Source organism: Coregonus clupeaformis, chromosome 12 (assembly GCF_020615455.1).
Source record: "Coregonus clupeaformis isolate EN_2021a chromosome 12, ASM2061545v1, whole genome shotgun sequence".
Lineage (NCBI taxonomy): Eukaryota > Metazoa > Chordata > Actinopteri > Salmoniformes > Salmonidae > Coregonus > Coregonus clupeaformis.
The window spans coordinates 21,091,273-21,163,361 of record NC_059203.1 but is presented as its reverse complement, the minus strand read 5'-3'; the positions used below and the strand labels follow the sequence as shown (position 1 = coordinate 21,163,361).

At 44.2% G+C, this 72,089-nt stretch overlaps 4 protein-coding genes across 4 annotated transcripts in view; 2 read left to right on the top strand and 2 right to left on the bottom strand.

Moving 5' to 3' along the window:
• The window catches only part of LOC121577924 (semaphorin-3D-like), a 116,938-nt gene extending 113,578 nt beyond the window's left edge, over positions 1 to 3,360 (bottom strand). Inside the window, exon 1 of the mRNA XM_041891909.2 lies at positions 3,144 to 3,360. The gene's annotated coding sequence lies outside the window, so the exon portion shown is untranslated. The remainder of the gene's footprint in view (positions 1 to 3,143) is intronic.
• A 17,896-nt stretch (positions 3,361 to 21,256) lies between these two features.
• On the bottom strand, positions 21,257 to 40,517 carry LOC121577926 (protein SSUH2 homolog). Its single transcript, XM_041891910.2, has 12 exons — positions 40,391 to 40,517; positions 31,895 to 31,996; positions 31,476 to 31,551; positions 28,749 to 28,878; positions 28,398 to 28,458; positions 24,798 to 24,919; positions 24,312 to 24,374; positions 24,128 to 24,210; positions 23,899 to 23,991; positions 23,173 to 23,278; positions 22,575 to 22,682; positions 21,257 to 22,065 (listed from the first exon to the last, which is right to left on the bottom strand). The coding sequence occupies exons 1-12, from the start codon at positions 40,413 to 40,415 to the stop codon at positions 21,925 to 21,927; spliced, it is 1,110 nt and encodes a 369-aa protein (XP_041747844.1). The 5' UTR covers positions 40,416 to 40,517; the 3' UTR covers positions 21,257 to 21,924.
• Positions 40,518 to 51,348: 10,831 nt separating this feature from the next.
• On the top strand, positions 51,349 to 56,193 carry LOC121577927 (60S ribosomal protein L32). The gene is made up of 4 exons (XM_041891911.1): positions 51,349 to 51,444; positions 54,890 to 54,990; positions 55,298 to 55,479; positions 56,008 to 56,193. The coding sequence occupies exons 2-4, from the start codon at positions 54,895 to 54,897 to the stop codon at positions 56,135 to 56,137; spliced, it is 408 nt and encodes a 135-aa protein (XP_041747845.1). The 5' UTR covers positions 51,349 to 51,444; positions 54,890 to 54,894; the 3' UTR covers positions 56,138 to 56,193.
• Positions 56,194 to 69,525: 13,332 nt separating this feature from the next.
• Positions 69,526 to 72,089, top strand: part of LOC121577928 (protein SEC13 homolog) — an 8,520-nt gene continuing 5,956 nt past the window's right edge. The window contains exons 1-6 of the mRNA XM_041891912.2: positions 69,526 to 69,700; positions 70,105 to 70,149; positions 70,371 to 70,486; positions 70,704 to 70,855; positions 71,202 to 71,335; positions 71,666 to 71,799. Coding sequence (XP_041747846.1) covers positions 69,698 to 69,700; positions 70,105 to 70,149; positions 70,371 to 70,486; positions 70,704 to 70,855; positions 71,202 to 71,335; positions 71,666 to 71,799 — 584 coding nt within the window. The 5' untranslated portion in view covers positions 69,526 to 69,697. The remainder of the gene's footprint in view (positions 69,701 to 70,104; positions 70,150 to 70,370; positions 70,487 to 70,703; positions 70,856 to 71,201; positions 71,336 to 71,665; positions 71,800 to 72,089) is intronic.

Here is a 72,089-nt window from a genome sequence, read left to right as displayed (position 1 = left end):
TCGTAAAACTGACTATCCTACCGATCCTTGACTTCGGCGATGTCATTTACAAAATAGACTCCAACACTCTACTCAGCAAATTGGATGTAGTCTATCACAGTGCCATCCATTTTGTCACCAAAGCCCCATATACTACCCACCACTGTGACCTGTACGCTCTTGTTGGCTGGTCCTCACTACATATTCGTTGCCAAACCCACTGGCTCCAGGCCATCTATAAATCACTGCTAGGCAAATCCCCGCCTCATTGGTCACCATAGCAACACCCACCCGTAGTATGCGCTCCAGCAGGTATATCTCACTGGTCATCCCCAAAGCCAACGCCTCCTTTGGCCGCCATTCCTTCCAGTTCTCTGCTGCCAATGACTGGAACGAACTGCAAAAATCTCTGAAGCTGGAGACTCTTATCTCCCTCACTAACTTTAAGCATCAGTTGTCAGAGCACCTTACCGATCACTGCACCTGTACACAGCCCATCTGAAATTAGCCCACCAAACTACCTCATCCCCATATTGTTATTTATTTTGCTCATTTGTACCCCAGTATCTCTATTTGCACATCATCTCTTGCACATTTATCATTCCAGTGTTAATACTAATTGTAATTATTTTGCAGTATAGCCTATTTATTGTCTTACCTCCATAACTTGCTACATTTGCACACACTGTATATATATTTTCTGTTGTATTTTTGAATTTATGTTTTGTTTTACCCCATATGTAACTCTGTGTTGTTGTTTTTATCGCACTGCTTTGCTTTATCTTGGCCAGGTCGCAGTTGTAAATGAGAACTTGTTCTCAACTGGCTTAACTGGTTAACTAAAGGTGAAATAAAAAATAAAAAACTAATATGCATAACGCTAGCCTACAGAATGAAAAACAGACCATGGGGTTTGAACCACGGCAGTACCACCGTGAGATTGGGATGCTCCCAAGAACAGCACATGTTCATGGTAAATACAAAGCTTATTGTGTGTGTGTGTGCGTGTGTGTGTGTGCTTGTTCATGGTAAATACAAAGCATATTGGGACATGTGTTGTGTAAGTTATAGAGGATGTTCCAACAGGCAGAAGGCTTTGTAGCTAGCTCATGGGAATTACAACACTGATGAATATATGGCACTGTACGGTACTTTAAACATCTGTCTCTTTATGTCAAACAGACAGTCTTGGAAATTATATACAGTGATAATTCCATCAGGAAGTCATCAACACCCTTGAATAGAGGTTGTAAACATGAGAACAGATATATTCTGTTGTACTATTTTGACATATGCAGAGGACACATTTCTGTTTCTCACAAAATGGACAAAATCATATTATATTTTTATTATTTTGATACTCAATATCAATGTGGTCCTCTCTAGCTCAGCTGGTAGAGCACGGCGCTTGTAACGCCAAGGTAGTGGGTTCGATCCCCGGGACCACCCATTCACAAAAATGTATGCACGCATGACTGTAAGTCGCTTTGGATAAAAGCGTCTGCTAAATGGCATATTATTATTATATTATTATTATTATTATTAACTCAGAAATGCGTTTCAATTTCAAACAATGACTTGGAATGTATAGATAACAGGACTACAAGTACAGGAGGATAAAATCAATCAATGTTCATAGTATACCACGTTAGCTATTGTTTGTTAGCCTGTGGCTGAGGCAGCTCAGTTACTGTTGGAGCAGGGCACCAGCCAGATAAGCACTGTGAAGTGTGAAGACTGCACTGGAGCACCCACTGAAAGAGTGAAGTAGCCTACATAGAGACTCTATAGTGAAGTACCTTGATAGATGCTCTCTACAGTGGACAGTGGCAGCTCTCTACATCAGAGGTTTAACATGTGTCAACAACAGCATACTCAAACTCTCCAAGCATCTACAGGTCACAGGAGGAAAGGCACAATGTAGACAGTCACAGGTCACAGGAGGAAAGGCACAATGTAGACAGTCACAGGTCACAGGAGGAAAGGCACAATGTAGACAGTCACAGGCAGAAAGGCACAATGTAGACAGTCACAGGCAGAAAGGCACAATGTAGACAGTCACAGGTCACAGGAGGAAAGGCACAATCTACACAGTCACAGGTCACAGGAGGAAAGGCACAATGTAGACAGTCACAGGTCACAGGAGGAAAGGCACAATGTAGACAGTCACAGGTCACAGGAGGAAAGGCACAATGTAGACAGTCACAGGCAGAAAGGCACAATGTAGACAGTCACAGGCAGAAAGGCACAATGTAGACAGTCACAGGTCACAGGCAGAAAGGCACAATGTAGACAGTCACAGGTCACAGGAGGAAAGGCACAATCTACACAGTCACAGGTCACAGGAGGAAAGGCACAATGTAGACAGTCACAGGTAACAGGAGGAAAGGCACAATGTAGACAGTCACAGGTCACAGGAGGAAAGGCACAATGTAGACAGTCACAGGTCACAGGAGGAAAGGCACAATGTAGACAGTCACAGGTCACAGGAGGAAAGGCACAATGTAGACAGTCACAGGTCACAGGCAGAAAGGCACAATGTAGACAGTCACAGGTCACAGGCAGAAAGGCATAATGTAGACAGTCACAGGTCACAGGAGGAAAGGCACAATGTAGACAGTCACAGGAGGAAAGGCACAATGTAGACAGTCACAGGTCACAGGAGGAAACAACAGTCTGACAGACCGTTTGTTCAGAGGAGTCAACTACCATAACAGGATGCTATATAGACAATCACTGGACCTTACTCACATCAAACAGGACCAGATATATTTTTAAGGGTGGTTCATTGTATTCTATATGCTACTGCTCCTAAACATACACTGTGTTTTAAACTTGGATCTTCAATATCTTCCATTACAAATTGATATTCCATGAAAATCTACACACTCAATTTCTCAATGTAGACAATGAGCTTCTCCCTGAATCTCAGTCACACACAGACTAGAATATATTCGGCTAATGTTTACAAGTTTATAAACAGAGAAAAATAATTTTGGTAGGCTATTGATTGATCTAGAATATATTTATAGCATAATCCCATAAATCATGTGCTTTACAAATTTTACCTCGCCACAATATCATCAGAGCCTGCCTCACGAAATTGTAAGAGCCGTTTCAAAAATCAAAGTTAATGTAATAAAGTAAACTTTTCCGCAACTCACCAGACTCTTTTTTTCTTGAAAGTGATTTCTGAAGATTAGTAATTCCAGTCCAAATCTAACGTAGACGGGCTCCTGAGACAGTGACAGAGAGAAACGATCTGCCGCAGGGTTTGAGAAAGCGTAGCGACGTGAGATGTCTCCACATTGTCCCCTTCCACACGTTATAAACAAACTCCGCATGTTGGGCTGGGACTGCGAAGGCCACTCCTCCGAAAGGTACTCGCTCTCTCCATCCTCCTTCGCTGCGCTTCCCAGCTCCCTCGCACGCTGTCGCCAATCCAAGATCTGCTCATTACACTGATGACGCACATCGGGTGGGAACATTATTGTGTTTGTGCAGGTGTATCTAGCCACTATGATAAAGTATTGGTTGGGTAATATAATAACGGGCCAAGACAAGTAATTAATTTTCTCCACATTAAATAACCCTGACCTTTTTTTCAGCATGTTCCCACCCTTCCAGTTCCAAATGATCAAAAATACAAATATTCAAAATCAAAAAGACCGTTTTTTAAATTATAAAAATACAGGTTATAGAAAATGTTTTTGGTAAATTCAGCATGTGAGTTGTGACTGAGGTGGATGTAATCAAATAAACTCAGATTCATATTAATCCATTTAATTGATTACAATTAGAAACACACACTAGCTCCACACTGGCAAAAAGTATCCTTCTCCTCTGAGTTTAGAACCATAGAAACAGATTGACTAGATTATATCCATAGAATCAGAATTATTCTATTTCTCATTCTATTTAAAAATAGAATGATTGCAAACAGGAGAGAACTCAGTTACACAGACAAACATGACAAAATTACAAATACAAACATTCCATTATCCAGTTTCATAGACTTTGGATATCATTGCTATAGTATAGCATATACTAACCTCCCGAGTGGCGCAGTGGTCTAAGGCACTGCATCGCAGTGCTAGCTGTGCCACTAGAGATCCTGGTTCGAATCCAGGCTCTGCCTGGGGCGGCGCACAATTGGCCCAGCGTCGTCCAGGGTAGGGGAGGGAATGGCCGGCAGGGAGGTAGCTCAGTTGGTAGAGCATGGCGTTTGCAACGCCAGGGTTGTGGGTTCGATTCCCACGGGGGGCCAGTATGAAAATAAAATAAAATAAAAGAATAATGTATGCACTAACATTTAGCGTCTGCTAAATGACGTAAACGTACTTTCAATTCAAATGTGTGATGGATATACTTTCAATTCAACTTGTTTGCTTTACAATATAACAATATAACACAGGCGGAGGGATATTTAGGAGTGAAAACCTTTTTTTCCATTGTAGGTATAGAAGTCATGAGTGATGGGGACCCATTCAATGGTTTAATGCTGTGAACGAATGGAAACATTTGAATTGATATTACTACACATTACCAAATCCCTGTTGAAGTCAAACCTCCTCAATGCAGAAAGACTCTGTTATGAGAGGGCTGACCTCTAGTGGCCGTTAAAGGCAATTGCATTTTTAAAGGAAGGGAGGAGGGAAGGATGCAGATTAAGAGTTTTGACCAATGGAGGCTGGTGGGAGGAGCTATAGGAGGATGGGCTCATTGTAATGGCTGGAATGGAATAAATGGAACGGTATCAAACATGGAAACCACACGTTGGAATCCTTTCCATCTGTAGCTCAGTTGGTAGAGCATGGTGCTTGCAATGTCAGGGTTGTGGGTTTGATTCCCATGGGGGGCCAGTATGAAAAATGTATGCACTCACTAACTGTAAGTCGCTCTGGATAAGAGTGTCTGCTAAATGACTAAAATGTAAAAATTTTAAATTCTAGTCCAGTCCAGTCATTACAATGAGCCCATCCTCCTATAGCTCCTCCCACCAGCCTCCACTGGTATTGACACAATACCATAGGCTTCAGGTGGGGCATCGCAGGAGGGAGGAGTCAGTTCAGTAATGTAAGAACATGAGTCTGGGCTGAGATACCCTTTACACTTTCATCATGGGCTAAAATGGATTAATAACCAGACTAGCTCAGTACAGCTCGGCTTGGCACGGCTCAGTAGTGTGGAAAGCACTAGAGACCTAGACAGACCTGCTGCAGGATGCAACTGACAGAGGAGGAAGGATGCGGTTCAGGAGTATTGGGACAGGGCGCTAGCAGGGCTGAGAGAAGGCTCACCTGTTGTAGGATGAGTATGTAAAATGCGACAGGGAACTTGTTTTGGTTAGAACCTGCTGTGGTATTCCTGAGACGCCTTCCCGGAGGCATCCCAGATCTCCTGGTCAGGGAAACCCATGATGGGGTACACCTGAGGGAATGGGCCGGTAAAATTAGTACTTTACTAATATACTACTGATATGTAATCCCAGATTGACAGATTTGTAACATGGTTTAGCTTTAACCAATTTCTCTGACACCTGAGGGAGAGGTAATCTGTAATTAGAGTTCTACAAACATCCTAATATAATATATGGCATTTTATAAACTGGGTGGTTCAAGCCCTGAATGCTGATTGGCTGACAGGCATGGTATATCAGATATATATATACATGCCATCCTCATCATTATGATCAGAGGTGAGAGATTTGTAGTCTGGTCTGGTCTCAGATATGATGTACTTGAACCAACTCTTCTGACTACCATGACAACTTCAGGAGTTAGCTAAAGAACACACAGATCTGAAACCAGGCTAAAATAAAAAATTACCAGACTATTTTCATCCACAAAGAACGCATCCCCGGATACCTTCAGAAACTTCTTCAGGGGTAACTCAGGACAGTCAGTCCGGTACAAACACATGGTTCTTCCTATAGGGATCAGAGGAGCCAGTATTACTAGCTACAACAGCACAGTGCAGTTTACTGGACAATAGCCTTCACTTCCAAGTCCTGTTTATTCAGCTGGTCTTGTGACTTCTTTTGTACACAGTTGGATTAACAACATGGTCTGACAACCTAGATCACAAAAGGAGTGCCTCAAACCACAACATACTAGTATCATGTGACATCTGATTCACTACATTCAGATGACTTTCTATAGACTGGTCAGAACAGTCGAGTAGAGCAGAGCAGAGTGACATAGTAGAGCAGATATGCACAATAGAGCAGAGCAGAGTAGACAGAGTAAAGCAGAGTGTAATAATTTGCAGAGCAGAGTAGAGCTCAGTCCAGCTCAGTTATGATGGTGAGCTGAATATAGTGCATGAGGTTCGTGATGCCCTGGCAGGTGGGGCAGGTCTTGTTGCCATGGCAGATGGGGAAGGTCTTGTTGCCATGGCAGGTGGGGAAGGTCTTGTTGCCATGGCAGGTGGGGAAGGTCATGTTGCCATGGCAGGTGGGGAAGGTCATGTTGCCATGGCAGATGGGGCAGGTCTTGTTGCCATGTCCATGGCAGGTGGGGCAGGTCTTGTTGCCATGGCAGGTGGGGTAGGTCTTGTTGCCATGGCATGCTTGCCATGGCAGGTGGGGAGGTCTTGTTGCCATGTCCATGGCAGGTGGGGCAGGCTTGTTGCCATGGCAGGTGGGGAAGGTCTTGTTGCCATGGCAGGTGGGGCAGGTCTTGTTGCCATGGCAGGTGGGGCAGGTCTTGTTGCCATGGCAGGTGGGGAAGGTCTTGTTGCCATGACAGGTGGGGCAGGTCTTGTTGCCATGTCCATGACAGGTGGGGCAGGTCTTGTTGCCATGTCCGTGACAGGTGGGGCAGGTCTTGTTGCCATGTCCGTGGCAGGTGGGGAAGGTCTTGTTGCCATGGCAGGTGGGGCAGGTCTTGTTGCCATGTCCGTGGCAGGTGGGGCAGGTCTTGTTGCCATGTCCGTGGCAGGTGGGGCAGGTCTTGTTGCCATGGCAGGTGGGGCAGGTCTTGTTGCCATGGCAGGTGGGGCAGGTCTTGTTGCCATGGCAGGTGGGGCAGGTCTTGTTGCCATGTCCGTGGCAGGTGGGGCAGGTCTTGTTGCCATGGCAGGTGGGGCAGGTCTTGTTGCCATGGCAGGTGGGGAAGGTCTTGTTGCCATGGCAGGTGGGGCAGGTTTTGTTGCCATGTCCGTGGGCAGGTGGGGAAGGTCCTACCAGGTCCATAATGTATATAAGGTCCGAGTCGGGTAGCAGAGCTCTACCAAGCACCCAAAACCACATGCAGGTGGCTACTACATCAACCCCTGCAACTGGTATTCATAAAGCATCTCGTTGTAAGAGTGCTGATCTAGGATCAGGTCCCCCTGGTCCATTCACTATAATCTAAAAGGCAAAACTGACCCTAGAAGAGCACTCATACTATCACATTTCAGGAGAAGACCCAGATGCAGACAGTGTCGAAGTAACAAAAGTTTATTACAAAAACAGGGCAAACGACAGGTCAAGGGCAGGCAGAGGTCAGTAATCCAGATCAGAGTCCAAAAAATACAGAACGGCAGGCCGTCTCTGGGTCAGGGCAGGCAGAGGTCAATAATCCAGGGTGGTGTGACAAGGTACAGAACGGCAGGCAGGCAGAATGGTCAAAACTAGAACGTGATAAAGCCAGGCGCAAGGGGAAGACCGCTGGTAGGCTTGACGAGACAAAACGAACTGGTAACAGACAAGTAGAGTCCATGCCCAGACAAACAGACAACACAGGTATAAATACACTGGGGATAATGGGGAAGATGGGAGACACCTGGAGGGGGGTGGAGACAATCACAAAGACAGGTGAAACAGATCAGGGTGTGACACATACTCTGGGACGCTTTCTGAATACAAGCCCTGGTCAGGTTATATGCTGAGGATACAAAACATTAACACCTGCTCTTTCCATGACATAGACTGACCAGGTGAAAGATATGATCCCTTATTGATGTCACTTGTTAAATCCACTTCAATCAGTGTAGATGAAGGGGAGGAGACTGGTTAAAGAAGGATGCTTAAGCCTTGAGCAATTGAGATGGATTGTGTATGTGTGCCATTCAGAGAGGGTGAATGGGCAAGTCAAAATATTTGAAGTGCCTTTGAACAGGGTATGGTAGTAGGTGCCAGGCGCACTGGTTTGTGACAAGAACTGCAACACTGCTGGGTTTTTCCCGCTCAACAGTTTCCCGTGTGTATCAAGAATGGTCCACCACCCAAAGGACATCCAGCCAACTTGACACAACTGTGGGAAGCATTGGAGTCAACATGGGCCAGCGTCCTTCTGGAACGCTTTCAACACCTTGTAGAGTCCATGCCCCGACAAATTGAGGATGTTCTGAGGGCAAAAGCGGGGGTGCAACTCAATATTAGGAGGGTGTTCCTAATGTTTGGTATACTCAATGTAGTTGAATAGTTTCATAGTTTCATAGTTCAATAGTTTAATAGTTGTTTCTGGGTCCTACGTAACCTGTAGGACCCAGACTCAATCAACATGGTGCCACTCAGGAACCTGTAGGGCCCAGACACCGTCAACATGGTGCCACTCAGGAACCTGTAGGGCCCAGACACCATCAACATGGTGCCACTCAGGGAACCTGTAGGGCCCAGACACCATCAACATGGTGCCACTCAGGAACCTGTAGGGCCCAGACACCATCAACATGGTGCCACTCAGGGAACCTGTAGGGCCCAGACACCATCAACATGGTGCCACTCAGGAACCTGTAGGACCCAGACTCCATCAACATGGTGCCACTCAGGAACCTGTAGGGCCCAGACACCATCAACATGGTGCCACTCAGGGAACCTGTAGGGCCCAGACACCATCAACATGGTGCCACTCAGGAACCTGTAGGGCCCAGACACCATCAACATGGTGCCACTCAGGAACCTGTAGGGCCCAGACACCATCAACATGGTGCCACTCAGGAACCTGTAGGGCCCAGACACCATCAACATGGTGCCACTCAGGAACCTGTAGGGCCCAGACACCATCAACATGGTGCCACTCAGGAACCTGTAGGGCCCAGACACCATCAACATGGTGCCACTCAGGGAACCTGTAGGGCCCAGACACCATCAACATGGTGCCACTCAGGAACCTGTAATCAAGTGGTAGCTTTGTCTTTGTGCACCAGAATTCCCTTTTCATTCTATTGATCACGTGCACCGCCTGTTACCGATGTAGTGCACTACACAGCACCGCCTGTTACCGATGTAGTGCACTACACAGCACCACCTATTACCGATGTAGTGCACTAGTTTTGAACAGAGCTGTATAGGCCCTGGTTAAAAGTAATGTGCTGTGTAAGGAATAGGGTGCAATTTGGGACACAGGTGTATTCCTATGGGTGCTTTCCCATTCCTTACTGGTTGGGCCAGTGACCAAAAGGTTGCTGGTTCGAATCCCTGAGTTGACTAGGTGAAATAAATCTGTCGACGTGCCCTTGAGCAAGGCACTTAACCCTAAATGCTCCTGTAAGTCGCTCTGGATAAGAGCGTCTGCTAAAATGACTAAAATATAAATACCTATGAAAAGTAGGTTTCCCTGCACTGTTATAAGATCTGGGTTTAAGATAATATATATGTCAGTTAGCAGAGGCCTTTATCCTACGCCACTTACAATACAGTAAGGGCAAAAACATTTTTAGTACGTGTACGTGTCATCCCTGAGGGAATTGAACCCATAACCTTGGTGTTGCTGGTGCCATGCTTTAGCCCTAGATCAAAAACAATGTGATTACGGATGGCAGCAGGAGAAGGTTGGGGAGTAAAGCTTGATTAGCTTCATACAATGTGCCTAAAATACATCACCGAGACAGAGAGTACTAATGTAGGGTGAGGCTTGCATTAAGTTAAGTGAAAGATAATCCAATAGAATAGACATGGATGGGTCATCTGAAAAGCAGAACCCGTACACTGCAGCATAAAACCAAGAGGAAAGTATTCACAGCCCTCGAAATTTTCCACATTTTGTTGTGTTACAGACTTAATTTAATAGGGTTTGAATTTAGATTTTGTGTCACTGGCCTACACACAATACCCCATTATGTCAAAGTGGATTTATGTTTTTAGAAATGGTTTACATTTTAATCAAAAATTAAAAGCTGAAATGTCTTCAGTCAGTAAGTATTCAACCCCTTTGTTATGGTAAGCCTAAATAAGTTCAGGAGTAAAAATGTGCTTAAAAGTCACATAATAAGTTGCATGGACTCACTCTGTGCGCAATGATAGTGTTTAACGTGATTTTTGAATGACTACCTCATCTCTGTACCCCACACATACAATTATCTGTAAGGTCCCTCAGTCGAGCAGTGAATTTCAAAACACAGATACAACCACAAAGACCAGGGAGGTTTTCCAATGCCTCACAAAGAAGGGCACCTATTGGTAGATGGGTAAAAATATAAAAGCAGACATTGAATATCCCTTTGAACATTTTGAAGTTATTAATTAAGCTCTGGATGGTGTATTAATACACCCAGTCACTAAAGATACAGACGCCCTTCCTAATTCAGTTGCCGGAGAGGAAGGAAACCACTCAGGGATTTCACCATGAGGCCAATGGTGACTTTAAAACAGAGTTTAATGACTGTGATAGGAGAAAACTGAGGATGGATCAACAACATTGTAGTAACTCCACAATACTAACCTAATTGACAGAGTGAAAAGAATGAAGACAGAACAGAATAAAAATATTCCAAAACATGCATCCTGTTTGCAACAAGGCACTAAAGTAACACTGCCACATCACGGTTGACAACTCCGTTGTGTCCTCCTCCCAGAGTGCGAAGAGCCTTGGCGTGACCCTGGACAACACCCTGTCGTTCTCCGCTAACATCAAGGCGGTGACCCGATCCTGTAGGTTCATGCTCTACAACATTCGGAGAGTACGACCCTGCCTTACACAGGAAGCGGCACAGGTCCTAATCCAGGCACTTGTCATCTCCCGTCTGGATTACTGCAACTCGCTGTTGGCTGGGCTCCCTGCCTGTGCCATTAAACCCCTACAACTCATCCAGAATGCCGCAGCCCGTCTGGTGTTCAACCTTCCCAAGTTCTCTCACGTCACCCCGCTCCTCCGCACACTCCACTGGCTTCCAGTTGAAGCTCGCATCTGCTACAAGACCATGGTGCTTGCCTACGGAGCTGTGAGGGGAACGGCACCTCCGTACCTTCAGGCTCTGATCAGTCCCTACACCCAAACGAGGGCATTACGTTCATCCACCTCTGGCCTGCTGGCCCCCCTACCTCTGCGGAAGCACAGTTCCCGCTCAGCCCAGTCAAAACTGTTCGCTGCTCTGGCACCCCAATGGTGGAACAAGCTCCCTCACAACGCCAGGACAGCGGAGTCACTCACCACCTTCCGGAGACACCTCTTTAAGGAATACCTGGGATAGGATAAAGTAATCCTTCTACCCCCCCTTAACCCACCCCACAAAAAAAGAAGAAAAAAAAGTGGTTATCCCACTGGCTATAAGGTGAATGCACCAATTTGTAAATCGCTCTGGATAAGAGCGTCTGCTAAATGACGTAAATGTAAATGTAAATCTACACCGGAGTTGCTTACCAGGAAGACAGAGACTGTTCCTGAGTGTCCGAGTTACAGTTTTGACTGTAACTTGAAAGTCTATGGCAAGACCTGAAAATGGTTGTCTAGCAATGATCAACAACCAATTTGACAGAGCTTGAATAATTTTGAAAAGAATAATGGGCAAATGTTGCACAATCCAGGTGTGCAAGGCTCTTAGAAAACGTGCCCTGAAAGACTCACAGCTGTAATCGCTGCCAAAAGGTGCTTCTACAAAGTATTGACTCAGGGGTGTGAATACTTATGTGAATGAGATATTTCTGTATTTCATTTTCAATAAATTTGCAAACATTTTTGTAGTGGACATTTACCACTAAGGACTCAAAATCAAAGTAAATGAAGTAATCTTTATTAACGTGCAGAGAGGTTCACAAACTCAACACACGCTTGATGAAGGGAGGTTCCCTTTCAGTCCCTTTATACTGATACACAAACAAGTTATAAGCTCATAGGTTGGTTCCTGTATGTGACTGACTGATACCACACCAGGCTTCTTACCTTGAAACTGAGATATTGTATCACTCCTTCTAGTTACCAGAGCAATGTTCTGGGCATACTGCCAAATTGCTTATGAGTGATAGTGTGATTTCCTCCTTTGTGCAGTCACCTGTCACTAGCATGAACCCAACCAAGACAGGTTATTACAAAAGCAGCATTGTGCTAAACATACGATCACATACACACAAGAACATTTCTATCACAATTTCTTAAAACATGTTTTCACTTAGTCATTATGTGGTATTGTGTGCAAATGGGTAAGATGTTTTGTTTTTATTCATTTTGAATTCAGGCTGAAAACAAAATGTGGAATAAGTCAAGTGGGTAGGCCTGCTGTATACAAGGAAAAAGTAGACGTATACAGAACTACCTGGCCAGAAGTATGTGGACAACCCTTCCAATTAGTGGATTTGGCTATTTCAGCCACACCAGTTGCTGACAGGTGTATAAAATCGAGCACACAGCAATGCAATCTCCATAGACAAACATTGGCAGTAGAATGGCCCGTACTGAAGAGCTCAGTTACTTTCAACGTGGCACCGTCATAGGTTGCCACCTTTCCAACAAGTCAGTTCATCAAATTCGCCATCTGGCAGTCCGACGGACGAATCTGGGTTTGGCAGATGCCAGGAGAATGCTACCTGCCCGAATGCATGGTGCCAACTGTAAAGTTTGGTGGAGGAGGAATAATTTTTAATGGTTTAGGCTAGGTTAGCGTGAAGGTTAGTTCCAGTGAAGGGAAATCTTAACGCTACAGAATACAATGACATTCTAGACGATTCTGTGCTCCCAACTTTGTGGCAACAGTTTGGCACCCGTGCACAAAGCGAGTTCCATACAGAAATAGTTTGTCAAGATCGGTGTGGAAGAACTTGACTGGCCTGCACAGAGCCCTGACCTCAACCCCATTGAACACTTTTGTGATGAATTGGAACGCCGACTGCGAGCTAGGCCTAATCGCCTAACATCAGTGCCCGACCTCACAAATGCTCTTGTGGCTGAATGGAAGCAAGTCCCCGCGGCAATGTTCCAACATCTAGTGGAAAGCCTTCCCAGAAGAGTGGTGGCTGTTATAGCAGCAAAGCGGGGACCAACTCCATATTAATGTCCATGATTTTGGAATGAGATGTTTGACGAGCAGGTGTCCACATACCTTTGGGCATGTAGTGTACCTACAACCCAAAATAAAATGTCTTACAGGGATAGTTTTCTGGGTTTTGACCAGGCCCTTTTTTAATTTTTTTATTTCACCTTTATTTAACCAGGTAAGCCAGTTGAGAACAAGTTCTCATTTACAACTGCGACCTGGCCAAGATAAAGCAAAGCAGTGCGATAAAAACAACAACACAGAGTTACATATGGGGTAAAAAAACCTAAAGTCAAAAAATACAACAGAAAATATATATACAGTGTGTGCAAATGTAGCAAGTTATGGAGGTAAGGCAATAAATAGGCCATAGTGCAAAAATAATTACAATTAGTATTAACACTGGAATGCTAGATGTGCAAGAGATGATGTGCAAATAGAGATACTGGGGTGCAAAAGAGCAAAATAAATAACAATATAGGGATGAGGTAGTTTGGTGGGCTAATTTCAGATGGGCTGTGTACAGGTGCAGTGATCGGTAAGGTGCTCTGACAACTGTAAGGTGCCCTGTCCTACACATGGGATGATATGGGCATTTCCATCGAAAAGGACCCATGAGCACCAATGTGAAGTTCATAGGAGCATATCAAATTGGGTGGCTAATGAAAGCTAAGAGTCTATATTTTGGGGAAATTAAGTAATAGTTTCAACCATTTCCATCTTAAAAATTAGGCATCAGTAAAGGGTTTGATTTCTGGATAAATAGATGAAAAAGGGTTCTCAGAAAACATTTACCAGAAAAAGTCTTAAAAGGTATCAGAAATACATAAAAACAATAATGTTGAAGTAAAGACCTCTGCCAACTATTATCAACACTTACAGTGGGGAAAAAAAGTATTTAGTCAGCCACCAATTGTGCAAGTTCTCCCACTTAAAAAGATGAGAGAGGCCTGTAATTTTCATCATAGGTACACGTCAACTATGACAGACAAAATGCGGAAAAATCCAGAAAATCACATTGTAGGATTTTTAATGAATTTATTTGCAAATTATGGTGGAAAATAAGTATTTGGTCACCTACAAACAAGCAAGATTTCTGGCTCTCACAGACCTGTAACTTCTTCTATATGAGGCTCCTCTGTCCTCCACTCGTTACCTGTATTAATGGCACCTGTTTGAACTTGTTATCAGTATAAAAGACACCTGTCCACATCCTCAAACAGTCACACTCCAAACTCCACTATGGCCAAGACCAAAGAGCTGTCAAAGGACACCAGAAACAAAATTGAAGACCTGCACCAGGCTGGGAAGACTGAATCTGCAATAGGTAAGCAGCTTGGTTTGAAGAAATCAACTGTGGGAGCAATTATTAGGAAATGGAAGACATACAGACCACTGATAATCTCCCTCGATCTGGGGCTCCACGCAAAGATCTCACCCCGTGGGGTCAAAATGATCACAAGAACGGTGAGCAAAAATCCCAGAACCACACAGGGGGACCTAGTGAATGACCTGCAGAGAGCTGGGACCAAAGTAACAAAGCCTACCATCAGTAACACACTACGCCGCCAGGGACTCAAATCCTGCAGTGCCAGACGTGTCCCCCTGCTTAAGCCAGTACATGTCCAGGCCCGTCTGAAGTTTGCTAGAGTGCATTTGGATGATCCAGAAGAGGATTGGGAGAATGTCATATGGTCAGATGAAACCAAAATATAACTTTTTGGTAAAAACTCAACTCGTCGTGTTTGGAGGACAAAGAATGCTGAGTTGCTTCCAAAGAACACCATACCTACTGTGAAGCATGGGGGTGGAAACATCATGCTTTGGGGCTGTTTTTCTGCAAAGGACCAGGACGACTGATCCGTGTAAAGGAAAGAATGAATGGGGCCATGTATCGTGAGATTTTGAGTGAAAACCTCCTTCCATCAGCAAGGGCATTGAAGATGAAACGTGGCTTGGTCTTTCAGCATGACAATGATCCCGAACACACCGCCCTGGACAACGAAGGAGTGGCTTCGTAAGAAGCATTTCAAGGTCCTGGAGTGGCCTAGCCAGTCTCCAGATCTCAACCCCATAGAAAATCTTTGGAGGGAGTTGAAAGTCCGTGTTGCCCAGCGACAGCCCCAAAACATCACTGCTCTAGAGGAGATCTGCATGGAGGAATGGGCCAAAATACCAGCAACAGTGTGTGAAAACCTTGTGAAGACTTACAGAAAACGTTTGACCTGTGTCATTGCCAACAAAGGGTATATAACAAATATTGAGAAACTTTTGTTATTGACCAAATACTTATTTTCCACCATAATTTGCAAATAAATTCATTAAAAATCCTACAATGTGATTTTCTGGATTTTTTTCCTCATTTTGTCTGTCATAGTTGACGTGTACCTAATTACAGGCCTCTCTCATCTTTTTTTTAAGTGGGAGAACTTGCCCAATTGGTGGCTGACTAAATACTTTTTTCCCCCACTGTATACGATGTTTTGGTGAAATGGTTTACCTTCTTTAAATTTAAGAAATATTGTCTTGTTCAGTTACCAAAAGCCCACATATCTTTAAGATATTTTCTAATTTCTCTCCCTCATGACGAGGGAGGATAATGAATGTTCACAGAAGCAACAAATAAAGGTAGACCGAGGGCTGTTGCGGTGGCCGTATTACTGCCACACAGGCGGTCACGAGTCATGAAGGCAGTAGCTCAGTTGGTAGAGCATGGCGCTTGCAACCCCAGGGTTGTGGGTTCGTTTCCCACGGGGAGGCCAGTATGAAAATGTATGCACTAACTGTAAGTCGCTCTGGATAAGAGCGTATGCTAAATGACTAAAATGTAAACTCCACATGACCGTTTAGTCACAGTAATTAGGCTTCTCCAAGCTCTGATGCTGCTGATGGTCATTAGCAGCCTACCAAACTTGCTAACTGCCTGGTACTCAGCACTCTATTGTCCCTCTAATCACTCTGACATCAATGCAAATGTAATCGAAATGAGAGCTCATGTTGTGCAACATTTCTATAGGCTATGCAATTGAGTGAGAAAACAGAGTGATCCCATTAGCTTTCTATAGGCTAGACCTACTATATTTATTTCTCAACTTTATTAATATTAAGCACATTGCTTCTCTTTACAACAGGAGTATAGCTTACCTGGCTGGCATGAAAATAAACCACGGGGAAAAAGCGTCCTCTATTCGCTATTTAAGTGCATAGATGACATGTATTTTTTCCCACTACCCCCGTTTCGATACAGGTGCATGATAATGGTCCATTCTAAATCAAAACAAATTTCACACATACATTATTTAGTATATGTAAACACAAGATTAAATCAAGAATAGTATGATGGGTGACAATATTAGCCTATCACTTGTGAATGATGCCCAGCATAAGGCAAGAAACAATACCTTGTAGGCTGTGTGTGGAAGCCAGGAGATGCTAAATGTGTTTGTTAATTAACGGTCAATTACCGTGAGACCGGCAGTTACTTGCTTGACAATCACCTGCTGACAAACTTTTGTGACTGCCACAGCCCAAGGTAGACCTACCTACCTAGTGATTTCACTGACATCAATTTTGTTTATGAATTAATAAGTGATTAAAACTCTTAATTCTGTTACCAAATTGGTAATGAAATTAACAACAAATCTGTAACAGAATGACTGCAACTGAATTGACTACAATGGGAAATCATAATAGTCACAAACCACAGATGGGTCACCTGCTACTGCCCTCCCTTCCACTGGCATACTGTTATGTTCATTCCATAACAGTTTTCTTTGTCTTTCTGTTGTCTTGTGGTCAAACCAAGAGTGTTACAACCTCTCCCTCTTTCCAGTTAATGTCACCTCTCCCAGCACTTACTGACACCTACCCATGAGCCCGCTCCCTTTCCATTTAGGGTAACCAGCATCCTTACCCACTGAGCTCCGACTGACACCGGACGTCTATGGGCGTTGAAAAGTAATTGACATTTGGTCAGTCCCCTTGGTCGGACTGGAACCAAATCTGAACATATCATTAGACGTACGTTTCACAAGTTTGGAAATGTGGATATCACAGTACTGTACAATAGCGAGTAGAGCACAGCAGAGTACAGTGCAATAAAGAAAAGTAGAGTATAGTACAGTACAATATATTGTACTGAACTCTACTGTACTGCAGTGTACTCTGCTGTGCTGTGTTGTACTGCAGTGTACTCTGCTGTGCTGCGATGTGATGTCCATACTTATGAAACATGAGGAGAATGACATTCATATCCATAATTATGCATTTCTGTGTAGTGCAGATCAGGGGACCCATGATGTAATCCCATTACTGTAATCCCTTACCACTTACTGTAGTTCAAAAACCAAAGTAGCTTTTTTAAATCTAAACTTTGCCATGTCATAGCTGACACCCCATTCTTTCTGCAGACATTTTTGTATCTTAATTCGGAGCAGATATTTAAAGAGTTTTTGGAAAACGTGGTTTTCATAAAAACTTGAGGGAGATTTTACCGTAATTCCGTTACCAAAGTTTGCATCTGCACAGTTCTTCCACTAAATTTTTGTTTTTGTAAAATGTTCAGTGGAAATTGTTAAAAGTAGTCATTGTGCATCGAGTTCTATGGCTTGTTAAACTTTGAAATCAATGTTTTTTTGTTAGGTATACATTTTAAAAGGGAGAAAACTGAGTCAAAGCGTAATATCTTTACCGTGGAATTGCCCATATCTTACAGACACTTTCTCTATTTCACAAGTGTGCAGTAACACTGTAAATGCCAATACATTAATCATAGGCCTAATGGGAGTATACTGCATTACACAAGCATTTCGCTACACCCGCAATAACATTTGCTAAAAATGTTGTGACCAATACAATTTGATTTGCTTGCACACCGCAAATGGATATTCCAGTTAGGCTACTCCAGTTCCCATCATTACAGATTAAATGGTGACTCACATCCATAGTTAGATGCTGGACCGACAGGCAGGGCCCATCGTTGTCTAACAGGCCTAATTCGTTTTTTCATTAAAGAAATGAAAGGTAATTAAATTGCAACATGGACCCAATCAGGCAGCCATAGAGTTGAGACAAGAGGCTCCCACACTCAATGGAGGCCAATGGGGGCATATTATGAGTCCCAATCATAGCTGGATTATAGGACATAGCTCAACATATTTTTTATGGAGGAGAGAGAGTGAGAGAGACAGAGACAGAGAGAGACAGAGACAGAGACAGAGAGAGACAGAGACAGAGAGAGACAGAGAGAGACAGAGACAGACAGAGACAGACAGAGACAGACAGAGACAGACAGACAGAGAGAATATCATTGTTTAGTTGTGATATTTAACAGCAAACGCACTAAAAAGAAAATAGATCACACCCTACTTACAATTTTGTTGTAGATGTTTTCAATTATATATGTTTTATTCTAGATTCTGGAAGCATGCAATTTGCCAATGTGAGAATGTTATATAGCCTAAATTGACAAACATTTTAATTTGAATATTTTATAGCTTTTATCATCAATTAATCATGCAGGGTTTCATACAGTTTGTAGACTAGCCTACATGTCATAGTTGATGGGAGGTAGGGGCGCAACTTTCACTGGGGACGGGGGGACATGTCCCTCCCACATTCCGAAATAGCATTTTTGTGACCCCCCCTGTTAAAGTTGCGGCCCTACCTCCTCCCATGAACTATGACATGTAGCCCCCCCATGCATAATCAGAGAACGGCATGTATAATCTCAAGGTTACCCCTTTGGCCAGTAAACATCTTTACCAAGGATGCTCGTTTGTACAGTATGGTCAAGATAAGGCTCTCTTCAATCTGTAGCACAGTGGTTGACATTTAAAAGGCAATGTTTGCGGTGTAACATTTGTTACGTAGCCCTTAAGGCTGTTTCATGAAAATAATTCTGATCAACTATATTAAAATATCAATACTAATATATTGATAGAATAGTAAATAATGGAATAGAATACACGAATAGAATATAAAAATGGCTTTTCTAGTCACCAGAACAATTATGATAAGCTCTCTCAACACTCTTATCCTAACGATCATGCAATCAACTCAATGGCCAGATTGACTACAGCTGCTGAATTTACAACATCATCTTTTGAAAAGGTGAACGCAACCACAGGATGTAGTTTGGCCAAGGAAAAAGGAGAGAGTGATTACATACTCATCATTAGAATAGTGGAATAGTATACCGGAGGTTACATTGAGCTTCTGAAAAATCAGCAATCAATACATGGAATCAAATGTACAGTACATACATTAAAGCAGCATTCGTTAATTCATGATCTGACATCAGTGGTTTGCATATGCCAAGTGTAACACATTATGGAGTAACGCTTACAACTATGCAGAGACAGTCTTGATTGAAGACGCAGGTAATGTGTTTCCATAACGACAAACCGCTACTACACAGACACTTTGCGCGCGCACACACACAGACACACAGACACAGGATATAGATCCAGCCACTAAAAGCACCCTGTCTGAACATTACCCTGAAGCGAATACCATAGAGTTTTGTATTCTCAGGCAAAACACACAGACAAGTAGAAAAGTGTGACAAAAGTACTGGGCTGGAAGTGGTTGCATGGTGATATTATAGGACCGGAACATGCTAGTTATAATAATCTTTAGGTAATATAAGTGGTTTACGAAAGTTCAAATCAGTAAGGTTGGTCTGAATGGATTGTCATTTTTCATTAATCTAGTAAACTCATAATTCACATCGCTTCCAATCTCACTGATCAGCATAGCCGGTATTTATCTGGTAGTGTTTATAATGTTATCGCATCAGCATAGCAGGTATCAGTGGTGTGTATTCATAGATGCCAAGGGAAGCCAGGCTTCACCTCAAAAATTACTAAGAAGAAAAAAAAACATACCAAATAATTGTTCATATATTTCCTTCAATTCGCAAGAGGCTGAATGTGTCTCACCAGAGAACGCATCCGAGCGAACTAAACAGTGTCTATATATGTGTAAGCCATCTGATGCTGTCTGGTCAAAACGAGTATGACATTGTTGCTGCCCTTTGCATTGAATGCATGGGAAGCCAGCGAGCATTTGTCCTCCCTTGAAAAATAAAAAATAAAACTAAAATAATAGCCAATCATCATTGAGCTAAACTGAGTGAGCTCAACTGTGAATGGTCCTGGCGCACCAAAACAAAGTGTCAAGGGAAGCCAGTTTGGATTTGGCTTCACGCCAATCACATTAGAAGCCAAACGTCATTGACAGAAAACTTGAATTGTTGCGTCTCGTTGTGTCGATGCCCTCCGGTGGCTAACTGGCTAGATAAAAATCACCCCTTTCCTAAATTAGCCATGGATGGAGGTAGGGATTTGGACTTCATTCTCCGTACTGGCCAATGATCATAACGGCGATTCTAATCCAACCATAAATTCATATATTGTGCCCCTGGCCTTGCTAATGATGTAGTGGGCTAATGTTAACTAGCTGGCTTGGTGCATCGTTGCCCATGAAAAGGAAGTTAGGCTAGCGAGCAAACATTTTAGCCAGGTAGCATAGGACAACTAAAACTAAAAGTGTTTACTGTATGACAGAGTGATAGACCGTTTAGGCAACATGAAAGAGGAGGATGGCCTTAGCGTTTCTCTACAAGTAAGGTGAATCAACATGTTTTTTTTACTTGCACACACAGAGAAATCAGTACCATGATAGCCACATCGTATTTAGCTTACGTTGATTGGACTAAATTGTCTTTTGGTATCTTTTAGTTGTCACTGTATTAGACTAAGCATAGGGGATTAGACGATGTTGAAATGTTGACGTTGAAACGGTGCTGGAATAGTGGAGGCAGCTCCTGTTTTCTTTGCGACTTGCGGTTAACTCTCTGTGGTTCTAAATCAATAGTTGTTTAGTAGTCCGAACATTTTAGAAACATTAACTTGCTTGACCGTGCTGTAGGTCATGTAACTGTTTGTTACATGCAATACGTTTTGTGGACTTCACCGGATAGAGGTTGCTCTCCGGTTTTGTGATGAAACAAAGGTGTGGTTGAGTTTATTCTGCCACTGTGTCTTATTGTCTCGGTCTTTAGGCCTATATATCACGGTGTCAAGGCATATGAACTAACAGGTTACAGAGCAAACAACGCAATTATCACAACAGATAGGTTGTAATATGACATTTCTTTCCTGGCTTGGCTTCCCCAATGATTTTACCCATACACTGCTACTAGCAGGTATCGATGCCAGCTGCTCAGCATAGGACAACCTGTCATAAGCATCTGGCTCTGAGGAGCATTCCTCGAAGACGAGGCCTACCCCCAAAATATTCAACAAAATTCCATATTGTATTCTGTCTCTGTTGTCAATCAGTTAAGCCTGTACTCGATTGAAATACTATTGTAAAACTAGTAGTTAGGATTTAGGCTGGGATTCAACCCAACGCAAATGAACGACCTGTCCTTTACGACTCTTAAAAGGCCATTTCGTAGAGATCACATTCACGGTCAACGAACGCTGCGGATCTGGCTCAACCTGAGACAAATCTATCAAAGAACAAGTTATGTGAATGTGTTTGTTTACCCTCCTTTAACCTCTAAACTCCTGGGGAGGGAAAAAGGCTCTAACTAAATAACTAACTAAATAACTAAATAACTAAATAAACTGATAAACAAAACCGTTATTCATACTGAGCCGAACTAAGCCGAGTCAAGGCAAGCTGTACTGGGCTGGCCTGGTGACACATCCACCAAAAAGGTTATGGTTAAGTGACTGACTGGCTGGCTGGCTGACTGACTGGTTACATAATGGAGCAGCAGCAGGTGGCAGGGTAATTAGGAACTTTGACCTGGTGTTCGTTCCCATAGATATAGTAAACATGGGTGCCTCCCTTCCACTTGTAGGTCACCTTGGTGATGGGGATCAACTCGATGGTTTGTTGCTGAAACAGAAGAGCAAGACCATTGATCCTATTGGTTGATAGTCAGGTGATCATCAATAAGCAGCACGAGGCTCAAAGGGGCGGCTTCCTGGTTTCCTGCACACAAATGTAACCTAATCCGGGATTAAAACGCATTTTAAATGGAGATTCTCCATCGAGTTTGCTTTTAATGTCCAGGACTAGGCTTTATCAGTGTCCGGAAAACCGCCCCCAAAAGGGTTTAAATCAAGAAATATAGGGCTAACAGATGTTGTCATATCCCGTGTACAAATATCATAACTTCCGCTTGTTTAATCTTTCTGTACCCGTTAATGTAACACAGTGGTTCTCAAACCACTCCTCAGTTGTAGTCATGAACTAGCTCACTTGATTCACCTAGTCAAGAGCTCGATAATTAGTTTACAAGTTGAATTAGGTGTGCTAGCTTTGGAATAGTTCAAAATCCATGGAAAGGCTGCGGGTCCCAGAGGAGAGGGTTTGAAAAACCACTGCCGTAACGAATATTGTACCTGTTGAAGGATGCGTGAGTTCTGGGAGTATTTAGCCTGGTGTTCTCTAACCAAACGGTCTGAAGCCTGGGATACGGTTGGATCTGGAAAGCCATGCACTGGATACAGCTGATGAACAGAGGATTGTGATGGTCACTCACACACACACACACACATTACAGTAATATGTCAGAAACCATAAAATGATTTTTTAACCAATAGAAAAAAAAGACAAAAATGTCACACTCACATGTCACATCATGTGTTGCATAGTTTTACAAGGGGAACCTAACAAAGGGCAAACGTTTTGCACCGTAGCAAAATGTTTTGGAAATAAAAACCGTTTACTCTAAACACTCTGTCACGAGTGTAAAAGCTGTCGAGTTCTGTTTAGTTCTTAAAACAGAAGTTGTAGTTAAGCAGGGGAGCAAAGAGAATGGTTAAATTGTTTCCAGGAGGGACTAACCTTGTAAAGCAGGGACTGAACTTGTCCAATAAGAAATGTTTTGTTTTTGTTGCAAAACATTTTACATTGCAAAGCGTTTTTTTGCTACAGTGTTCACTAATGAATACACCTCAGTCTGGATCGACTGCAGAACAGGTTGCGTTCCTTCCTTACCATGTACTGGGCGTTTTTGAAGAGCGTCTTTCCCGTCACGTCGCTCAGATTGTCAACCTCCAGCCCACTGTTCTGCTCCACAACATAGTCTTCAACATTATCCTTCCTGAAATAACAACAAGCCTCAACATTATCCTTTCTTGAATAACAACATAGTCCTTCCTGAAATAATAAAGCAGTGGTACACCATTTGTTTACCACATTTTATGATCATTTCAGCCTTTCCAAACCATCATCTCGTAATAAGAATATATCATTTACAAAAACATGTGTACCTCATAGCAACTCACCATTCGACTTAAATTAAAAACAAAAACCGATCAATTGTGAATCCAAATTAGGAACTGTTCATATCGCGTTGCAGTACAATCAACTTTGTATATTCAATGATTTCTGTTCAGTGTCTCTAAATGTAATCTCTTAGTATATAACTATACTAAAAATATCTTAATTTAAGTTTAAAATATTTACAACAATTATCTTAATAAGTTTACAATTTTATAAAAAATCTTAATAAGTTTAAATGTTTACTATAAACCTCTTAATAAGTACAAAAATGTAAAAACTAAATTATTTAAAAAAAAGTTTACCATTTAAAAAAATATATGTTCATAAGTTTAACATTTTACAAAAAATATCTTATAAAAAAAATGTCTTTAAAAATTTACTTTTATTATAAATCTCTTAATGAGTTTATAATTTTTATACAAATTCCCAACGACTCACCATTCGACTTTAAGGTTGATGTAGGTCAACAGCTGCTTCTTTCCCTTGCAGGTCTCACATTCTTTATTCCCTTTACCATTACATTTAGAGCAGCTAGAGACACAAGCAACATCAAGTCAATAAGATACGTCTGTATAGAAGTCTGTCCTGTACACCTTCAAGAGGCAGATTGTCTTTGAGTATTTTGTCATTGTATTATTATTATGTCGAAATGAATGACTGGACTTACTTCTCACGTCCTCTTTGATTGCAGTGGGTGCAGGGACTCTCTGCTCCCCGACTGCCAGATCCATTGCAGACCCAACACACTTTCTAAATGAAGAATCAATGAATAATTGTAACGAGGTGTGTGTGTGTGTGTGTGTGTGTGTGTGTGTGTGTGTGTGTGTGTGTGTGTGCGTGTACGTGCTTACCGTTCCAGACCCATTGCACTCAAGGCAGGGCATCTTCCCAGAGGCACTGCAAGTGTGGCAGGGCTGCACAAACAGAGACAGTGTCATCAAACCTTCTCTTGTAGATTACTTGTTGATCTAGTCCTAAAATAGAGTATGACTAATCTGTCCTTTCCTGGCCAATTTTTATTTTATTTTATTTTACCTTTATTTAGGTAGGCAAGTCAGTTAAGAACACATTCTTATTTACAATGACGACCTACACCAGCCAAACCCAGACGACACTGGGTCAATTGTGCGCCGCCCTATCGGCCGGTTGTGATACAGCCTGGAATCGAACCAGGGTCTGTAGTGACGCCTCAAAGCACCGAGATGCAGTGCCTTAGACCGCTGCGCCACTCGGGAGCCCAATGATAGTCATACATGGAATACAATGACCCACAGTATCATTTGTCAACAGTGACAATAGAAAACAACCCTTTGTGATTCAAACAGACAGACAAACACCTGCTTAGATGAAGTGTAAGGGACTTTTATGTTCTCCTCATGGTTTTGGAACAGGGAGGGAGCTGTCACTGGGATTTCCCACGGCCGGGGGGCGGTCTGCGTGTAGAAGTCTGCTGGTTCACCTGTCAGGTACAGGAAACACAAGTTATGGTCAGAGCCATAAGGACTGATGAGATCCTGAATGGATCCATAAGGACTGATGAGATCCTGAATGGATCCATAAGGACTGATGAGATCCTGAATGGATCCATAAGGACTGATGAGATCCTGAATGGATCCATAAGGACTGATGAGATCCTGAATGGATCCATAAGGACTGATGAGATCCTGAATGGATCCATAAGGACTGATGAGATCCTGAATGGATCCATAAGGACTGATGAGATCCTGAATGGATCCATAAGGACTGATGAGTCCTTATGGATCCAGAAGTCTGTACTGTACCAAGTTAGCTAGCTGAATAAACTAAGTTAGAGTCTATTCCTAGAAAACATTGAACCGCTGTAGTTTACAACAATTATAATTTCTAAAGTGGAAGTTGGGAGAGTTATATTTGAGTGTTTCAGTGAAAGGTAAGTGAGGGAGGCCCCGCTCTCTCGCTTCCCCAGATGTTTAGTTACATTTATTCCGATCTCTTTTGCATTACTGTAGCCTTTTCTGTAGCCTGTCAACTATGTGTCTGTCTATCCCTGTTCTCTCCTCTCTGCACAGGCCATACAAACGCTTCACACCACGTGGCTGCTGCCACTCTAATCTGGTGGTCCCTGCGCGCACGACCCACGTGGAGCCCCTGACCCATCTGTCTATCTCCTCATTTGAATTCCATGCTGTCAGTCACTAGCCCATTCAAGCTCAACATCCTTATCATTTATTGCCCTTCAGGTTCCCTTGGAGAGTTCATCAATGAGCTTGACCCCTTGATAAGTTCCTTTCCTGAGGATGGCTCACCCCTCACAGTTCTGGGTGACTTTAACCTCTCTACATCTGCCTTTGACTCATTTCTCTCTGCCTCCTTCTTTCCACTCCTTTCCTCTTTTGACCTCACCCTCTCACCGTCCCCCACTACTCACAAGGCAGGCAATACGCTTGACCTCATCTTTACTAGATGCTGTTCTTCTACTAATCTCACTGCAACTCCCCTCCAAGTCTCCAACCACTACTTTGTATCCTTTTCTCTCTCGCTCTCCTCCAACACTACTCACTCTGCCCCTACTCAGATGGTAATGTGCCGTCGCAACCTTCACTCTCTCTCTCCCCCGCTACTCTCTCCTCTTCCATCCTATCATCTCTTCCCTCTGCTAAATCCTTCTCCCTCCGGGCTCCGGGCAGCCGAGCGGAAATTGAGGAAAACTAGACTCCCTGCGGACCTGTCATCTTTTCACTCCCTCCTCTCTACATTCTCTTCCTCCGTTTCTGCTGCTAAAGCCACTTTCTACCACTCTAAATTTCAAGCCTCTGCCTCTAACCCTAGGAAGCTCTTTGCCACCTTCTCCTCCCTCTCCCTCCTGCCTCTCTGTGGATTACTTCATCAACCATTTTGAAAAGAAGGTTGACGACATCCGATCCTCATTTATTAAGTCAAATGACACTGCTGGTCCTGCTCACACTGCCCTACCCTATGCTTTGACTTCTTTCTCCCCTCTCTCTCCAGATGAAATCTTGCGACTTGTGACGGCCGACCGCCCAACAACCTGCCCGCTTGACCCTATCCCCTCCTCTCTTCTCCAGACCATTTCCGGAGACCTTCTCCCTTACCTCACCCCGCTCATCAACTCATCCTTGACCGCTGGCTATGTCCCTTCCGTCTTCAAGAGAGCGAGAGTTGCACCTCTCCTCAAAAAAACAACACTCGATCCCTCCGATGTCAACAACTACAGACCAGTATCCCTTCTTTCTTTTCTCTCCAAAACTCTTGAGCGTGCCGTCTCTAGCCAACTCTCCTGCTATCTCTCTCAGAATGACCTTCTTGATCCAAACCAGTCAGGTTTCAAGACTGGTCATTCAACTGAGACTGCTCTTCTCTGTGTCACGGAGGCTCTCCGCACTGCTAAAGCTAACTCTCTCTCCTTTCCTCTTATCCTTCTAGACCTATCTGCTGCCTTTGATACTGTGAATCATCAGATCCTCCTCTCCACCCTCTCCGAGTTGGGCATCTCCGACGCTGCTCAATCTTGGATTGCGTCCTACCTGACAGGTCGATCCTACCAGGTGGCATGGCGAGAATCTGTCTCCGCACCACGTGCTCTCACCACTGGTGTCCCCCAGGGCTCAGTTCTAGGCCCTCTCCTATTCTCTCTATACACCAAGTCACTTGGCTCTGTCATATCCTCACATTGCTACGCAGACGACACACAATACATTTTCTCCTTTCCCCCTTCTGATAACCAGGTGGCGAATCGCATCTCTGCATGTCTGGCAGACATATCAGTGTGGATGTCGGATCACCACCTCAAGCTGAAAGTCGGCAAGACGGAGCTGCTCTTCCTCCCGGGGAAGGACTGCCCGCTCCATGATCTCGCCATCACGGTTGACAACTCCATTGTGTCCTCCTCCCAGAGTGCAAAGAACCTTGGCGTGACCCTGGACAACACCCTGTCGTTCTCCGCTAACATCAAAGCGGTGACCCGATCCTGCAGATTCATGCTCTACAACATTTGCAGAGTATGACCCTACCTTACACAGAAAGCGGCACAGGTCCTAATCCAGGCACTTGTCATCTCCCGTCTGGATTACTGCAACTCGCTGTTGGCTGGGCTCCCTGCCTGTGCCGTTAAACCCCTACAACTCATCCAGAATGCCGCAGCCCGTCTGGTGTTCAACCTTCCCAAGTTCTCTCATGTCACCCCGCTCCTCCGCACACTCCACTGGCTTCCAGTTGAAGCTCGCATCTGCTACAAGACCATGGTGCTTGCCTACGGAGCTGCGAGGGGAACGGCACCTCCGTACCTTCAGGCTCTGATCAGTCCCTACACACAAACGAGGGCATTGCGTTCATCCACCTCTGGCCTGCTGGCCCCCCTACCTCTGCGGAAGCACAGTTCCCGCTCAGCCCAGTCAAAACTGTTCGCTGCTCTGGCACCCCAATGGTGGAACAAGCTCCCTCACGATGCCAGGACAGCAGAGTCACTCACCACCTTCCGGAGACACTTGAAACCCCACCTCTTTAAGGAATACCTGGGATAGGATAAAGTAATCCTTCTACCCCCCCTTACCCCACCCCAAAGAAAAAATTTAAAAAAACATATTGTAAAGTGGTTATCCCACTGGCTAGAAGGTGAATGCACCAATTTGTAAGTCGCTCTGGATAAGAGCGTCTGCTAAATTACGTAAATGTAAATGTGAAATAATATAAGGACTGATGGTAATGACTATAAGCAGACCTGGGTTCAAATAATATCGTTTTTCTTTCAAATAGTTTTCCCTGCACTTGACTGAGCTTGCCTGGCACGACGGTATCAATAGCATAGTCCCAGAAGTGCCAACCCCGCCCATCTGACACTCCAGGCAACTCAATCAAAACGCTCTCAAAGTATCTGAAAGAACCAAGGTCTGGGGATGAACCAAGAACTGGTAGGGAGCATTATGGGTAGTGTAGTTTACCTGCATAAGGCTTGGTGGTCCAATCTGTAGATCTGGACTCCGTGAATGTCTCCAGGCGGTACTGTGGACAGTGAAAACACAATAAGCACAACCAGGCAGCATTTTATTTTCCCTATTATTGTGTTGTTGTTGTTGTTGTTTAGCTATGAGAGCATACCAGTAGCTCCACCGGACATATTGTCCTCTTTAAGCATGAAAAATAAACACAAAATTACAATTTAATGTGTTTCTAAATGTATTATGTACTTAATTCTGACAAACAAATTAAATCATTATAATAAACACATGTACTGTACTGTCCATCATTCATGTTTTGAGAAAAAAAGAGAGAAGATGGGATTCGTCTGTTACCCGATAGGTGTTAAACGCCTGCATGTTAGTGATCACTCCATCCTTGGCAGGGGCATTGCTATAGCAGCAGTAACCAGACGCGTACATTATAAAACGCTCCCGCGCCACATCTTCAGTGAGGGAGGGGATGCTAGACAATGTGAGAGAAAATAACCCACATCAAGACGACACCTCAGAACAGGGTTCGCTGGTAATGCATTGTTGAGACCCTTTGCTCTAGCCTGAGTGCCTGTTTCTGCTCTCTTGACAACTCCTTATAGAATTGCTATGCACAACAGTTTGACAATGGAGTAAGCAAAAACATATCTGGGACCAGGCTACTGTTGAGCCCCTTTGCTCCACTAGCAGCAAAAACTAAGAATCAGTCAAGTAGACTAAGTCAAGACAAGACCTCATGTTGTAGGGCCCTGAGGTACTGGTCAAGTTAGTCAAGACAATACCTCATGTTGTAAGGCCCTCAGGTACTGGTCAAGTTAGTCAAGACAAGTCCTCATGTTGTAGGGCCCTGAGGTACTGGTCAAGTTAGTCAAGACAAGACCTCATGTTGTAGGGCCCTCAGGTACTGGTCAAGAATTCTATCCGCCTGGATAGAATTCCGCCCCCCCCCCGCCTAGCTCTATTGAAAATCAATCCACTGCCACTTCCGTGTCTAGAAAGCCCTTAATGGTGCCCTGTCCTCTATAGATTCAATCAATGAACAAGGACATGATCATCTAGACTAGTAGGCCATGACGACAAAGCAAAACACTCAACATTGTCTAAGAGAATGATCTTGGGTCATTTTAGCATTTTCCCCACTAATGTTCAAGGTTAGGATTAGAGGGCGGAAGCTGATTCTAGATCTGTACCTATGGGAAACTTCACTGCCAGGCCTGAGAGAATTGTTCCAAAATTATGTTAGCCTTGTTAAACCAGAATGATCTCACAAACGAAGCGAGAGCATAGCATTCTGTCTGGTTTCACAAGGATAGTCCTACAGTGAGGGTAAAAAGTATTTGATCCCCTGCTGATTTTGTACGTTTGCCCACTGACAAAGAAATGATCAGTCTATAATTTTTATGGTAGGTTTATTTGAACAGTGAGAGACAGAACAACAACAAAAAAAAATCCAGAAAAACGCATGTCAAAAATATAAATTGATTTGCATTTTAATGAGGGAAATAAGTATTTGACCCCCTCTCAATCAGAATGATTTCTAGCTCCCAGGTGTCTTTTATACAGGTAACGAGCTGAGATTAGGAGCATCTCCAAGGATGTCAGGGACAAGATTGTAGACCTACACAAGGCTGGAATGGGCTACAAGACCATCGCCAAGCAGCTTGGTGAGAAGGTGACAACAGTTGGTGCAATTATTCGCAAATGGAAGAAACAAAAAAGAACTGTCTTCTCCCTCTGCCTGGGGCTCCATGCAAGATCTCACCTCGTGGAGTTGCAATGATCATGAGAACGGTGAGGAATCAGCCCAGAACTACACGGGTGGATCTTGTCAATGATCTCAAGGCAGCTGGGACCATAGTCACCAAGAAAACAATTGGTAACACACTACGCCGTGAAGGACTGAAATCCTGCAGCGCCCGCAAGGTCCCCCTGCTCAAGAAAGCACATATACAGGGCCGTCTGAAGTTTGCCAATGAACATCTGAATGATTCAGAGGAGAACTGGGTGAAAGTGTTGTGGTCAGATGAGACCAAAATCGAGCTCTTTGGCATCAACTCAACTCGCTGTGTTTGGAGGAGGAGGAATGCTGCCTATGACCCCAAGACACCATCGCCACCGTCAAACATGGAGGTGGAAACATTATGCTTTGGGGGTGTTTTTCTGCTAAGGGGACAGGACAACTTCACCGCATCAAAGGGACGATGGACGGGGCCATGTACCGTCAAATCTTGGGTGAGAACCTCCTTCCCTCAGCCAGGGCATTGAAAATGGGTCGTGGATGGGTATTCCAGCATGACAATGACCCAAAACACACGGCCAAGGAAACAAAGGAGTGGCTCAAGAAGAAGCACATTAAGGTCCTGGAGTGGCCTAGCCAGTCTCCAGACCTTAATCCCATAGAAAATCTGTGAAGGGAGCTGAAGGTTTGAGTTGCCAAACGTCAGCCTCGAAACCTTAATGACTTGGAGAAGATCTGCAAAGAGGAGTGGAACAAATTCCCTCCTGAGATGTGTGCAAACCTGGTGGCCAACTACAAGAAACGTCTGACCTCCGTGATTGCCAACAAGGGTTTTGCCACCAAGTAATAAGTCATGTTTTGCAGAGGGGGTCAAATACTTATTTCCCTCATTAAAATGCAAATCAATTTATAACATTTTTGACATGTGTTTTTCTGGATTTTTTTGTTGTTATTCTGTCTCTCACTGTTCAAATAAACCTACCACAGATCCAGGATCAGCTTCCCCTCCCCACAATCCTAACCTTTACCACTAGTAGGGAAATCACAAAGCACCTAGGGCCAATATCACTCTACACCGTGGTGCAAGAAATCCCAGGGTTAGATTCCCGCAGGAATCACACATGTATGAACTCACTGTACCCTACTGTAAGTCGCTTTGGATAAAAGCTTCTGCCAAATAGCATACAATACATTACCTCCACATTCAACAATGAATATAGCAATCCATTACTGTGTGTGTGTGTGGGTGGACGGGTGCGTGCGTGCGTGTGTGGAACATCAATCTAAACTTAATATCCATGTCGTAATGTAATGTTATTGATGGTCCATACTTCCAGTCTTGTGGTACGGGTGCAGGCTCTGGATCCCGGGTCGGGTGTAAGGGCATCGGTGGGGGGAGATATCCACCTATAGAGACACAAAGGCATTAGGCTGTTCATACATACTTCATCAATGAATATGAAACTGGAGCATACTGATACTTCTTCATCTGTTTTCTCCCTGGTATGAATGATCTCAGGGATCCTACTTGATGACTTCATAAGGTAGGATTTTTTTTTACATTTTGCTCATCTCTAAACTGTCAATAGACATAACATCATAATACGAGACTGAAAACGTGTCGGACATCACAAGAAAATTCATAATTACACCCCAAATGTTTTCAAGAATCTTAAGACATTATAAATAGCCATGATGATGATGATATTGAGTATCTTTAGAGGGTTCTGATGATGACGACGACTCCTACCTCCTCCGCCAGCCAAAGTGCCCTCGTACCCTGGTACGTTGCCAAACATGGTAGCTGGGGGAGCCATGGAGCCTGGGGCGGGCACTGCAGGGGCATAGAGGGCTGAAAGAGAGAAAACCAGCCTTAGTTTGGTTTTTTTGTCCTGTGTTTTGGCAACCATTAAATTCATTCACAACAGTTCGTGCATTTATCAGGAGTGAGGAGTCAACAGTACTTAATTGATTGAAAGCTTTAGTTTTAGTTAAGTAGGCAGCGTAAAAAGACACACATACTGTAACAAAGCACATCAACTGTAATCCTGGGACAACAGTCCCACCAGTCCAATGCATTATCAGAAGTTGTCTTCATTAACTGTATGTATAGTGGTAAGTAGAGCTGTCCCCGACCCCAAAAAAAATCTTGGTCGACCGAAACTAGTCTGTTCTTCGATTGGTTGAAATTTTTAAAATGTGTATTTTTCCATATATAAACACCCACTATGTGTTTTAATAAAATAAACGATATGCATTGAGCTTGTCTGATGCTTTAAGCTTACGGTTTGATGAAATAAGACAAAAGCCTCAAGAGGGCGTCAGAGATCTAGATAACCAGAAGAAGATACCTGACCAAACTATTCTCCTCCCGCTCCTGCTGGCTTTCGCAGATTCTGCCATTACTCTCTTGAAGTTGCCGGTAATAGGCTACACGAGGAGTCTGCAACCTTTCTCATGTGGAATGCCAATTTATCTTACCATTTCTACAGATCTGCGTGCCAGTTATGATTTTCATATGCAAATTTCCGTTAAACTGTTTAATTTATAATAACGTCTTCATATCAAAACATTGTCAGGTGGTTAATCAAAATTCTATCTAAATGAAAATTATACAAACCTAAAAAGTAACTTTATTGCCAACTATGTAAAAAATAGCCTACATAAAGCCAACAAATACAAACATTTTATAAAATATTCTGGGCCCTGAGAGTTTTCAGCGCCAGTGAGCTCGGGACAGACACAGCTGTAGGCTATTTGCGCAACGGATAATAAGCAGTGCTTGACTTGGGCAGGAGCTCACCGGAGCTGAGTACCAGCACCTAAAATGTTCTACCGCTTGAGCTCCTGTTCCGCTTATAGAATATTAGCTCAAAAGTATTGTGGAGCTCCTGACCTAAATAATAAAAACAGTACCAGCACCCAAAATGAGTACCGGAACCTATTTCAGTCCAGGTCAAGCACTGATAAGAAGTAATCAGGTATGCCTATTTTATGACGTTTCCACTAGATCAGAGCATGACATTTTTCCCTGTCACGCTGAGTGGTTATTGAAAGGGAGAGAGCTGGAAAGATTTTTCAAATACATTGAGGAACTATTATAATTCACAATGGATGTAAGAACAGACTTCGTTTGCTTGCTGTTTGGAGGTGAAGAAAACATTACTATGAGTAGTAATTCGCGGTGGTGCGTTAAGCCAATCAGAAATATGTAGGCACATTTATATGCCTACATTTGGGCGTAGGCCAGGTAGCCTATAGGCCTGCTTCGATGCGTGTGTGTCCTTACTCAACATTGACTGGAGCGCTCCAAACAAAAGACAATGAATAAATTGACAAAACTCGTAAATGGAATGAAATAAGCCAAAACGTGTTTCTCACAAGTGTAGCAGGTTGTGCACTCTGCAATTAATGTGTCCACTCCGACAATTAGAACGGGAAGACTGGAATAATATTATTGAATGTATTAAAATAAATGACCATAGCCTAACTAAAGTAACAAACATTGTAGATTAGAAATTATAGGAATTAACAGTAAATGTACTACTGGTGATATACAGTATCAATCAAAAGTTTGGACACACCTACTCATTCAAGGGTTTTTCTTTACATTTTACTATTTTCTACATTGTAGAATAATAGTGAAGACATCAAAACTATGAAATAACACATATGGAATCATGTAGTAACCAAAAAAAAAGTGTTAAACAAATCAAAATATATTATATATATTTGAGATTCTTCAAATAGCCACCCTTTGCCTTGATGACAGCTTCACCAAAGTTTCGTCAAAATTGGGCCAGTGGTGTCTGATATACCTCCCGAGTGGCGCAGTGGTCTAAGGCACTGCATCACAGTGCTAGCTGTGCCACTAGAGATCCTGGTTTGAATCCAGGCTCTGTCGTAGCCGGCCGCGACCGGGAGACCCATGGGGCACAATTGGCCCAGCGTCGTCCAGGGAAGGGGAGGGAATGGCCGGCAGGGATGTAGCTCAGTTGGTAGAGCATGGCGTTTGCAACGCCAGGGTTGTGGGTTCGATTCCCATGGGGGGGCCAGTATGAAAAAAAATGTTGAAAAAAAATATGTATGCACTCACTCTGGATAAGAGCGTCTGCTAAATGACTAAAATGTAAATATCGCGTGTGGCTAACATATGAATGTACAGTAACCCTTATTTCTGGTTGTAGGTATTTAACACTACCTAAATTGGAGGACTTGTGGGTTCGGCAGTAAAAATAACCACAGGTTGCAACCAGTGACGTGTATAAACCCTGGATGACTGACAGGGGGCGCTGTAATGAAGCCACCGCTCAGCCATCTTGGTACTCCAACCATTGTAAAAAATATTTAGGAAGCTATAGAAATGCATTTATTGATGTCTAGTTTTGTTTTTGACACGTTTATTCTATTACAGACACAATTAATGCATACTTTTAAAATTTATATTATGTGACCTGAATACACAAATAAAAAATGAAATATATATATATATTTAAATCCTTAAAGTATCATTTTCAGAAAGTACTAATGTTACTGTCCCCACTACAACAACATACATTAAAAAAAATTAATAAATACATGTAATTTTGTCCTTGAAACCTTTCAATTGAACTACTGTAGAATTCCACTCATTCCTTTGGAGGACTGCTCCTACTGGGTCCTACATCTGTATGATATGCTATAGATATATGCTACAGATACTGTATACAGTGCCTTCAGAAATTATTCATACCCCTTGACTTATTTCATATTTTGTTGCGTTACAGCCTGAATTCAAAATGGATTAAATCAAAGTTTTTTTTCTCACCCATCTACACACAATACCCTTTAATGACAAAGTGAAAACATGTTTTTAGAAATTTTTGCAAATTTATTGAAAATGAAATACAGAAAATAATTTACATAAGTATTCACACCCCTAAGCAACTCCAGTGTAGATTAGGCCTTGTGTTTTAGGTTATTGTCATGCTGAAAGGTGAATTCAAATCAAATTTTATTTGCCACATGCACCGAATAAAAATAGGTGTAGACCTTACAGTCAAATGCTTACTTACAAGCCCTTAACCAACAATGCAGTTAAGAAAAAAAGTGTTAAGTAAAAAATTAAAAACAACAAATAATTTAAGAGTAGCAGTAAAATAAAATAACAGTAGAGAGGCTATATACAGGGGGTACCGGTACTGAGTCAATGTGCTCTTTTACCCGGTTAGTCAAGGTAATATGTACATGTGGGTAGAGTTAAAGTGACTATTCATAGATAATAAACAGAGTAGCAGCAGCGTAAAAGAGGGGGTTGGGTGGGGTGGGCAATGCAAATGGCTTATGGCTTGGGGGTAGAAGCTGTTAAGAAGCCTTTTGGACCTAGGCTTGGCACTCCGGTACTGCTTGCCGTGCGGTAGCAGAGAGAACAGTCTATGACTAGGGTGGCTGGAGTCTTTGAAAATGTTTAGGGCCTTCCTCTGACACCGCCTGGTATAGAGGTCCTGGATGGCAGGAAGCTTGGCCCCAGTGATGTACTGGGCCGCATGCACTACCCTCTGTAGTGCCTTGCGGTCGGAGGCCGAACAGTTGCCATACCAGGCGGTGATGCAACCAGTCAGGATGTTCTCGATGGTGCAGCTGTATAACTTTTTAAGGTTCTGAGGACCCATGCCAAATCTTTTCAGTCTCCTGAGGGGGAATAGGCAATGTCGTGCCCTCTTCACGACTGTCTTGGTGTGTTTGGACCATGATAGTTTGTTGGTGATGTGGACACCAAGGAACTTGAAGCTCTCAACCTGTTCCACTATAGCCCCGTCGATGAGAATGGGGGCGTGCTCAGTCCTCTTTTTTTTCCCTGTAGTCCACAATCATCTCCTTTGTCTTGATCACATTGAGGAAGAGGTTCTTATCCTGGCACCACATGGCCAGGTCTCTGACCTCCTCCACATAGGCTGTCTCATCGTTGTCGGTGATCAGGCCTACCACTGTTGTGCCGTTGGCAAACTTAATGATGGTGTTGGAGTCATGCCTGGCCATGCAGTCATGGGTGAACAGGGAGTAGAGGAGGGGACTGAGCACGCACCCCTGAGGGGCCCCCGTGTTGAGGATCAGCATGGCAGATGTGTTGTTACCTATCCTTACCATCTAGGGGTGGCCCGTCAGGAAGTCCAGGATCCAGTTGCAGAGGGAGGCGTTTAGTCCCAGGGTCCTTAGCTTAGTGATGAGCTTTGAGGGCACGATGGTGTTGAACGCTGAGCTGTAGTTAATGAATAGCATTCTCTTGTAGGTATTCCACTTGTCCAGGTGGGAAAGGGCAGTGTGGAGTGCAATAGAGATTGCATCATCTGTGGATCTGTTGGGGCGATATGGAAATTGGAGTGGATCTAAGGTTTCTGGGATAATGATGTTGATGTGAGCCATGACCAGCCTTTCAAAGCACTTCATGGCTACAGACGTGAGTGCTACAGGTTGGTAGTCATTTAGGCAGGTTATCTTAGTGTTCTTGGGCACAGGGACTATGGTGGTCTGCTTGAAACATGTTGATATTACAGACGCAGTCAGGGACATGTTGAAAATGTCAGTGAAGACACGTGCCAGTTAGTCAGAGCATGCTCGGAGTACACGTCCTGGTAATGTTGACCTGCTTAAAAGACTTACTCACATCGGCTACGGAGAGCGTGATCACATAGTCATCCGGAACAGCTGATGCTCACATGCATGCTTCAGTGTTGCTTGCTTCGAAGCGAGCATAGAAGTGATTTAGCTCGTCTGGTAGGCTCATGTCACTGGGCAGCTCACGGCTGTGCTTCCCTTTGTAGTCTGTAATAGTTTGCAAGCCCTGCCACATCCGACGAGCGTCGGAGCACGATTCAATCTTAGTCCTGTATTGACTCTGCCTGTTTGATGGTTCGTCGGAGGGCATAGCAGGATTTCTTATAAGCGTCCGGGTTAGAGTCCCGCTCCTTGAAAGCGGCAGCTCTACCCTTTAGCTCAGTGCGGATGTTGCTTGTAATCCATGGCTTCTGGTTGGGGTATGTACGTACGGCCACTGTGGGGACGACGTCATCGATGCACTTATTGATGAAGCCAGTGACTGATGTGGTGTACTCCTCAATGCCATCGGAAGAATCCCGGAACATATGTGCTAGCAACGCAGTCCTGTAGCTTAGCATCTGCGTCATCTGACCACTTCCTTATTAACCGAGTCACTGGTGCGTCCTTCTTTAGTGTTTGCTTATAAGCAGGAATCAGGAGGATAGAATTGTGATCAGATTTGCCAAATGGAGGGCGAGGGAGAGCTTTGTACGCGTCTCTGTGTGTGGATTAAAGGTGGTCTATAGTTTTTTTTCCCTCTGGTTGCGCGTTCAACATGCTGGTAGAAATTAGGAAGAACGGATGTAAGTTTCCCTGCATTAAAGTCCCCGGCCACTAGGAGCGCTGCATCTGGATGATCGTTTTCCTGTTTGCTTATGACCTTATACAGCTCATTGAGTGCAATCTTAGTGCCAGCATCGGTTTATGGTGGTAAATAGACAACTACGAAAAATATAGAAGAAAACTCTTGGCAAATAGTGTGGTCTACAGCTTATCATGAGATACTCTACCTCAGGCGAGCAAAACTTAGAGACTTCCTTAGTATTACATTTCGTGCACCAGCTGTCGTTTACAAATATACACAGACCGCCACCTGGTTAAATAAAGGTTAAATAAAAAGAATGACGAAATCCCTGAGCAGTTTCCTTCCTCTCCGGCAACTGAGTTAGGAAGGACGCCTGTATCTTTGTAGTGACTGGTGTATTGATACACCATCCAAAGTGTAATAAATAACTTCAATATGCTCAAAGGGATATTCAATGTCTGCTTTTCTTATTTTTACCCATCTACCAATAGATGTCCTTTGTGAGGCATTAGAAAACCTCCCTGGTCTTTGTGGTTGAATCAATGTTTGAAATTCACTGCTCGACTGAGGGACCTTACAGATAATTGTATGTGTAGGATACAGAGATGAGGTAGTCATTCAAATATAATGTTAAACACTATTATTGCACACAGAGTCCACGCAACTTATTATGTGACTTGTTAAGCAAATGTTTACTCCTGAACTTATTCAGGCTTGCCATAACAAAGGGGTTGAATACTTATTGACTCAAGATGTTTCAGCTTTTCATTTGTAAAAATTTCAAAAAAAACATAATTCCACTTTGGCATTATGGGGTATTGTGTGTATGCCAGTTACAGAAAATAATCGATATTTAATCAACTTTAAATTCAGGCTGTAACACAACAAAAATGTGGGAAAAGTAAAGTGGTGTGAATACTTTCAGAAGGCGCTGTATGGTTTAGGTATGCATAGATCTAAAAACAACTTGCGGGATCGTGAGCCGTAGGGCTGCAGCTGTTCTTTTCCCCCAGAATCCCTGCTAGTGATATAATACTGTACCGTGGAAAGGGCCTGTGGAAACCTGTTTATGGTGGAAAGGAATACCAGGGGTGTGTTCAGTAGGGAGAAAACACAGCCATTATTTAGTTTCCTCTTATTGTCCCCCACCATGAAATCAGGGAGGGGACTGTGGATCATACGTTAGTCACACGCAATATCTCAGACAGCACTGGCCCGATCTTGACGAAACGTAGGTGAATGATGCGTCTTGCCATAGAAATATGTCATTTACAAAATTACACTGGTTGGCCCAAGGCGAGAGCTACAGTCATTAACTGACATTTGTGAATCACAACCAGAGAAGAAGAGACGCATCATTCACCTGACGAAACGTAGGTGAATGATTCGTCTTGCCATAGAAATATGTCATTTACAAAATTACACTGGTTGGCCCAAGGCGAGAGCTACAGTCATTAACTGACATTTGTGAGTCACACCAGAGAAGAAGAGGTGAAGCAAGGGGGATTACCGGGCCCAAAATCTGTCTTCTCCAGTAGGTGGAGATTTCTTTGACACGTGTACAGGGGTTGATTAGCTAAAGAGACTTGCAGGGCTCGACATTCAGGGCTGTCTGCTGACTGCTAGGTTAGGTTCAGTGGAGGCTGGTGGGAGGAGCTATAGGAGGACGGGCTAATTTTAATGGCTGGAATGGAATCAATGGAAAGGAGTCAAACGTGGTTTCCATGTTTGATATCATTCTATTTAGTCCATTCCAGCCATTACAATGAGCCCATCCTCCTATAGCTCCTCCCACCAGCCTCCACTGGTTAGGTTAGTGAGGGGCAGACATGGAGAAGACACAGAATAATGCACGATCAAGAGGGATAAAGAGCAGTTACTTCATGAGGTATCTCTACCTGAAAATACATGATCTAAGTGATTGATAGTAAAATAGTGATTTTGTCAGACAACATAGGCAGCAGCTCAATAGAGATGAGATGATGACTTGGAATTAAATAAAGTAATCAAATAAAACATTATATATGGCCAATATACCACGGCTAAGGGCTGTTCCTATGCACGACAAAACGCGGAGTACCTGGACACAGCCCTTAGCCGTGGTATATTGGCCATATACTGTATCACAAACCCCCGAGGTGCCTTATTGCTTTTATAACCTGGTTACCAACGTAATTAGAACAGTGAAAATAAATGTTTTGTCATACGTGTGGTAAAATGTCTGATATACCACGGCTTTCAGCCAATCAGCATTCAGGGCTCGAACCACCTAGTTTATAGCAGTAATGGAGTCACTACCACTTGTATTAGTTGTTTTATTCTGTTTGTTACAGCATTCCATATGGAGGCGAAAGAAACGCACACCTATTTAGGCGAGGTGCTGGCTAACTGAGTAAAACACTTGAAAAAGAAAGGGAGGGCAGCACCCTCTAAGACCTCAGTGGCAATCATTTCATAACCTAATAACCAACGTTTCGACAGACAAGCTGTCTTCATCAGGGTTGCAGCATTCAACCCACATAATGCAGGCCTACTTTTAATAAAATAGAATCAAAACGAAACTGAAATCGAAAACTATTTTATATTTTTTTATCATCTAAAACGGAACCGACCTCAAAAAGCACTAACCTCTCAGCACTATGGAGTAGTCTACAACAGCTGACGTATTTCTATAGAAATAGACTGGTTGTCTAGGCACTGTTAAATAAATACATGGTTACTTTTCCTAGCCTTTGAAATATGGCCGTTCCTCTAACTCTGGTCTGCAGTGTGTGCTTTAATAATAGTCAACCCGCACGCGTCCTACTCGCCCAAAGCATTTTTCTGTTATAAATACTACATTTTCTATACATTTTAAAAACTTACCTTGGCCCTCGTGAGGATGAAACATCGTTTCTGGCAGACACACCCACTAATCATAAGAAATGAACGAGATGATAGACTTGTAGCGGCTCACTCAATCACTCCCGCCAGACTGTCGACCCTCCTTATATTACCGCCAACTTCTTCTTCTTCTTCTTCTTCGATGAGGTTTAACGGCGGTTGGCATCCAATAAATGTTGCATTACCGCCACCTACTAGACTGGAGTATAACTCCCTTCGCTTTAAAAAATAAAAAATAAAACAAAAACCCTGTCATCTAACACTACACTCACAATTTTTTTTTATAATAAATAATATTAACTACCATACTCCACTATTTAAATATATTTATTCCTACTTCAGGCCAACAGCCTGAAAGAATGGGACACCACCACTTAACACACCCTGTAACTCTTCTGATGTCAAGTCTCGCACACCCAATTACTTCTCTGCAGCTGCCACCACAACCTCTATTTTCTGCGACCTACGTTCCATCCCTGCAGTACAGTTGATAACCATTGCTATAAATGCCAAAAATCAAATCTTACTGAAACATACAGTTTATCACTTGTTGGTTTACCCCTCTGTACTGGTACAGATCTACTACTCACACCATTCCTCTCAGGATCCCTCCCCCATGACCCATCTTCCTCTACTTACTTCAATGCTTCAGCATATGACAACTTCTGCACTACTCCAACCCTGGAAACCTCAACCTGCCTCTCTCGCACCGGACATTTCGGATCCCCAGCCCCATCGGCACCCCCACAATTAACACATACCACTACTTTCCCCAATGCTACACATTCCTTTGTCTCATGCCCTTCTGCACACTTCTCACACCTTGGAACCTCCCTCCTACACACTGCTGCCACATACCCATAAGCTTGACACCTGTAACAACGTAATGTATTCGGCACAAAAGCTTGTACCGGATAACTTATATATCCTAACATCACTTTGTCGGGCAAAGACTCAACGTCAAAACTCAAAAGAACAGACAACGACTCTTCTGTTTCTCCACTCATGCCACCCTGTCTGCATCGCACCAAACGACGAGCATCACAAACACCGGGAATCTTCCCCTTCAGTTGGTCAGCTTTCACATTTACCGCTACCCCAGTAATCACTCCTTTCAATGGCACCCTTTTCATGAGAGCAAAACAATTCACAGTGAAGGCCTTTCCACAACCATGGACTCATCAGGTGCACCATTCAAACCCTCAACCCTTTTAACAGCCGCTGCATATGAAATGCTCTGGACAGCCCTGACTTTGGCCACCTCATTCTATTTATAATAATAATAATAATAATAATAATAATAATAATAATATAATAATAATAATAATAATAATAATATGCCATTTAGCAGACGCTTTTATCCAAAGCGACTTACAGTCATGCGTGCATACATTTTTGTGTATGGGTGGTCCCAGGGATCGAACCCACTACCTTAGCGTTACAAGCGCCGTGCTCTACCAGCTGAGCTACATTTCACCCTTGTGGGGCATTCAAAAGACGTGGCTTCATGGTGCCCACCACAATTGCAACATTTCACATTTTCATTACTTTTATAACACATAATATGATATTTTCCACATCTTGGACATCTCGGCTTCTCCCTTCTGCAAACACTTGAAACGTGACCAAAAGCTTCACAGTGATCACACTGCATTGGTCTTGGGATAAATGCTCTGACTCTCTAGTTAATATACCCCAACTGCACTTGAGTAGGGAGAGACTCCATATCAAAAAACAAAAGAACTGATAGACTTTTTCTTCATTCACCACACGATTCATCCGACGTGCATCAATCACTCCAGGAATATTTTTCATTGTTTCAACATCGACTTCGAACGAGACGCCAGATATAACCCCATTGAGGGGTGCCCTGTTCCTAAGAGACACACACTTCAAACTTATAATATGCCATTTAGCAGACGCTTTTATCCAAAGCAACTTACAGTCATGCGTGCATACGTTTTTACATATGGGTGGTCCCGGGGATCGAACCCACTACCCTGGCGTTACAAGTGCTATGCTCTACCAATTGAGCTACAGAGGACCATCCAATGGGGTTAGACTCAACACACATTTCTTCTGATCCGCAGAAGCACAAAAAATCTAAACATGCCCGCCTCTCGTGATCCCAACAGCCTTCACTCTACCCAGCACTCTCTCCACCAGTTTGGATATCTCAAATGGATTCCTCAAGATTGGTAATTCGATCAGCTGCTCCTCATTTACAAACCGTACTCCTACAAGATACAAAGTGACATTCTCATCACTGTACTCTACTTTGCTCAGTTTTTCCTTTCTTTTGGACAATATTCAAATTCTCCTTGATTCTACCAACATTAGATTCAGAATCCACATCATCATCTGCTTCCGCCATCTTTCCCTGTCTCCCCCGAGCTCTTAAAGCTCCTCCCCACCACACTTAAGTGCCCCATTCCAGTGTGGGGTAGGAGGGTCATGGCATTGGCAACATCCCAAAATTGCTTTTGGACTGAAATCACTGTTGAAATGGAAAGGCTACTCTTGAATAGAATAAACCTACCAAAGAATGTGTTGAAACTGAAAGCAATATTTTCTTTCAAGAAAAATAAAGCTGGGCTAATCAAACGGATCAGCGGGACAGGTTGAGACAATGCACCATAATGTCAGCCCTGACCTAAGGCACATATTTTTAAAAGGTCACACTATTGTATAGATGTTTTTCTTCTTCTTTGAATCACGTCACGTCAACATCGCTGCCCAGTCATTTTCTATGAAATGAAAGCGGTTAGAAGCAGAGGGCGGGGAATCGTTGGGCCTTGCGAACGTGGCGTGGGAGGCGGTGAAAAAGTACCAGCATTTCCCAACTTTATGGAAATCACCAGCGGCGACCGCTGGGCGATGACCAATCATATCGATTGGTTACCATTACGATTTTGTCGCTATGCGACCTATCGCTGGTGACTTTCTACAGCGAAGATGGCTGACAAAAATACTAGGATGGAAGCAAATTTAAGTAATTATAACGTCATAACGAGTCATGCAAAAAATGTACAGTTGAGAGGAATATGTTAGTTCATGTAGAAACAAACGATTATGCATATTTCTTAGGCATAAAGTTAATTTACGAAAATCGCTATTTAGCTAGCTAGCTGACTAGCTAACATTAGCCAGCTAGCTATATAGCTTTATGGGTGTTGTGACATGAGTATGAAATTGTAATTCGTGTTGTTTAATGTGTTAGGGACTCCTGAGAAAACCTGAAAACCAGGCTGTCGTCTTGTGAAACAGTGGATGTAAAGAATCTAACTTATTGAATTTACAATTCCGTAAACTTGCCTGATGATATTTCCCATGCAATGCAGCTGAAGTAACGTAGCTAGCTAACTATTTTCTTGCTTATTGTGTAGTGGAGTATAAAAATACCTGGATGCCTATGGATGTGTAGCTATGTATCTGATCTGTGCATGGACCCTAAAACGTTTGGTATAAATATTAGTTCAGAACCTAGCTATGAACCTCAGCTATCATAGCCTGTTGTGTCGACTTCAAAACAGTCTGAATGGCATTAATTAAGCCTATGGATTGAGTAGAATATAATATAACTTTATTGTGCCAAGGCTGCAAGTCCTATATACATGTAGTTATTACCAAGCATGAGATCCCCACATTGTAGCCTGTACATTTAATATATTCACGGATCATGTACTCTGCCTTAGCAAATAAAGGTGCAGTTCAGGTATGAATGTCTGTGAGACATTATTTTTCAGTCTTATCCAATACCAGGAGTATCAAACTCCATTCTTTGAATGATGCTGTGTCTGCATGTATGTATTACAATTATACACTTCAACAGTGTTTACCAATCCCGGTCCTGGGGGCATCAATGGTTACACATTGTAACTATGCAATAGACTAGAAACATGATTTAAGTAGTTAAAGGCTGATTTGTAATTCATATATACAGAAACAGAATTTTTTTTAAAAAACGGTACACTACACTTCCTATGCATCATGTAAATACTCTAAAACCGGTTAATCTCAATATCAAACTCCCTTCATCTGCATTGATCTGAGGACACAGGATAGGTGTGTATGCACTCACTAACTGTAATTCGCTCTGGATAAGAGCGTCTGCTAAATGACTAAAATGTAATATTTCATCAAATGAGAGACTTAATTTCAACCAGTAGAGAATGCGAAACGCTTTATTGAAAGAAGTTCATTATCCAAGTGTTATAAATACATAATACATGTATTATAAATATTATCATTGTAATATTAGCTCAATCTGTACTTCAATGCACATCTGGTGTGCATTATAAAAACAGAGGAAGAAAGAGGAGGTGGGTAGAGTGGTGTAAGAAAGAGTGTAAAAGACAGAAAGGGAAAGAGGTAAGAACAGAGGAGCAGGGAAGACAGCATATGATTAATGAATTACAGTGCTACCCTAATATTCTCTCAGTTCAACACAATTACATAATAGTGTCTATAGCGGTGTCTCCTAACAGCCTTGGGCCCCCAGTTGGCCTGAAGGTTATCTTAAGAGCGGGTGAGATGGTGATGACGGGACTGGGGGTTGACACCCTCTCTCACATCAAAACATACCTGCAGACGATGATTAAACTTAGTTTTTTTTACTCTAACCCTGTCAGTCATCATAATCATCAGGAGGTGAAATGCAAAACGGACCTTGTATCATTAACTCTGGGACTACTACATCTCTATCTGTATTTCAATGTAATAATACTTCCTGTTGACCCGACCAAGTGACCTCACACCTCTGATCATGCTGTGCCCTCTACGTGTCAGCCAGTTCAGATGCAGGAGGGGTTCAACGACATAGCTGGGGGGTGAAGTGAAGGAGAGAGACTGTTATTGAGAAAATAAGGTAGTTAAAGAGACAATGTTCAACAGGAATCTGTGTGTGTGGTCTCACCTGGTGTCCACACTAAGTGGCTGCAGAGTACTTTATACTGAAAAACATGCACAGACACAGGAGGACAAACAATATAGCGTAGTTATATAAATAATGAAGTGTCTTACTATTCTCCATGGTTGGTCCTCTTGTCTATTCTTTGAAGGTGGAAGGAGCCACAGTTATATACCTGAGCCTGCTTACCGCACAACACAATCCATCAATCAGATTGATACACGAGTGCGTAGTTGTGGGTTATAGGGTGTCTAATTGTTCTACATGTTTTCAATATGGGTGACTCTTAAAATAGCCTGTTTTGTATTTGTACAGACATCACCCTTACCTGAACAGCACCCTCCCCTGAGAAGTAGAAATCAAAAGGAGAGAAACTGGGAATTTAATAACTGCAGATGACATAGCTAAGTAAATGGAAGAATACTCTTATTGCAATGTGGATGGCTCTTAAAAGAGCATTTGGTTGTGCATAGTGTAGTCTAATGGTGTTGCCAGGGAACAGCACCCTCTTCGAATAAGTAGGAGAAGAAGATCTCCCGCACATGGATTGCCTCCCGTGCTGCGTTGTTGGCCCCCATCCTTGAAACATCCTGCAGAGCAGCAGACCTCTCCTCTGGCACACAGCAGGGAGCTGCAGACCCCCTCCTGGTCCTCGTGTCCATCCTCATGAAGTTATGCAGGACACAGGTAGCCTTCACACACGCCTGAATTCCCCCAGGAGGCAGTCTCAGATGGCCCTGGTCACCCAACCTTGCAGTGCCTTACACGGTAACTGTAGGCAATTGTTTTGAAGGAATCTCCAGTTACAAGGTATCTGTAGGAATATGGAAGAATGCAATTATTAGACTTTTACATCACCAGGTCATTGTGGATTACTAAAGTATAATATCCCTTATAACAAATCATGATAACATTGGATAGATAAATGCATGTGCACACACGTGCATGTGTAGCATGTGACAATAGCAGGATCATATCAAGGATAGCATCACAAATTAATACATAAATACCACTTGAAGCTTGATAATGATGATCATTTGAATCAGCTGTGTAGTGCTAAGGCAAAAACAAAAATGTGCACCCCTTTGAGTCCCCGGGACCAGGACAGCGAACCACCGCTCTTCATTGGGACCTCTTCATCTGCAGACAGGCTTTCACAGCTCTCTGTATCTGAGGACAGAAAACCTCACAAGAAACAGATTTCATTATACTCAAATTAGACAGCACTGAATATTATGTTACTATTATCTCATTCCTCACTTCTATGGACTGGAACTACACAAAAGTACCTGCCCTATCCAGAACACCCTACTCTCTCACTTTGACAGATGGGGCTGCTTTCCTTTCACCCTCCTCCATGGCTGTTGGCTAGCTACCTACAAATGCATTTGGAGTTTGTTTTTTACAGTGATAAATACATAAAGATAGCTAGCTAATATGAAGTTGGGTAGCTGGTCAAAATTAATTCACTTAGCTAGCAATCTATACAGTATGTAAAGTTGACTAGATAGCTAGCTAGCTACGTTAACAGCTCATTTGAGTTAGCCTGCACTGTAGCTAGTTAGCTAATAATACATCGTTAAAAAAAAAAACATTTTCTAAATGTATTTACTTACTTGAATAGGTTCTCCCATCCATGTGGACGATTAGAAACAGGGCAGCAAAGTTTGTTTGTCACCAGAGCGGTTTAGAGCATATTACTATTTACCTGTGAATAAATTCATGAAATGGAGAATGGATTAAACTATTTACCCATTTAATAACCAGACCTTCATACAAACTTGCTATGCTGAATTCTTGTCACACAATCGAACATGCTGCCATATGCTGCCAGCACGCCCACAAGCAAGCCACTTCGGGCGGCCGATGCGGCACGCGGCAATTTACTGCGTACTAGTGTACACGAGCCATAAGTCTGCACTCAATGCATTTGTCAACAACGGTTGTGCCAATTAATGCATATCACAATGGTCGAGAGGTGCGTACACACTTGCAATGTAGCCTACATCCGTTGTTAAACTCGAGTGAATATGTAGTGTATTGAGATTATGACGTTGTTAATGTTTTAAGTGGAACCAGAGAGAATGTTGATTTTAGTATCAAGAGGGAATGTTTTAGTGTAACGCCACATACAACAGACAGGAAGTGTGTTGTAGACAGGGGAGACTGGTGATTGGCCAGAAGAGGGAGCATCTTTTTGCATTGTTTATAAGTAGGGGGAAAAACGAAAGAGAGGCAGAGCGGCCATTCTGAGGCGTCGCTCTCCGGGTGTCATGTCACCTGTCACTTATGCTGAAGCTTGTGATCTGAATAAACCTTATGATCAACGTTCAGTATGAGCGGACTCCTTTGTTCATCAGCAATAATTGCCACCACTCACTCGATACGACAATTACTAAACTAGAGGTTTTGTAACTTCACATGATTAAGCCTATATATCTGAATGTTTGATATCCTTTTTACTCTACACTGTTGATAGTAGTTAATGCCAAAGCTAATCACTGAATGTCCTACTAAAAGGATTCGGTCAGGTTGACAAACCTCTGTGTCATATGAACACACACACACACACATCAGGGGTTGCCAGGGTGAGTGGTCCTCCTTACAGGCTGTCCTGTTCCGCTCCCCTTCAGCACCAGCTCTATCAGTGGTCCTCCTTACAGGCTGTCCTGTTCCGCTCCCCTTCAGCACCAGCTCTATCAGTGGTCCTCCTTACAGGCTGTCCTGTTCCGCTCCCCTTCAGCACCAGCTCTATCAGTGGTCCTCCTTACAGGCTGTCCTGTTCCGCTCCCCTTCAGCACCAGCTCTATCAGTGGTCCTCCTTACAGGCTGTCCTGTTCCGCTCCCCTTCAGCACCAGCTCTATCAGTGGTCCTCCTTACAGGCTGTCTTGTTCAGCTCCCCTTCAGCACCAGCTCTATCAGTGGTCCTCCTTACAGGCTGTCTTGTTCCGCTCCCCTTCAGCACCAGCTCTATCAGTGGTCCTCCTTACAGGCTGTCTTGTTCCGCTCCCCTTCAGCACCAGCTCTATCAGTGGTCCTCCTTACAGGCTGTCTTGTTCCGCTCCCCTTTAGCACCAGCTCTATCAGTGGTCCTCCTTACAGGCTGTCCTGTTCCGCTCCCCCTTCAGCACCAGCTCTATCAGTGGTCCTCCTTACAGGCTGTCCTGTTCCGCTCCCCTTCAGCACCAGCTCTATCAGTGGTCCTCCTTACAGGCTGTCCTGTTCCGCTCCCCTTCAGCACCAGCTCTATCAGTGGTCCTCCTTACAGGCTGTCCTGTTCCGCTCCCCTTCAGCACCAGCTCTATCAGTGGTCCTCCTTACAGGCTGTCCTGTTCAGCTCCCCTTTAGCACCAGCTCTATCAGTGGTCCTCCTTACAGGCTGTCCTGTTCCGCTCCCCTTCAGCACCAGCTCTATCAGTGGTCCTCCTTACAGGCTGTCCTGTTCCGCTCCCCTTCAGCACCAGCTCTATCAGTGGTCCTCCTTACAGGCTGTCCTGTTCCGCTCCCCTTCAGCACCAGCTCTATCAGTGGTCCTCCTTACAGGCTGTCCTGTTCCGCTCCCCTTTGGCACCAGCTCTATCAGTGGTCCTCCTTACAGGCTGTCTTGTTCCGCTCCCCTTCAGCACCAGCTCTATCAGTGGTCCTCCTTACAGGCTGTCTTGTTCCGCTCCCCTTCAGCACCAGCTCTATCAGTGGTCCTCCTTACAGGCTGTCCTGTTCCGCTCCCCTTTGGCACCAGCTCTATCAGTGGTCCTCCTTACAGGCTGTCTTGTTCCGCTCCCCTTCAGCACCAGCTCTATCAGTGGTCCTCCTTACAGGCTGTCTTGTTCCGCTCCCCTTCAGCACCAGCTCTATCAGTGGTCCTCCTTACAGGCTGTCCTGTTCCGCTCCCCTTCAGCACCAGCTCTATCAGTGGTCCTCCTTACAGGCTGTCTTGTTCCGCTCCCCTTCAGCACCAGCTCTATCAGTGGTCCTCCTTACAGGCTGTCCTGTTCCGCTCCCCTTCAGCACCAGCTCTATCAGTGGTCCTCCTTACAGGCTGTCCTGTTCCGCTCCCCTTCAGCACCAGCTCTATCAGTGGTCCTCCTTACAGGCTGTCCTGTTCCGCTCCCCTTCAGCACCAGCTCTATCAGTGGTCCTCCTTACAGGCTGTCCTGTTCCGCTCCCCTTCAGCACCAGCTCTATCAGTGGTCCTCCTTACAGGCTGTCCTGTTCCGCTCCCCTTCAGCACCAGCTCTATCAGTGGTCCTCCTTACAGGCTGTCCTGTTCCGCTCCCCCTTCAGCACCAGCTCTATCAGTGGTCCTCCTTACAGGCTGTCCTGTTCCGCTCCCCTTCAGCACCAGCTCTATCAGTGGTCCTCCTTACAGGCTGTCCTGTTCCGCTCCCCTTCAGCACCAGCTCTATCAGTGGTCCTCCTTACAGGCTGTCCTGTTCCGCTCCCCTTCAGCACCAGCTCTATCAGTGGTCCTCCTTACAGGCTGTCCTGTTCCGCTCCCCTTTAGCACCAGCTCTATCAGTGGTCCTCCTTACAGGCTGTCCTGTTCCGCTCCCCTTTAGCACCAGCGCCTGCCATAACAAAGGAGGATTGCCCTGAAGAGTTCCTGATGGATACAGGTAGTTGGATGCCATTTGAGGATGTTGCTGCCGCTGCCTTCTTTCAATGGGAGCTGGAGGCGTTGAAGCAGAGGGGGGCAGTGTTGCAAGGAGCGAAGAGAGCTGAAAATAATGGGAGAAACTCCCCAAATACAGGTGTGCCAAGCCTGTAGCGTCATACCCAAGAAGACTCGAGGCTGTAATCGCTGCCAAAGGTGCTTCAACAAAGTACTGAGTAAATGGTCTGAATACTTATGTAAATGTGATAATAAATTAGCAAAAATTATAAAAACCTGTGTTTGCTTTGTCATGGGGCGGCGCACAATTGGCCCAGCGTCGTCCAGGGTAGGGGAGGGAATGGCCGGCAGCTCAGTTGGTAGAGCATGGCGTTTGCAACGCCAGGGTTGTGGGTTCGATTCCCACGGGGGGCCAGTATGAAAAATTTTTATGCACTCACTAACTGTAAGTCGCTCTGGATAAGAGCGTCTGCTAAATGACAAAAATGTTAAAAATGTAAAAATGTAATTATGAGGTATTGTGTGTAGATTGATGAGGAAAAACAACAATTTAATCAATTTTAGAATAAGGCTGTAACATAACAAAATTTGGAAAAAGTCAAGGGGTCTGAGTACTTTCCGAATGCACTGTAACTGCCGAGGTGGAATATTGAAAGTGGAACAATCCATTTTATGTCTTTATCTTCAGATTTGGCTTTTATTGACCATCTCACAGGACATGGAGCCTTGCTCTGAAGAGGGACTCAGTTAGTCCCCTCTCCTGTAAAACTATTTGCTCTGAGGGAATAAACATTATTATAATAAAGAACTGAACTGAAGACTAAACATTTCAATAAACTTATTCAACTGTATTAAAACTATCACAACGGTAATGTAATTATTGTTTTAAGTACAGTATACTAATTTCTCAGGAATAAACTTTGTGTATTTTAATAAACAGAGTAAACTTTTATCATATGATTAATGTTTTAAGTACAATGTAACAAGCATTGTAAATACTAATGAAGTGTCCCTGGGTGGGATTGAACAATGTCTCAAAAAACGGCAGGCCTCAGATTTTTCACTTTATCACATAACCTATTCGGGAGGTTGCGGGTGTGTTATTAGCAATTGTGGGTGGGCGAACAAACATCTGACCCGCGCATCACTAGTTTGGAGGTTCATACCACAGAACTCAAGTAAAGCCATGGAAACCTAGCAAACTCCAATGACCTAGTGCCATCTTGCTTCTGACACCGATGTAGCAAATAAAAAAAGAGAGTAGCCTAGAACTCCTAGTACTTCTCGGCTTCCAAAGTCAGCCATGCTATTGTAACCAGTGACATTTTGACTGATTAAAATACATTTTTGTAAGCATGATTCTTTTCTACGTTTTATTTGTTCTCCTGGAGTTTTTCACTTCTAGTCTATCGCTCTGATTCTATTTCATTCTTTCCCTTTATTACCCAGAATTCCGTTCCAATCTCCTCCCTCTTTCCCTGGTCTGGTCTGAAGGCAAACAGACAGCCCAAACGGTAAGCGAAAATGTACATCTGTAATCATCGTTATTAATGTATGACTCTAATCCATAAAAAAACAACGTTATCCATTACATATTCAATCGAACTTTATATATATTTCGTTATTGTTGCTGAACTTTGTAGATATGTGTCACTTATTGTTACAAGAAAAACAGGCACTGAAATGTCGAATCAAAAGATGGTGACGTAGCCTAGTGTTATTCGACTCCGCTAGCTAACAGCTGAGGTCCGTCCAGTTATGGACACAGTGGAAGAGTGTGATGCTCATGTATGCCCACTGATCTAACGATATCTAACTAGGGAAAAGTTGGAAAACGGGTCGATTTAACAGTTTTCGGAGAAGATGTCTAGTAGTTGTACACTGTAGTTGAGTGACGTGGCTAACACACCACGTTGATCCAGTGCATCACAGTAGCGTCCAGTGCATCAAGTTTGACACATTGTTACAAGTAGTACGAACCGAAGTGGGGAACGTTGTTAAACATCAAATGAACACATCTTAAAAAATTATGCAGGCACATCAGCCAATCAAGCATAGCAAATTAACCTACTGTAGTTTTCTTCATACTTGTAAAATCATCTCAATGCAGTGTATGTTGACTAGGCTAGCAAGCTAGCTACACTAAAGAAAAATATAAAAGCAACAGGTAAAGTGTTGGTCCCATGTTTTAATGAGCTTAAATAAAATATCCCTGAATTTTTCCATACCCACAAAAAGCTTATTTCTCTCAATTTGTGCACAAAATTGTTTACATTGCTGTTAGTGAGCATTTCTCCTTTGCCAAGATAATCCATCCACCTGACAGGTGTGGCATATCAAGATGCTGATTTAAACAGCATGATCATTACACAGGTCCACCTTGTGCTGGGGACAATAAAGGCCACTGAAATGTGCAGTTTTGTCACACAACACAATGCCACAGATGTCTCAAGTTTTGAGGAAGTGTGCAATTGGCATGCTGACTGCAGGAATGTCCACCAGAGCTGTTGCCATAGAATTGAATTTTCATTTCTTTACCATAAGCTGCCTCCAACATCGTTTTAACTTGACAGTACGTTCAACCGGCCTCAACTACAGACCACAGTAACCACGCCAGCCCAGGACCTCCAGATCCGGCTTCTTCACCAGCGGGATCATCTTGAGACCAGACAGCTGATGAAACTGGGTTTGCACAACCAAAGAATTTCTGCACAAACTGTCAGAAACCGTTTCAGGGAAGCTCATCCGCGTGCTCGTCGTCCTCACCAGGGTCATGACCTGACTGCAGTTTGGAATCGTAACCGACTTCAGTGGGCAAATGCTCACTTCGGTGGCCACTGGCATGCTGGAGAAGTGTGCTCTTCACGGATGAATCCCGGTTTCAACTGTACTGGGCAGATGGCAGATGTGTGGGCGAGTGGTTTGTTGATGTCAACGTTGTGATCAGATTGCCCCATGGTGGTAGTGGGTTATGGTATGGGCAGGCATAAACTACTGACAACAAACACAATTGCATTTTATTAATGGCAATTTGAATGCTCAGAGATACCATGACGAGATCCTGAGGCCCGTTGTCGTGCCATTCATCCGCTGCCATCACCTCATGTTTCAGCATGATAATGCACGGCCCCATGTCGCAAGGATCTGTACACAATTCCTGGAAGCTGAAAATGTCCCAGTTCTTCCATGGCCTGCATATCCACCAGACATGTCACCCATTGAGCATGTGATGCTCTGGATTGACGTGTACGACAGTGCGTTCCAGTTCCTGCCAATATCCAGCAACTTCGCACAGCCATTGAATAGGAGTGGGACAACATTCCACAGGCCACAATCAACAGCCTGATCAACTATATGCGAAGGAGCTGTGTCGCGCTGCATGAGGCAAATGGTGGTCACACCAGATACTGACTAGTTTTCTGATCCACGCCCTTACCTTAAAAAACAAAAAGGGTTTCTGTGACCAACAGATGCATATCTGTATTCCCAGTCATGTGAAATCCGTAGATTAGGGCTTAATTTATTTATTTCAATTGACTGATGTCCTTATATGAACTGAAACTCTGTAAAATCGTAGAAATTGTTGCATGTTGCATTTATATTTTTTTGTTCAGTACATATTGTTTGGCTGGATGACCTTGCGTCCAAGAGGATAGCCAACTAAACTCAACTATGTACTTCACATCAACGGAGTTTTGCGCCGACTAGTGTGAGTGGACTATAGATCCGATGTCACCCAATTTCAGCACCCAGACAATAGCAACAGGACAATTGCGTAATTGCGTGCTATTCTTTGGGTGCTGAAATCCATAGTTTTTAAATAAAATTCATTTATGTCGGAGCTCCAGTCCGCCCACGCTCAACTCCATTGACGTGAAGTACAAAGTGTAGTTACGTTTACTTGGCTACCAAGACCACAACCATTCGCAGTCATTTCATATAACCACATACCATTTAGTGGCACAGAAAGAAAAGAGGGAGGTTCATCAGGAGATGATCTCCTTAACCCTGTATTTTGTAATTGCTGGCAATTCTTATCATTAATACAGCGAATGTTTTTAATTGTGCTCCGAAATTAAATATAAAATGTCATTATAGAGGCCTGAACAAGGTGGTTAAAGCTAGCTAATGAATGGCTGTAAATCCAATGGATCTCCCGAGTGGCGCAGTGGTCTAAGGCACTGCATCGCAGTGCTAGCTGTGCCACTAGAGATCCTGGTTCGAATCCAGGCTCTGTCGTAGCCGGCCGCGACCGGGAGACCCATGGGGCGGCGCACATTTGGCCCAGCGTCGTCCAGGGTAGGGGAGGGAATGGACGGCAGGGATGTAGCTCAGTTGGTAGAGCATGGCGTTTGCAACGCCAGGGTTGTGGGTTCGATAAAATAATGTATGCGCTAACTGTAAGTCGCTCTGGATAAGAGCGTCTGCTAAATGACTAAAATGTAAATGTAATGTAAATGGAAAGATGAAGACTGCTTGTTCCTCCAGGCTACTGCTAACAGACTGCTTGTTCCTCCAGGCTACTGCTAACAGACTGCTTGTTCCTCCAGGCTACTGCTAACAGACTGCTTGTTCCTCCAGGCTACTGCTAACAGACTGCTTGTTCCTCCAGGCTACTGCTAACAGACTGCTTGTTCCTCCAGGCTACTGCTAACAGACTGCTTGTTCCTCCAGGCTACTGCTAACAGACTGCTTGTTCCTCCAGGCTACTGCTAACAGACTGCTTGTTCCTCCAGGCTACTGCTAACAGACTGCTTGTTCCTCCAGGCTACTGCTAACAGACTGCTTGTTCCTCCAGGCTACTGCTAACAGACTGCTTGTTCCTCCAGGCTACTGCTAACCGACTGCTTGTTCCTCCAGGCTACTGCTAACAGACTGCTTGTTCCTCCAGGCTACTGCTAACAGACTGCTTGTTCCTCCAGGCTACTGCTAACAGACTCGTGTTTTCTTTACCTCCAGGCAACATGGCAGCTCTCAGGCCTCTGAAAAGGCCCAAGATCGTCAAGAAGAGGGTGAAGAAATTCATCAGACATCAGTCAGACCGTTATGTCAAAGTCAAGGTACGGTTCAGACCACAATAACCTTAATTAGAGCAACGGTATTTCAATCCTTGGCACGTGGATGTGTTAAACCAGGGTCGTATTCATTAGGGCGCACGGAAAACAAGTGTTTCTTTTTGGACAAGTTCATGTACTGTACTCCCTTCAGTATTCACGAACTGGTCTTTTTCCAATCAGATAATCTCTTGCCAATAATTGGGCAAAAGATCAGAATAGTGCTGTCTGTGTAAACGCAGCCTTAGTAACCATGGCTACTGTATTTACAGGATACTGCCTTACTCTTTCTCAACTATCTTCTCTTTTGTAGCAAAACTGGCGTAAACCCCGTGGTATCGACAACAGGGTGCGGCGGCGCTTCAAGGGCCAGATGCTGATGCCCAACATCGGCTACGGTAGCAACAAGAAGACCAAACACATGCTGCCCTCCGGCTTCAGGAAGTTCCTGGTACACAACATCAGAGAGCTGGAGGTCCTCATGATGAGCAACAAGTAAGATCCGAACCACAGATGTCTGTTCCGTGAGGTGTGTTAGGTTCTGAACAAACAAGAGTAAAAACTCACAGATGACTAGAAAAAGCTCAAACCAAGTTTATTCACCCCACTGGGTCATACAGCTGCAAAGACAAAACGTCTTTATACCTTCCAACTAGGCGGAGTCACCTCCTTGCATGTCTTAAGATAACCAATACATCTGTGGTGTTATAAGCAGAAACACAGTAGGTGCCTCTTACTGGTATTGTCATGGCCCTGCCTAACTCTAGGACCCTCATGGGCGTGGGAGCGAGTATGTATTTGTGAGATGTTCTTTGATGTGGCCCCCCCTTCTAGCAGTATCTTCTCTCCAACTGTTGACCTCGAGTTGAGTTCCACATCCCTCATGGTCCCGGTTCCGCAGCCACTGGCTTGCCTTATCGAAATGTAATCAACCCTAACCCTGATGACAGTTGTTTCCAGATAAATCAAATTTTTTGCCCTCATGTCTATTACTATTACATTTCTGCCCCTTGACCTCCACAGGACCCATGCTGCAGAGATAGCCCACAATGTGTCGTCAAAGAACAGGAAGTTGATCGTGGAGAGGGCAGCTCAGCTTGCTATCAAGATCACCAACCCCAACGCCAGGCTACGCAGCGAGGAACACGAGTGATCTAGACCCACCTGTTATCTATTTATTGTTTGTTCAATAAATGATCTATACGTGTAGATAGTATTTACAGTCTTCTTTGCCAGTTCATCAATGCTTTACGGGGGTGGGGGGCTTAATGCTAGTTTTACGTTTTACACACTAGAACTAAACATTTTGTTTATTTGCGATGCATTAATTGGGAATACTGTATCAACATCACAGCCCTACAAAATGGCACTGGATACCACCGGCTTGTCCAGAAGGCACGTTTTCAACCATCAACTTCCAAGGCAGAATATGATTACATTTTACATTTTAGTCATTTAGCAGACTCTCTTATCCAGAGCAACTTACAGTTAGTGAGTGCATACATTTTTTCATACTGGCCCCCTGTGGGAAACGGACCCACAACCCTGGCGTTGCAAGCGCCATGCTCTACCAACTGAGCTACAGGGGACCCTGTAGAAAAATGTCTGAGGCAGTGAGTATGACCTAAGACAGCCATACAAAGGCATCTAGCCAAAATGTTGGGCACTGGCTTTGGTTTCTGTTAAACATTGTCATTTCATTTTAAAGAATAACTTAAAATTATTCTGGGGTGTTCCCTCCTGTCATTTAGTTTTAACTGGTGTCCATGCCTTCCACTGTGCTTAAAGATAAACTGGTTAATTCTAAATCAACCCAGATAAAAAGTGAGAATCCTGTGCACAAGTCAGATCTTTTCTAGTCTGTGGATTCTATTACAAGTGTTTTCGGACATCCAGATTAAAGTTCCAACCGAAACCACCTTTAATTATTTTCTGCTTGTGTGGACTGCCATGTCACCACTTACCTTCGTGGTGCAGGTTGCGCTGAGTGGCCTCTGGACCACAGTGTTGGGACACAGACAGGAGAGTCTGGCCAGCATGATGAATCAGCATCTGCAGGACATGCAGGAAGACTTATTAGAGAAATAAGACCATAAAGACGTTCTCTTCAAAGTTTCATCAAAGCCTCTCATAACAGCCTTCACCAAACAGCAGCTGATTTTTGGTTCTGGGGGCCGAGAATAAAACGACCTTTTCTGAGGGACAGCGTGGCCCTCCCCGAATCACCAGCAATGCACTGCTCTCATCGAAAAACCATTGAGTTAGTTGGCTGCGTTTTTTACGCTTAATTTGTCCAGTTTAGCAGTGCCCAAAAACACCAGTACCATGTTTTAGGGGCTGTAAAGGCCTTGAAGTTAGTTTGCGGTGCTATAATGTTTGCGTGCAGTCTTAGTCTGATGTCGTAGTGGTCTTTCAGGTCTTCTATGTGGTTGAGGAACTTGGAAGATGTCAAGGCAGTCCAGTCCACTGTCCAGCAGTGTGTACATGCACTCAAACAATTCCTCACGTCCAGACCGTCATCCACTATGTTCCTAAACGAACCCATCTCCACATGACATAGGCAGAGCTCATTTTACAGATGCTCTTATTCAGTGCGACTTACAGGAGCAATCAGGGTTAAGTGCCTTGCTCAAAGGCACGTCGCCAGATTTTTCACCTAGTCGGCTCAAGGACTCGAACCAGCAACCTTTCAGTGACTGGCCCAACGCTCTTACCCACTAGGCTACAGAATGTTACTATCCTTGCAGATGAGAGTTGTTTAGAAGCATATAAATATTCCACTCGACACATACAGGGCTGGTTTCCCAGTCAGATATTAAACCTAGGACTTTCTCCATTGAAAGTACTTTTTAGTCCAGCTCTAGTGAAAACCTAGGGAAACCAGCCCATGAGTTTTTAGAATATCTCTCTAATGAGCTCTTTCCAGATATGTGTTTCATTATAGAGGATAGGGAGGACTGAGGCTAGCAGGCCGCGGATCAGAGAAGGTTTGTTGTGGGCAGCAGAGTTAAACATCACGCAACGGACGTTCGGGGTCTTTGTCCTGCAGAGTCTTCAGGAAGTCGCCTGGCATAGAGAACAGGGTCGTGTTTATTACACACCAAATGGAAGAAAAGCAGACTGATTCATTAGAGCAACGTTTCCAATTGCTCTAATGAATACAACCCTGGATATGTTAACTGCGTGTGCATTTCAAGTGACACCCTGTTCTTCATAGGATGCACTATTTTTAACCAGATGTGGCTTTGGCTCAAAGTAGTGCACTATATGGAACAAGGCTGTCATTTCACTTTTATTCATTTGTTATTTTAAGCATCCTTTGAGCAATAAATATATGGGCACAGGCTGATCAACAATGGTGAACTTAACAGTAGTGACCACAGTAATGTGGGTCATAGGAGACCCTGAAGACAGCTGTTGTTTGAGCTTGAGCAGGAGCTGAGCCGGGTTGACCATGGTGAGTTTCCCCAGACACTCCGCCACCACATTCCTTGTCCCCTCCTCTGCACACTCACAGTTCTTAAAGATCAGAGTCCAGATATCCTCGACGTGGGCCAACAAGCTCTCTGCCGAGCAGGCGCTGATCACCTCTTTGAGGCTGTGTAACAGCAGGTACATTTACATTACATTTACATTTACGTCATTTAGCAGACGCTCTTATCCAGAGCACTTTTCCAGAGGTACCTTCTCTTAGGCTGGCTACCTATCTCCTTCAGCATAAAGGGAAGGTACTCCTCCAGGTTGCCCACACAGATGTTCCCCAGAGCACCCTCGTTGGGAGAGGAGAAGGCCTCCAGGGTCACGGTCTTTAGCTCCTTCTGACCCCCAAGGTTGATGGTACGCCCCACCTCCCCCAGACAGAGGAAAGACAGGATCCTGACTGACTCGGGAGACTTGAGGTTCTTCACTTCCTGGATGAAGGAGGTGACCATTCCGGAAGCTTCTTTAGGGCACACGGAGGAGAGAGTAGCCACACACCTGGCCAAACATGAGAAAGAGAAAATAAAATATAGAAAGCATATTTAGTGTTACTTTAACAAATCAACCAATCCAATGAATGAATGAATCAATCAATCAAACTACAACTAACCTCCCGAGTGGTTCGAATCCAGGCTCTGTCGTAGCCGGCCGCGACCGGGAGACCCATGGGGTGGCGCACAATTGGTCCAGGGTAGGGGAGGGAATGGCCGGCAGGGATGTAGCTCAGTTGGTAGAGCATGGCTTTTGCAATGCCAGGGTTGTGGGTTCGATTCCCACGGGGGGCCAGTATGAAAAAAATTAAATAATGTATGCACTAACTATAAGTGACTCTGGATAAGAGCGTCTGCTAAATGACGTAAATGTAACTGCCTGGTCACAGAGTAGTAGGACTGTCTGTGCATGGGTGTGGGGTCTGCAGCCTTCCCCAAGCTCTGAAAGGGGCCCGTTGTATCCCATGTTCCCAGCCTTGCTGACCACCAGCGCTTGGAAGAACTTGAGGATGGTGAAGAGAGACCCTCCTTGGAGCAACGGGGAATTAACCAGATGAAACACACCAGGTAGGAGCCCAGGATGGGGATGCCCTCAGTAAGTAAAGGTCGGAGGTCAATCCTAAGGGGTGACGCGGCGATGAGAGTCAAGGTCTTCACTGCTGTCAACCGGAGAGGAGAGTACAGGAGGAGAGTACAGAAGAGAATATACTTTGTCACAGAGATACTGTTGGAGGAATGGAGCAGTTTAGGGGTCAAGGGCACAACAGCAGAAGATGGTACCTTGGATACTGATGGTCCGCCTCTCTACCCTGCCTACCTGGTGATCTCGTTCTTCAGCCTCTCCAGGAAGATCTGCTGGGTTGGCTGGAGGTCCCCACCCAGCTGGTCTCCTAGGTGACATATGACGTGACCCATACAGGAAATGGCCCTCTCCTTCACTTCCTGGTCTATGTCTGCAGCCTTCGTCCTCTTCAGGGTCCCAGCGAACAAGTCCTTCACGTAGGGCTTGACGTCGAACGTAGAGGCAGATAGTTTGTCTAGAATAGAAGATAATAGATACTTTATTGTCCATTTGGCTATAACAGAAATCCGGAAAACACGTTGAGAGGCACAGGGTCAGACACGGTGCAGCTTCCTTGGATGGAGAGCTATTTTAGGGGTTAAGTGCCTTGCTCAAGGGCACCATGGTAGTGTCAGTAATGATCTGACACCAGTAGCTATCCAGTTGCCAATTCAGTCTCCACTTTTTCATCGCCCGGCCCGGGACTTGAACCACAACCTTTATTTTCCTGGTCCACCTCTCTAACCTCTGACAGCCTAATGGGCGTATCATCTGCTGAGTGACCAGTATGGCCTCGAGGTGATCTTATAGACACACTGCACCAACGGGGGGGCAGAATAACCTTAATGTGAGGGTGGAAGACGTCAGGAGGGTGGCTGCACAGGAGGACATAGAGGAAAGAGAGGGCGTTGATCTTCATGTTGGACGAGGTAGACTTGTCTGTGAGTAAACGATACCTGAAGAGAGAAGATTAATATGAATGTCAAGTTGACTTCTTGGTATTGTACCAACAGCCATTGTAACACTATTTCCTTTTAAGTTACTGTAGGTAACTATCTAGGGACAGGAAATAGTCCTGAGTAAGTACAGAGAAGAAATTAACAATTTTTGTAGCCTATCACTACAGTAGGCCCAGAGTTTTTCTAGGTCACGTTATGGAAAAACTACTGGCCCAAAAAATAAACAAAGGAATGTAGTAAATGAACATGTAAGTGAAGTTACCAGAGGTGAGAGCTGGTGTGTGTTCCCCCATGGCTCCTGGCTGGTGTGTGTCCCCCCAGGGCTCCTGGCTGGTGTGTGTCCCCCCAGGGCTCCTGGCTGGTGTGTGTCCCCCCAGGGCTCCTGGCTGGTGTGTGTCCCCCCAGGGCTCCTGGCTGGTGTGTGTCCCCCCAGGGCTCCTGGCTGGTGTGTGTCCCCCCAGGGCTCCTGGCTGGTGTGTGTCCCCCCAGGGCTCCTGGCTGGTGTGTGTCCCCCCAGGGCTCCTGGCTGGTGTGTGTCCCCCCAGGGCTCCTGGCAGTATGTTGGCCAGATCTGTCAGCAGACAGAAACAGCCCTGTCTAGACTTCATGCTCTTCTCTTTCAGCTGCTCGTGGAGAGCCTTCACTACTGTGGGGAAACAACAAACAAAGCATTGAAAATCCCACCACTGAGGGAAAGCTCAGATAAAACGTACTGAAATATGTCCTCGCAGTTAAGTAAGCATTGTGATACAGTATTGCTTTTACTGCATGCCCGGCTGTTGTCTTGGATTAGGACTCACTTTTAAAAGGCATTTTATCTCAATGAGACTAGTCTGGATTAATAATGGTTAAACAACAACAACAAACTACTTGTTTCCTAAGCAGAGTGAGAGCTGGGTCTTCTTAAGCAGAGGGATAGCTGGGTCTTCTTAAGCAGAGGAATAGCTGGGTCTTCTTAAGCAGAGTGAGAGCTGGGTCTTCTTAAGCAGAGGGATAGCTGGGTCTTCTTAAGCAGAGGAATAGCTGGGTCTTCTTAAGCAGAGTGAGAGCTGGGTCTTCTTAAGCAGAGGGATAGCTGGGTCTTCTTAAGCAGAGGGATAGCTGGGTCTTCTTAAGCAGAGGGATAGCTGGGTCTTCTTAAGCAGAGTGAGAGCTGGGTCTTCTTAAGCAGAGGGATAGCTGGGTCTTCTTAAGCAGAGTGATAGCTGGGTCTTCTTAAGCAGAGGGATAGCTGGGTCTTCTTAAGCAGAGGGATAGCTGGGTCTTCTTAAGCAGAGGGATAGCTGGGTCTTCTTAAGCAGAGGGATAGCTGGGTCTTCTTAAGCAGAGGGATAGCTGGGTCTTCTTAAGCAGAGGGATAGCTGGGTCTTCCTAAGCAGAGTGAGAGCTGGGTCTTCTTAAGCAGAGGGATAGCTGGGTCTTCTTAAGCAGAGGGATAGTTGGGTCTTCTTAAGCAGAGGGATAGCTGGGTCTTCTTAAGCAGAGGGATAGCTGGGTCTTCTTAAGCAGAGGGATAGCTGGGTCTTCTTAAGCAGAGTGATAACTGGGTCTTCTTAAGCAGAGGGATAGCTGGGTCTTCTTAAGCAGAGGGATAGCTGGGTCTTCTTAAGCAGAGTGATAACTGGGTCTTCTTAAGCAGAGTGATAACTGGGTCTTTTTAAGCAGAGGGATAGCTGGGTCTTCTTAAGCAGAGTGATAGCTGGGTCTTCTTAAGCAGAGTGATAACTGGGTCTTCTTAAGCAGAGGGATAGCTGGGTCTTCTTAAGCAGAGGGATAGCTGGGTCTTCTTAAGCAGAGTGATAACTGGGTCTTCTTAAGCAGAGTGATAACTGGGTCTTCTTAAGCAGAGGGATAGCTGGGTCTTCTTAAGCAGAGTGATAGCTGGGTCTTCTTAAGCAGAGTGATAACTGGGTCTTCTTAAGCAGAGGGATAGCTGGGTCTTCTTAAGCAGAGTGATAACTGGGTCTTCTTAAGCAGAGGGATAGCTGGGTCTTCTTAAGCAGAGGGATAGCTGGGTCTTCTTAAGCAGAGTGATAACTGGGTCTTCTTAAGCAGAGTGATAACTGGGTCTTCTTAAGCAGAGGGATAGCTGGGTCTTCTTAAGCAGAGTGATAGCTGGGTCTTCTTAAGCAGAGTGATAACTGGGTCTTCTTAAGCAGAGTGATAACTGGGTCTTCTTAAGCAGAGGGATAGCTGGGTCTTCTTAAGCAGAGTGATAGCTGGGTCTTCTTAAGCAGAGTGATAACTGGGTCTTCTTAAGCAGAGTGATAACTGGGTCTTCTTAAGCAGAGTGATAACTGGGTCTTCTTAAGCAGAGTGATAACTGGGTATTCTTAAGCAGAGTGATAACTGGGTCTTCTTAAGCAGAGGGATAGCTGGGTCTTCTTAAGCAGAGTGATAACTGGGTCTTCTTTGCCTCCGGTTTCTGCTGCTGTGATGAGTCCCTCAGAGGGCCTGGTCTGCTTGAGCAAAGCCACAAAGGCTACAAATATATCCGTCTTGAAGTTATCCCTCTGTTTAAACCGAGCCAGCAGGGCTGGAGCCACTGGACCATACAGCTCTACTAGCAGGTCTCTCCTGGTGCTGATCACAGCCTCCAGACACTTAACAGATGACCTCCGCACCTTCCAGCTCATGTCGTCACTGTACTCGTCGTCTGACTCTACAGGGGGCAGGGCAGTGTTGAAAAGCTAAAAACTTTGCAAAGCACATTCGAACTCCTACACAACGGTGGCAGCTTAGTTGCATATTTTTTAACATTGCACATTTTAACAGTGTACAGTACCAATTAAATAAACATGGTGATGTATGTCACTGTTTTACAAAGTTGCAACCACTGAGTAAAATGTGGCGTTGCAACTGTATATATTTGGAAATAAAGACATTCACAACAACACCTTGGTCCTCATCCTCTCTGGCCTCTGTGTCCATGGACTCATCCCAGTTCTCATCCACTTCATAGTTGTACAGTTGTGGTCAAAAGTTTTGAGAATGACACAAGTATTGGTCTTCACAAAGTTTGCTGCTTCAGTGTTTTTAGATATTTTTGTCAGATGTTACTATGGTATACTGAAGTATAATTACAAGCATTCCATAAGTGTCAAAGTCTTTTATTGACAATTACATTAAGTTTATGCAAAGAGTCAATATTTGCAGTGTTGACCCTTCTTTTTCAAGACCTTTGCAATCCGCCCTGGCATGCTGTCAATTAACTTCTGGGCCACATCCTGACTGATGGCCGCCCATTCTTGCATAATCAATGCTTGGAGTTTGTCCGAATTTGTGGGTTTTTGTTTGTCCACCCGCCTCTTGAGGATTGACCACAAGTTCTCAATGGGATTAAGGTCTGGGGAGTTTCATGGCCATGGACCCAAAATGTTGATGTTTTGTTCCCTGAGCCACTTAGTTATCACTTTTGCCTTATGGCAAGGTGTTCCATCATGCTGGAAAAGGCATTGTTCATCACCAAACTGTTCTTGGATGGTTGGGAGAAGTTGCTCTCGGAGGATGTGTTGGTACCATTCTTTATTCATGGCTGTGTTCTTAGGCAAAATTGTGAGTGAGCCCACTCCCTTGGTTGAGAAGCAACCCCACACATGAATGGTCTCAGGATGCTTTACTGTTGGCATGACACAGTACTGATGGTAGTGCTCACCTTGTCTTCTCCGGACAAGCTTTTTTCCGGATGCCCCAAACAATCGGAAAGGGGATTCATCAGAGAAAATGACTTTACCCCAGTCCTCAGCAGTCCAATCCCTGCACCTTTTGCAGAATATCAGTCTGTCCCAGATGTTTTTCCTGGAGAGAAGTGGCTTCCTCGCTGCCCTTCTTGACACCAGGCCATCCTCCAAAAGTCTTCGCCTCACTGTGCGTGCAGATGCACTCACACCTGCCTGCTGCCATTCCTGAGCAAGCTCTGCACTAGTGGTGCCCCGATCCCGCAGCTGAATCAACTTTAGGAGATGGTCCTGGCGCTTGCTGGACTTTCTTGGGCGCCCTGACGCCTTCTTCACAACAATTGAACCTCTCTCCTTGAAGTGCTTGATGATCCGATAAATGGTTGATTTAGGTGCAATCTTACTAGCAGCAATATCCTTGCCTGTGAAGCCCTTTTTGTGCAAAGCAATGATGACGGCACATTTCCTTGCAGGTAACCATGGTTAACAGAGGAAGACCAATGATTTCAAGCACCACCCTCCTTTTAAAGCTTCCAGTTTGTTATTCTAACTCAATCAGCATGACAGAGTGATCTCCAGCCTTGTCCTCGTCAACACTCTCACCTGTGTTAACGAGAGAATCACTGACATGATGTCAGCTGGTCCTGATGTGGCAGGGCTGAAATGCAGTGGAAATGTTTTTTGGGGATTAAGTTCATTTTCATGGCAAAGAGGGACTTTGCAATTAACTGATCACTCTTCATAACATTCTGGAGTATATACAAATTGCCATCATAAAAACTGAGGCAGCAGACTTTGTGAAAATTAATATTTGTGTCATTCTCAAAACTTTTGACCACGACTGTAGTTGGGCTCATAGGTGATGTACCTCAGACGCAGCTTGATCACCGTGGGGATATGAGGGTACATCTCATTAGGGCATCTATTATTAAAAAATAACAGGTAAGGTGTAAAACATAGTAGTTATAGGTCTGTAGTTATAGGGCTTTAGTTATGGGGCTGTAGTTCAATTGTGTCTAATCTCAGCAACCCAGAACCAAATCTCACGTGAGTGCGGGCCTCTGGTCAACTAGTAATGGGTGAAATCATAAAACAGAGAGTGATCGAAAGAGATATCGAGAGAGACATCGAAAGAGATATCGAGAGAGACACAGAGATCGAGAGAGAGACAGAGAGACATTCACTAGAGAGTTTTACCTGCAGTCAAAGCTTGAAAGGCCTGGAAGCAGTACTCCCTGAGTTCATCATCCTCCACACTGCAGAACTTCACCACCATTGAGATGGTCTTCTCTCGGTGCTCACCTGCAACAAGAGATGTCCAACAATTGACCCAGAGGCAACTACATATACTGAACAAAAAAATAAACGCAACATGCAACAATTTCAAAGATTTCCTCATATGAGGAAATCAGTCAATTGAAATAAATCCATTAGGCCCTAATCTATGGATTTCACATGACTGTGAATACAGATATGTATCTGTTGGTCACAGATCCCTTTTAAAAAATGACCTCACAATGAATGGGCCTCAGGATCTCGTTAGGGTATTTCTGTGTATTCAAATTGCCATCGATAAAATGCAATTGTGTTCATTGTCTTTAGCTTATGCCTGCCCATACCATAACCACACACCACCATGGGGCACTCTGTTCACAACGTTGACATCAGCAAACTGCTCGCCCACATGGCGCCATACACGTGGTCTGCGGTTGTGAGGCTGGTTGGAGGTACTGCCAAATTCTCTGATGCGGCTTATGGTAGAGAAATTAACATTCAATTATCTGGCAACAGCTCTGATGGACATTCCTGCAGTCAGCATGCCAATTGCATGCTCCCTCAAAACTTGAGACATCTGTGGCATTGTGTTGTGTGGCAAAACTATTTTAGAGTGGCCTTTTATTGTCCCCAGCACAAGGTGCACCTTTGTAATGATCACGCTGTTTAATCAGCTTCTTGATACGCCACACCTGTCAAGTGGATGGATTATCTTGGCAAAGGAGAAATGCTCACTAATAGGGAGGTAAACAAATGTGTGGACAAAATCTGAGAGAAATAAGCTTTTGTGCGTATGGAACATTTCTGGGATCTTTTATTTCAGCTCATTAAAACATGGGACCAAAACTTTACATGTTGCTTTTATATTTTTGTTCAGTGTAATACTCTCGATATATGGCTATGGATTGACCGATATAATTCTGCCCTCTGCTGGTGCAATTTCATATAACAGGTTGGGAGAGAAAGGAGGGAGGACGAAAGGAGAGTTGAAAGTGGATTTCAAGAACTTGGACGTAGCCTAATATAAAATTACAAAGAGGAAAACCATTGAACAGACAAACACCACCCCACCTAGCTAAGGCTACGTTAGACGAACACCACCCCACCTAGCTAAGGCTACGATGCCCTTACCAACTAGATGCCCTCACCAACTAGATGCCTTCACCGTCTAGATGCCCTCACCCTCTAGATGCCCTCACCCTCTAGATGCCTTCACCGTCTAGATGCCCTCACCCTCTAGATGCCCTCACCCTCTAGATGCCCTCACCCTCTAGATGCCTTCACCGTCTAGATGCCCTCACCGTCTAGAGCCCTCACCGTCTAGAGCCCTCACTGTCTAGATGCCCTCACTGTCTAGATGCCCTCACCGTCTAGAGCCCTCACCGTCTAGATGCCCTCACCGTCTAGATGCCCTCACCGTCTAGAGCCCTCACCGTCTAGATGCCCTCACCGTCTAGATGCCCTCACCGTCTAGAGCCCTCACCAAATAGATGCCCTCACCGTCTAGATGCCCTCACCAACTAGATGCCCTCACCGTCTAGATGCCCTCACCGTCTATAGCCCTCACCAACTAGATGCCCTCACCGTCTAGATGCCCTCACCAAATAGATGCCCTCACCGTCTAGATGCCCTCACCAACTAGATGCCCTCACCAACTAGATGCCCTCACCGTCTAGATGCCCTCACCGTCTAGATGCCCTCACCGTCTAGATGCCCTCGCCGTCTAGATGCCCTCACCGTCTAGATGCCCTCACCAACTAGATGCCCTCATCGTCTAGATGCCCTCACGACTAGATGCCCTCACCATCTAGATGCCCTCACGACTAGATGCCCACCCTGGTGGCTGACGGTGGCCAGACACTAGGTACGTGTGGAGAGGTCTGCTGTCCCCGGCCCAGCTAAGCCAGCAGATGCTCAGTGAGCTGGGTGAAGAGGGCCGTGCTGCAGCTGGGCACCAGGTGACCCGGGGCCATGATAGCCCTCTTCCTCACAGCCATACGGGGGCTGGTCAGCTGGGGGAGCAGGTTGGTCAGGATGGAGGCATGGAAGCTGATCAACGTACCACTCAACCTATCGGGAAGAACAGAGAGGGTGCAGGATCAGATATTAGTCAAGAACATTATGTAACATTCTTTCAAATATCTGAGCTGTGCTTGATTTGGCTAGTTTCCAAGTACAATGGAACCAATGGCATAGACCAATGGATAAGAGCGAGAATCTAAATGACAAAAAATGTAAAAATGGATCCCAACCTTAAATAGTGATATCTATTTGGCCCATGTCTGTCCAGGATAAATACAGGTCATTATGGAGTCTTCTGCTTAAAAGACATGTCTATAACACTAGGAAAGCAGTAGTAACCTTCCAAACATGTCCGACAGGATGTCCAGAGCCTCCAGCTGAACTGGAACATCCTCCTGTTTCCCCATGGCTCCTATCAGCTGAGCTGGAACATCCTCCTGTTTCCCCATGGCTCCTATCAGCTGAGCTGGAACATCCTCCTGTTTCCCCATGGCTCCTATCAGCTGAGCTGGAACATCCTCCTGTTTCCCCATGGCTCCTATCAGCTGAGCTGGAACATCCTCCTGTTTCCCCATGGCTCCTATCAGCTGAGCTGGAACATCCTCCTGTTTCCCCATGGCTCCTATCAGCTGAGCTGTGATCTTCTTACACACATTGGCAGTCAGGCTCAGACCTGGTAACACATTGCAAAACAGGCATCCTAACACTCTATAGTTTTCTGCGTCCAGATTCTCTACCCTTCTTCTGAAGTATGCACTTGTCTTGTACACTCCCTGTCATGGATTTAACAATGGTGGACACTACCTCCAGTCATTGCTTACACCAATCCAATGCTTCAGACGGTTAACTGACAGAATATAGTACACTCTCAATGGCCAGTTTCCAACCATTCTGTAGTGTAGCTTGTGCAAAAAAGGTAGAGAAAGAGACCCGTACCTGCAGAGCATGGGGTCAGGTAGAGAAAGAGACCCGTACCTGCAGAGCATGGGGTCAGGTACAGAACGAGACCCGTACCTGCGGAGCATGGGGTCAGGTAGAGAAAGAGACCCGTACCTGCGGAGCATGGGGTCAGGTAGAGAAAGAGACCCGTACCTGCAGAGCATGGGGTCAGGTAGAGAAAGAGACCCGTACCTGCAGAGCATGGGGTCAGGTAGAGAAAGAGACCCGTACCTGCAGAGCATGGGGTCAGGTAGAGAAAGAGACCCGTACCTGCGGAGCATGGGGGTCAGGTAGAGAAAGAGACCCATACCTGCAGAGCATGGGGTCAGGTAGAGAAAGAGACCCGTACCTGCGGTTAGTACTTATTCTATTACATCCAATTTTTCTATTTTCTCATATGACGTTATTTAAACTGTCAGTATTATGATCATTGTAATTTTGAAGTCATTTAACCACAACAATTATTTTCTTCACTGAAAGTTGATTTACATGTATTTTTATATGATCATAACCTTGACATTGATATGGCTTCATTGTCTTTGATTATTGTTATGGCCTAAACACACTAAAGCATAGTCTATCATTCCTAATAGGTGAGAAAGGTTATAGACTACTTTTAAAGACACTAATAAATTCTCATAAAAGTAGGCAAACATACTTAGTGGCCGACACAGAAAATAATGACAGTCATTGTTGCTACATTATTACTGTGTCATTCCACACTCAAACTTGCATTGCAAAGCAGTCTGCTTTCTTACAGAAAGTATTTTGTCAGTATATGTCATTTTCTCCAATAGATTGGAGATGTGGTACAATACTACATTCAACATCTTGACTACCAGTTACAGTCAATTTAAATATGATCAAAGTTATGGATAAAAACGTTGAAATAGTGGAGCAGAAGTTTTAGCTGGAGAAAATGGCTAGAGAGGGTGGCAATAGTGACAAACTAACTTAGGCCAAGAACAAACTGGGAAACATTACACTTGCAGGGTGCTTTAGAAATATGCACCACTGTGTTATGAGTAAAATTTATTTGCCATTTCTACTGCCACCAGGTGGAACTAATGCTCAACGTATAGGAACTTTTATTTCGCGGGACTATTTGTAAGCGCAATGCTTGTTTCAACCGGAACCTTGGCGCACGCACACGGAAGTTGTTTTTTCAGTGATTGTAAAGTTGTTGCCACGTCGGTTCAGAAAAACGTTCTTGATACATCGTAAAACCGAGATACATTGATAATAGACTACACGTCTGGCAGTGCATTTCTCTGTTTAGGGACAAACTCATTACGATAATCTTCAATCATGGCGAGTAACGTAATTTCTGGTATTTCTGACTGCAGTTGTTAGCTAATTAGCCGGTTAGCAAGGTAACTGTTAACGTTAGATAGCTAACGTTAGCTTGTCAAGTTGCTAAGCTCCACAAGTGTATTTTTTATAAAGTTAAACTTATTGTTTACTACTAAATAGACCGTTAAGTATACGGTAATATATGTTACAATATCTTGTAATGCTGTTTTATGCAGTAACGGTATCTCTGCGATTAGTTCACCAAGCTTCTATCTAGCTAGTTGAGTAGCTAACTAACGTTGATAGCTAGTTTGTGTAACTAGCAAAGTTAGATTTAGCTAACTAACGGAACGTTATTATTTTAGACTGGCGTTCTTTCAAATAATCTCTCACTTCTTGTGTTTGTGTTTCATTAAATATAGGTTTCTGTCATCAACACGGTGGACACCTCCCACGAGGACATGATCGTAAGTAACGTTAAAGTTTTGTTATGTGATAGCTACTAGCTAACGTATGTTATAATTCAACCAGCTGTAGCAAACTGAATGTACTTTATTTATCCCCGATCTAATCTAATCTTAGTGGCTAACTCACTCTACTTTGACTAATCTAACATAATAATTGCAACCTTTGACCTCTTCTTATGACATGCTCTGTTGTGTCATATGATGTCCTGTTGCGTCTTCAGCATGATGCCCAGATGGATTACTATGGCACCAGACTGGCCACCTGCTCTTCTGACAGGTCTGTCAAGATCTTCGATGTTAAAAACGGAGGACAAATCCTAGTGGCGGACCTGAGAGGGTAAGACGTGACTCTGCTTGATTAGGGGTCGACTCAGCGAAAGGAAATTGCCACGAGCAGCACCGCAGATATTGCAATGAGCGAGATGCAATACTTATTTTCCAGCACACACAGAGTGAACTGTCATGTCCCTGTTTCATCTCCTCTCTCCATTACCTGTGAAGTGCTGTATCCAGATACTAATTCTACTGTCTGCCTCTATCTCCCCTCTCTGCAGCCATGAGGGTCCTGTGTGGCAGGTGGCCTGGGCTCACCCCATGTATGGCAACATCCTGGCCTCATGTTCCTATGACAGGAAGGTGATCATATGGAAGGAAGAGAACGGAACCTGGGACAAGATGTACGAGTACACTGGACACGACTCTTCAGGTAAGAACATTCCCGGTAAATAACTCACAAATGTATTCAATTCATATTTTACGTAATTTAGCAGACGCTCTTATCCAGAGCGACTTACAGTACATTGAGTGCATACATTTTTGTATATGGTTAGAATATTTTCAATGATCTTATTGAAAATATTCAAACCGAGTTCTTCAATCCTTGTGGGTGCTTGGGACCCACAGGGTATGCAATGTGTTGTTCAATTTCACTTTCGATCAAACCCTATTCAAGACCAGGGATGAAAAACACTGCCATTAAGCATTGTCAGAAGCTCTCTGTGTTTTTAGTGTATATTAATGAGTACTTCCTGTCTTCCTTCTTGTGTTTCCAGTGAATTCAGTGTGCTGGGGTCCCTATGACTTTGGTCTGATCCTGGCCTGTGGCAGCTCAGACGGAGCCATCTCATTGGTCACCTGCTCTGGGGATCAACAGTGGGACATTAAGAAGATCAGCAATGCACACACAGTGAGTAACCTCCTGAGTGGCGCAGTGGTCTAAGGCACTGCATCGCAGTGCTAGCTGTGCCACTAGAGATCCTGGTTCGAATCTGTCGTAGCCGGCCGCGACCGGGAGACCCATGGGGCGGCGCACAATTGGCCCAGCGTCGTCCAGGGTAGACACTAAGTATTTTCTCTAGGGCTGGGTTAATATGAATAAACCTAAAGTGTAAAATGTCAGTTGTGACTGTCCTGCTGGTTATCATAGTCCTAATTGAGTTCATATGACATTCATTTCCTTGGTCTGGACATGTCAGTATGTGACTGTGTGTTGTAACCCCCTCCTCTGTCCTGTTAGATCGGCTGTAACGCAGTGAGCTGGGCTCCAGCAGTGGTGCCGGGTAGTCTGATAGACCAGCCGTCGGGTCAGAAACCCAACTACATCAAGAGGTTTGTCTCGGGAGGCTGCGACAACCTGGTCAAGCTCTGGAAGTAAGTAGCGGATGATTGGAGGGTGTCTTATCTTCTCTGTTATTGAAATGCTTCTGTTTTATTTACAACACAGCTACAGTCCCTTCAGAAAGTATTCATACCCATTGACTTATTCCATATTTTGTTGTTACAGTCTGAATTCAAATCAAATTGTATTGGTCACATGCGCCGAATACAACAGGTGCAGACATTACAGTGAAATGCTTACTTACAGCCCTTAACCAACAGTGCATTTATTTTTAACAAAAAAAGTAAAAATAAAACAACAACAACAAAAAGTGTTGAGAAAA

Excerpts from the sequence above, each read along its gene's own strand:
- LOC121577927 (XM_041891911.1), top strand. The coding sequence starts at position 54,895 with ATGGCAGCTCTCAGGCCTCTGAAAAGGCCCAAGATCGTCAAGAAGAGG. Across the intron at positions 54,991-55,297 it reads ACCGTTATGTCAAAGTCAAG|CAAAACTGGCGTAAACCCCG; the intron begins GTACGGTTCAGA and ends TCTCTTTTGTAG. Across the intron at positions 55,480-56,007 it reads GTCCTCATGATGAGCAACAA|GACCCATGCTGCAGAGATAG; the intron begins GTAAGATCCGAA and ends TGACCTCCACAG.
- LOC121577926 (XM_041891910.2), bottom strand. The coding sequence starts at position 40,415 with ATGTTTCATCCTCACGAGGGCCAAG. Across the intron at positions 28,459-28,748 it reads AGGCGTTTAACACCTATCGG|TACCGCCTGGAGACATTCAC; the intron begins GTAACAGACGAA and ends CACTGTCCACAG. Across the intron at positions 24,211-24,311 it reads AGTGCAATGGGTCTGGAACG|AAAGTGTGTTGGGTCTGCAA; the intron begins GTAAGCACGTAC and ends TTCTTCATTTAG.